Source organism: Physella acuta, unplaced genomic scaffold, assembly GCF_028476545.2.
Source record: "Physella acuta isolate Inbredline_101_S28 unplaced genomic scaffold, ASM2847654v3 ptg000489l, whole genome shotgun sequence".
NCBI classification, from domain to species: domain Eukaryota; kingdom Metazoa; phylum Mollusca; class Gastropoda; family Physidae; genus Physella; species Physella acuta.
The window spans coordinates 592,345-664,433 of NW_026732008.1; the positions used below are offsets into that span (position 1 = coordinate 592,345).

Consider the following 72,089-nt stretch of genomic DNA (forward strand, 5'->3'; position numbering starts at 1 on the left):
GTGCTAATTAATCAACTGTAAGTTGACATAATTATTTAAATAAGACTAATTGGTGTAGTAAGTTGGTACGACTGCAAATCCGAAAATCTCAAATTCATCTTACCCGAGTTAGTAGGGCCCTGAGTCTACCAAGGCTTGATTTGGTACCTGACTCTGGTTAAGGAAACAAAGGCGGCTGGGCTCACTGATGACCACGCTATACCCTGCAATAGATGAACTCTACCTCATCTGCTCTACGTGTCGTGTGCACAGAGTTTCTTCCAGCCATCTCTCCCCCCCCCCCCCTGGAAATTGTCTATCATCCCCCCGCCCCCGAACAGGATGGTATTTATATAGCAATCATATCATTTTACTAGTGTCCGCCCCCCCCCCCCCCGGAAAAAGTGCCTCCCCCCCCCCCTCGGAGAAAAAAGTCTAGAAGAAACACTTCTTGTGCACCAACTGAAAAAAATAGAAAAGAAAATGTACATTCCCTTGAGTATAAATCACTTTATATCGAAGGGTCGGATTTTACTACCACGAAATCGATACTTAATTAAGGCTATTCAAGTTTATAGCCTACTTATACTGCATACTAATTCCACTTTAGAAAACATCTACAGCACAAAGGCAATAATTTTTACAACAGTTAACGTAGAATCGATTGTGTTGTTTCAACTTATATGCAAGCAGTAATAAAATTGGTTGCATTACATTGTATTATAGGCTAAACGACGTTAACATTTTAATCCAATGGGGTTGCATTTATTTCTAATATGAAACGTATAAAACACTAAAAAAAAGCCATTCTGTAACAACATATGTTTAGTGACTCCCCCCTCCCCTATTATCCAGACAAACTTTTATGTGGCAAAGTCCGGCTGACTAACCACATGTCAACAGTGACATCACCACACACCTGGGCTAATGAAGAGCTTTAGCACTAAGTGACACTGCTGTATCACCAAACACCTGGGCTAATGAAGGGCTTTAACACTAAGTGACACTGCTGTATCACCACACGCCTGGGCTAATGAAGGGCTTTAGCACTAAGTGACACTGCTGTATCACCACTCAGCTGGGCTAATGAAGATCTTTAGCACTAAGTGACACTGCTGTATTACTACACGCCTGGGCTAATGAAGGGCTTTAGCACTAAGTGACACTGCTGTATCACCACACACCTGGGCTAATGAAGAGCTTTAGCACTAAGTGACACTACTGTATCACCACATACCTGTGCTAATGAAGAGCTTTAGCACTAAGGGACACTGCTGTATCACCACATACCTGTGCTAATGAAGAGCTTTAGCACTAAGTGACACTGCTGTATCACCACACACCTGGGCTAATGAAGGGCTTCAGCACTAAGTGACACTGCTGTATCACCACACGCCTGGGCTAATGAAGGGCTTTAGCACTAAGTGACACTGCTGTATCACCACACACCTGGGCTAATGAAGGGCTTTAACACTAAGTGACACTGCTGTATCACCACACACCTGTGCCACTGAAGGGCTTTAGCACTAAGTGACACTGCTGTATCACCACACATCTGGGTTAATGAAGGGCTTTAACACTAAGTGACACTGCTGTATCACCACACACCTGTGCCACTGAAGGGCTTTAGCACTAAGTGACACTGCTGTATCACCACACACCTGGGTTAATGAAGGGCTTTAACACTAAGTGACACTGCTGTATCACCACACACCTGTGCCACTGAAGAGCTTTAGCACTAAGTGACACTGCTGTATCACCACACACCTGGGTTAATGAAGGGCTTTAGCACTAAGTGACACTGCTGTATCACCACACACCTGTGCCACTGAAGGGCTTTAGCACTAAGTGACACTGCTGTATCACCACACACCTGGGTTAATGAAGGGCTTTAGCACTAAGGGACACTATTGTATCACCACACACCTGGGCTAATGAAGGGCTTTAGCACTAAGTGACACTACTGTCTGTCCTAATCAACATTTGCCCAAATGATACCACAACACTTTATAAAACTAAATTATGGGTGTCATTTTTTTATGCCGAAGTCGCATAAAAATGATACCACAACACTTTATAAAACTAAATTATGGGTGTCATTTTTTTATGCCGAAGTCGCATAAAAATGATACCACAACACTTTATAAAACTAAATTATGGGTGTCATTTTTTTATGCCGAAGTCGCATAAAAATGATACCACAACACTATATAAAACTAAATTATGGGTGTCATTTTTTTATGCCGAAGTCGCATAAAAATGATACCACAACACTATATAAAACTAAATTATGGGTGTCATTTTTTTATGCCGAAGTCGCATAAAAATGATACCACAACACTATATAAAACTAAATTATGGGTGTCATTTTTTTATGCCGAAGTCGCATAAAAATGATACCACAACACTATTATAAAACTAAATTATGGGTGTCATTTTTTTATGCCGAAGTCGCATAAAAATGATACCACAACACTATATAAAACTAAATTATGGGTGTCATTTTTTTATGCCGAAGTCGCATAAAAATGATACCACAACACTATATAAACTAAATTATGGGAGTCATTTTTTTATGCCGAAGTCACATAAAAATGAGAACCCTACTTTACTGTTAAATTTTCGAAAAGTGAACTTTACTTTTTACATGATATTTGGTAATTTTAGATAGTTCACTTACTACAACGTCATTAACAGTTTGAAATCTTACGTTGAAATTAGAAATAATCTCTGCTCTCTGTAATCAAGCAGTATTAACTAAAACTGAATTGGTAAACCCAGCCTCTCTAGCGTCTTGAGGGAAAATCACCGCCCTACTCCAGTTTAACACTTCCTGCTATTATTACCTCCCATGATGGTGACATGATGACCGGAAAAGGGAGGCAATAGATAACACAAGTAGTTCGGCGCTTGAGTGGAACAGAGAGGGCAATAGGAAGGAGAACGGGATCATGAACGTCATGTTAAAAAAAAATGATGATTATAGATACCGGTGTCCGATAATGGAGTCTTCTTTTTAAAAAGTGTTGGGTTGTTAGTAGTATTGTAATCTCGACTAATTTTATGGTTAGAAATTATGGTTAGGCTTATGGTAGGACCAGGGTTAGGGTTAGGGACATTAGCCAGCCATGTGTGTATTTAGTTAACTACCAGTAACCTAACACCTCTTTTTTAAAGAATATTCCATTATCGGACACTGGTGTAAACATTCTCCCAAAGAAAGCAATCTGCATTTTCATGGTGTGCTTTTTAGTAAGTGCCTTTGTGAAATTACGACAAATTTACGGAAGTTATACATAAGTCAGCAATGTCAATGTGTTCTTTTCCTGACATTATAAGTAAACATTAATGCAAACAAATTAGAATGTTTATAAAAAAGAGTGTGGTAATTAGGATTGTTTTATCACCCATCACACCATATAACAATTAAACAAGACCATCCTAGACAGCTACTTGATGATATACTTTACAGCTTAACGATCCAAAAAGTGCTGATAGCCAGGAAGTAAAAATCACAGACACGTTGACTTAAATGCACTTTGGTTTTTATCCCAATGTTTATGTTTTAATATCCTTAAAAAATGGAGTCACTAAACACACAGAGATATCGCCATAGAGTAGGCGGTGGATAGGAAATGGTTTCATAAAATGTTCAACTAAGGCTACAGTAACATTTGTGGTAGTATTGCCTTTTGTCATTTCATTTTAGCGTTACAGAATGCTAAACTACTGGTAATTTAATTTTTTTTATTTTTTTTTTGCTGTAAAATAACGTGATGAAAGTAGCTAGGTAATACAGACAGATCACAAATGATTTTTTTAAAAGTAGAAATAATCAGAAAATCTCTCTGTCAATTATAACGCAATTTGAGTCATAAGTAAGGATTATTATTTTTACAGATTAATATATAACCACCAGACTTCATCACATATTGAAGAGATCTACAACCCCACCGATATTTAACATAGGAGGGAAAAAAGGTGCGCCTTTAACCTTGGATTGAAAACTCCACACATAAGGTGACACAACTGAACCGGATTTAACCCATTACGTAACAAAAAATACATTACATCTCAATGGGTGTTGCAAGACCCTGTTGAAACACGGCACGTATCCGTTACAAGCTAAATTAAATCGCTGAACGAATGGTGATGAAAAACACAAAAGGAATGAATAGCAACCTCGGGTTGTCAGGTGTTAGGCGTTTATCATCATCATCGTCATCATCCTTTTTCATTTTGTGCCCAAGACATATGAAGCCACAGAAAGCCCCCTCCATTGTTAGCTTGCTATCATAATGCAAGGTTATGTTGAATATATGAAGTACGAAACATGTAAGTGTTCTGGATGTTTTAATTAAATACAATATTACAAAAATAGTTAAATATAATGTACAACACGTACATACTAAATTAATATATTAAAATATTTTTAGGTAGTATTTGATACGCTTTGTTTGAAATGAACATCAAAATATAGCCTATAATCCGCTATTGAATACGCACGCAATCGGAATTCGATGAATAGCCCCATGACCCCGCGGGGTGGGAAAGCGTGGAGCGCTGTCAGCAACTCAATCACTGTAATCTAAAGCTCCGCCCTCTGCGAAACCTGTTTGCAAGAGTTGCGTACAATTTGAACAATAAACAATACATCATCTTGAAAGCGATTTATACTGTTTTAAAAAAAAATTAATGTAATGCTTTAAGCCGATTTAGTTCTCATTGTGTGTTGTTTGATTTCAAACTAGAATAATAGTACTGGAAGATAAGACTTAAACTACAAAAACTTAATTGTTTGTGTTGAAGAGTTTATTCACAATACAGGTAAGATTTGTCTGTCTGTACTATATTCTGTAGTTACTTTAATTGAAAAATAAACAATTTACAATGTACTTGATTACTTTTTTAGCTAGATAAATGAAATTTCATATTTAAGTGAAAGATATAGGCACACTTGTATTACTTACAGTTTTTGAGGCACCTGCAAATTTTTAATATAAATTTTGCGTTGTTTTAAAAGCTATAATCATTGGTAATTTCAAACTGCTAAAAGTAGAATGATAAGGATCTAATCAAATATGTATATATGGATTTCTATTTTATTTGTTTTACATATAATATGGCAAACGCGGAAGTAGGGATGTAATTTAACCCATTACTATGAGGTTGCAGATGTGATAGGTGTGGAGGTTGATCTTGGCTGAACTGTTTGGGGTGGCGAGCAAAATAAGTTGATAGACAGCAAATTGAACCCCTAAATAAATGGTTGCAGCAAACATTACAGCTAGGGGTTATCCATTTATGACGTCCACAAGCATTTTGAATTTTTGAACCTCCCCCTTCTTCCACACACGTCTAATTTTGACGATCCCCCCCCCCCCCCCCCCCTCAATGAGGACGTCAACAAAAATTGTGTAGACTTCTTAAAACATTCTGCAAAATTACTAATACATTAACATGTAATGTGTACTTACTTTTCTACATTAGTAATGGCTAATGTAATATAGGATTTGCTATTTTTGGTAACATCTATTAAATGCAAAAATAAATATTAAAAGTTGAGCCCTAGAAAGAGTTGAAAAAAGCATATATTAAACGACACTATAAATTGGGCCCTATGAGATAAACTCTTTCTTTATTTTAAATGTTTCTGTCAATAAAAAAAAAGTGCAAAATATTAAACATTTTAATTTTGTATTTAATAGTATTTTCTGCGTTATATTATTAACACTATTGTTTAATTGCAAATACGTGGACCTAACATTTTGATGTAATTTGTGGCTGTTTTGCTATCAAATACTATATGGGTTAGGTTAAATTCGGCTAATCAACGTGATGTCATTTTATTACATTTACTCAACTTCAAGCTACACGTGTTTCAAAAACAAACCCCCCCTCCCCATTTTGTGTCGAGGTCGCGCTATTCGTGAGCCCTACACACCTGACCCTTCGGGCACATCATAAACAAGTTATTTAAATACCTAATTGTAACGTGGTTATTTTGAGTTTTTTTCTTACTTGAAAAGAAATATCTAGATCCATGTCGTGTTAGGCTTTGACACAAATGAATGATTTAGACCAGGGGTCTCCAAACTACGGCCCGCGGGCCGTATGTAGCCCGCGAGGTCCTCTTATCCGGCACGCGTAGATCATTTTGTCCACGGAAAAAAACGTTTGTTGGTGATGGCTGAGGAACTTTGCCTAGAAAAATCAAAGACATGCCCGGAAGAAACTGGCCCCCGAACTGAAATTTGATAGTTAATGCGGCCCTCGGACTGAAAAGTTTGGAGACCCCTGATTTAGACTATGATTTAGTCACACTATCGGAGTCCAGGACTAATTGTTTTTTAAACTTGTGCTTTAATTCTTTGAAATGTTTCCCTTGTGTTGGGAATATTCAGCACGAGAACTGCTGATTTAATGTATAATCTACATTTCAAGCGCAGTTTTCTTAAAAAATACAAGTACTTTGTTGTTAATAAATTCAATATATGGACATCCACAGAGACTCTAATCTCCCCTCTCCCAGTCTGCACGCGTCCACAAAAGTCGATTTTTTTTCGAATGGCCCCCTTTGTAATCCGACATTATGGCTCTCATCAAACTGCCACGGACAAACTGACCCTGTCGGGCCCCGACAAAAAGGCCCATGACACTATTTTTTTGCAAAAAAGCACCCTTCTAAATAAACAATAATAAACATTAAAAAAGTTTTTAAAAACCCACGTTTTCTGAAGTAAAAGTTATATTACTATTGATTAGATAATACTATTGACTTTTATTAGGGAGCTTGTAGAGAGTCAACAGTATTAGAAACTGTAAGAAAATCAAGGCGCCCCACGTTTTTGATCGCTTATAGTAGAGTGATCGCTTGCATTATTGTGATGTATAGCATTTATTTTCTACTTTTTAGTTCAATCAGAAAACGTGGGTTTTTAAAAACTTTTTTAATGTTTATTATTTTCTACTTTTTAGTCTTTGTCTGTTTGTTTGCATTAAAATCTTGCTATCGATTTTATCTTTTCACTTTTTTTTTGGGTAAACGAAGACAACTCGTAAAAAGACAACTCGTAAAAAGACAACTCGTAAAAAACACGTTGTGTGTATACGTTACTGACTAGAACACATAGATTTGAACCCGTTTCGAGTGGGATAGCAATCGTGTGCCCAACCACTCGACCATATCGTCTCCCCCATAATGGCCACCAGTTGTTACGGTTGTTTGTACACAAATTACAGTTACTGGGTTATGTCCCTTTTTCCCCACGTTTTACTACAACGAGCCGACCCGCAGCGTATCATACGCCGCTATTTAGTTGATTTATTTTCTACTTTTCAGTAATTCATAATTTGTGAATTCGACAGTACCAATGCTGCCACTGAAAATATTGGCTTTAAAACACTAACCCCCCTCCTTTCCCCTAACCCCGACCCTACACCCCCCCCCCCCCCCCCCCCCCGTGAAAGCAGCCTCCTTTTAGTTACCTCCTGTAAGTTTAAAGTCGGTTCAAACTAAATTATCTGCCCCTAATAGCCGTCACTAAACCTGGCTGTACGGTTTGTAAACATTAACGTGACCACAGCTCAGCAGACCATGTGGGGGTGGGGACTGTAAGGAGGCGCTTGCAGCTTGTTTTCTAATGGCTCGCAGAGGAGAATTATATATATAGATTATATAGCGGTCTAAAATGCTCAATAAAATGTTTCCATGGATCAATTTAGTAATAATAACAATTGAATATTCTAATGTCATCCAAAACAAAGCTTCCCTGAAAATTTCAGCGCGCTAGCTAACTGGGAAGTGCCAGAAATTTCGATCGCAAGATTTGATTGGAAAGACAAACAAACAGAGACGAAAGCAAGTTAAAGAAAACGTGGGAAAAAAACGAATCATTCGTCGCTTACTGAACTCAGGTCATAATCCTAACACATACACAACATTAAACTGTCACGATTTATTTAGCTATAGCCGTACTTAAGATCCATATCATAGCCTCTCTCACTATAAATAAAGCCGGGAACCACATCGGATTTAAATATACCAACATATTCGTTTTTTTTTTTTGTTTTTTTTTGCTGAGTAATATTCTGACATACATTAAAGTAATGGTACACATTAAACTTGAAGAAAATAGCTTCAATTCACGTATGACATTAAGATCATACGACACATTTTTAAGATGTTTTATTTATATGCTATATTTAGTTTAGAGAAATGTGATCAGGCTGTAGTTGGCAATAAGATATGGCTGTATAGAGACATTAGATGTGGCTGTATAGAGACATAAGATATGGCTGTATAGACACATAAGATGTGGCTGTATATAGACATAAGATATGGCTGTATAGAGACATTAGATGTGGCTGTATATAGACATAAGATATGGCTGTATAGAGACATTAGATGTGGCTGTATAGACACCTACGATGTGGCTGTATAGACACATAAGATGTGGCTGTATAGACATTTAGATGTGGCTGTATACAGACATAAGATGTGGCTGTATAGACACATAGATTTGGCTGTATAGACACATAAGATGTTGCTGTATAAAGACATTCGATGTGGCTGTATAGAGACATTTTATGTGGCTTTATGGGATCATATAAATGTAAAGTTTATGTGAGGGACGGGCTTTTACTATGTAATGAAATATATCTATTTACTTTTATATATCTATGTATATATCAAAATAATTTTGGCTTTGCTGTAATGGTTTAAAACAACTAATCAAAATATATATAATGCAAATTCTCAACAGATATAACTAAAAGTCATATCAAAAACTTAAAATTAAATGTCAAAATAGACTAGGTATCACTATGAAAATGATAGTCTATGACTAATAGATTCTCCACTTGCAACTCAATAATCTAAGTTTTTACGTACTTCAACCACAACGTATGCTAGGAAATAACAACTCACAATAAAAAAATGTAAGTGTATGAAAAAGGACCGCCCAGTGCATACGTAACACAGGATTAACGCATTCAACCATAGGTGACATTTCAATTTAAAATTATTCTTTGAGTGCCGACGGCTACAAAAAAAAATGCATTTCTTTTCAGCAAAGACTGCAAGGAACTCAGTTTAAAAAGGCTGTGTACTAATGAAATTTACATATCGAAAGCACATCATAAATACAATTCTGTATATATATATATATATATATATATATATATATATATATATATATATATATATATATATATAGCGATAGAGAGAGAGAAGAGGTAGAAAGAAAGAGAGCAGTGTTTCTTTCAACTATTTTCTTCTGGAGGGCACTTTTCATTTTAGGGGAGGGGGGTGTGGGGCGGATTAAATTTTCCGTGGGGGAGGGGGCGGGCACTTAGTAAAGTAAATATTTTCTACATAAAATTTTTTTCGTTCAAATATATGCTTGGAAGAAACTCTGATGGATAGGTATAGAGATATATAGTTATATAGAGATATATAGTTACAAAGCTAGAGAACTTTTTTTTAATAAGTTATATAACTATTTATCCGTGACGAAGAAATAAAATAATATTTTTCTTATATAGTATATATATATATATATATATATATATATATATATATATACATATATATATATATATATATATATATATATATAAATATGTATATATATATATATATATATATATATTCATATATATATATATATATATATATATATATATATATATATATATATATATATATATATAATTTAACCTGTTTTCACCCAATGCCCTTCCACCTACCCTTCCCTCTCCTGAAAGTTTTAAATATAACCCCCACCACGTTCCCCACCCCACCCACCCCGTTTTTTTCCCCGGAGAAAATTGACTGAAAGAAACATTGCCTTCGTGTAATACATTTCAAGACGTTGGATTTTTTAAAACAAGATCACCGTCTGTGTAGTGAAATTGGAAACATTACATTTTAATCTAGTCCAGGCTGAGAAAAATGCTGAGAACCACGTTTCCATATTCTGGGTCATATGTCATGTCAAACTTCTCTCAACACAAAACCATTCGGGCCCATAGTTTGTGTCTTTCTATGGCGCCAGATCAGCTTACAGATCTTATTTCATCGTATTCAAACTGTCTGCTTTAACGGCGTGCGAAAACTCTTTTGATTTGCTTTGAGGTTGTTTTTTTTGTTTTCTTTTTATCGTTTCTATACTAGTTTCATGACGTTATCTTTTTTGTTCGGAGTTTTCACCCAAAGGTTACGCCGCTCCTTTTTTTAAAACACGTGGTAAGGTGTGTTTGAAAAGCTCAAGATTTTCTAAAAAATAAAAGAATACTTTTTAATATCATTCGACTTTTTCTTTAACGCCGGTGGGTATGTGATGTAAGTTATAATAAATTTAGATTAAAAAGTATTTCTGAAGACCTTAGACCAAATTTCTAAAGTTTTTAAATTCACAAATTTTATTTTGCAATTAAGCAAGTAGCGTCGTAAGGTCGGGTGTCACCTGGGGCGGCATTCCATGGTGTCACACCTAAAATATATGATATATATTAAATATATATATATATATATATATATATATATATATATATATATATATATATATATATATATATATATATATATATATATATATATATATATATATGTATGTATATATATATATATATATATATATATATATATATATATAGTTGCGATTGGTGTCACCCCCTCCAATTTTGCCAAATGGCGTCTATTTGTGCGCACATTATATTAATCCACCAATTAATTAATGTGGAAAAAAACATCGTTTCATCGTAAATTATTAGATTTCGGTGTCATCCCCGCCTCGGTCGTTTATTGACCTATCAATTATTCAAAATACTCAACAAAACCTTTTTTCCTGTTTAAAGTTTGTAGTTTGTGTAATACTCTTACCTAACATCTACCCCTCCCTCGGCGGATAGTTTTAAAGTTCGCACAGTTAATAGTAAAGATGTTTATCTATAGTCAGTTATTAATATAGGTCAGGGGTCGGCAACCTGCGGCTCGCGAGCCGCATGCGGCTCTTTTGATATCAAGATGCTGCTCTCCAGCTCCTTGCACAAATACCAATAATCTCAATAAAAAAATTAAATATTTGAAATTTAAAAAATGTTAGTGGCTCTTTAAAACCGGGGAAATTTTGAAAATTGTAACTTTTGGCTCTTCCGCTTCAAAAGGTTGCCGACCCCTGATATATGTGGATTAACTCTAATCATTAATTGAACTGGAAAAAAGCATATTTCTTCTATCCATTTTGCAACTTTCGCCATAGTGTCAACTTCCTAAATGGTGTCACCCGGTGCGGTCCGCACTACACACCCCCGAATAGTGACGCCTCTGAATTAAGCTATTATTATTCTACTTACACACAGCTAGTATAGCTGTGGAAGAATATTCAAACTGGTCTTTTTCATAAATATAAACAGTAAAAAAAGATTTACTATAGGAATTTTATAAAATTACTTAATAAATGTATGTAACTATTAAGCTAGCCTATGATCGGACTTTGGGACCCCTTGATAGCTTCAGTCTTTCTCACACTTTTGGGGTCCGACTGCACTAGTTTTATGCCAATGTACGAAAGTATAATGACCCCCCCCCCCCTCCCTCTCCAATCCAACTATTCAGGGGAGAGCAATATGTCAACGAAGTCATGAAAGCTTGTCAATTTTTGACCCTACATTTTGTGTAGTAGTCAATTTTAATCTATTTAGGAAATGGCGCCGGTTAGGGATTGCCGAAGAAAGATAATTCAACCACCGTTATAGTATACTTCTTTTTTAAAACCACGATCAAGAAAAGATTAAAGAAAAAAAAATTGGAAATTATTTTTTTAATGTATTTTTTATTATTTTGTGTTGTTCCCTGAATAGACTCCCCCCCCCACCCCGCCCACACACATACTAGCGGTCTGGAGTCATGGTTGTTATGTTCCACCACTGTTCACACCATTTGTTCACCCAACTACTCCTTCTATTCACCCCACCTGACGTTACCTTTTGTATTCACACCTCGTCAACGGTGCAGCTAGGCCGAGATTGTGACATAAATCAAGGCCCACAACCCTTATGCTACAACACTCGTGCGTGGTAGTGGAATTTCGGATTTTACTTTCTCGTATACCAAGTGTGTGTGTATGTGTGTATGTGTGTCTGTATGTCTGTATGTCTGAGAACACGATAACTTGAGTACTGTTGTACTAGGTTGTCGAAATTTCATATCTATTATGTCTAGTTTGAAGTTCTGTATCAACTTTTCAGCGATTTCCGGTAACCGGAAGTGGAACCTTTTCTATTTTTGGTTTTTCAAAAGCCTATAACTTGAGTACTGTTTCAGATACATAAACAAAATTTCACATATAAATAAAATATCTAATAATCTGCCTTCTTTCAAATGTTGAGTAATTTCCGATGACCGTAAATAGTACTTGACGCTATTTCCGATTTTTCAAAAAACACAAATGAATGTATAAAGTACTAGTATTCCTCACTATTATACACATATTTTTTGCCGTTCACTTGGTGTGCATTCTTTTTTTCTTCAATTTTAAAAAGTTTACGTACGTCATAATCATGTCTATGTCCCGAGTTGCCATTCCCGTAGTGTTATATAAGAATATTCAAGAAAATTTAGGGGAGATCACTCCCACTTTATTTATTTGTGTTTTTAAATGATTTCATTTCACTCGAACTTTTTAAGCCGATATTTTATTTTAAAGTTTCCTTTTAAATATACAGTGATACAAAATGCATACAATATTCCAAAGGCTAGATACTAATAAAATGCGTGTAAAACTTGCTACAATTGTTCAAAATAACCAACTTTTCTATTTTCAGAACTGACTGTTCTCTATAACATGTGAGACGGAATGTGAATGACACGAAAGTAATTTCTCACAAGCCTTTCATCGTGAAATAAAATAAGTGAGTTAATGATCACAAAGGGATCTACTTCTGGAAGTAAAAAAAGTGCCTACTTTAAATCCTTTGATATCTATAATAATAGTTTCGCTGTCTGTCTATCTATCTATCTATCTATCTGTCTGACAAGAACGCTCTAGAGAAAAGACAAGCAATTTAAAAACATGCATAGTAATTCGAAAAACGAAGTATGACGTCGACACATTTAGCGCACAGAGTAGAAAATAATCTCAAACCCAGAGAGTGCACACAGTTATATGACGTCATTGATTATCGAGTAAACATTCAATACAAAGGCAATTTGGTCTAATCTAAGTGGTTTGCGTGAAGAGTTTCTTGCATACAATTCTTCGGGTAGGGGCGAAGCCCCACCCCCCGCGTAAGAACGTCTGAGCCCCTCCCCCTCCCCAACTCAAAAGAAATTTCCTCATCGATACTCTATAATAAAATTAATGTGTCTAATCTAAAAAGTGGTTTTCTTGCAATGGGACGGTAGGCATGTTTGGTTTTTTTTTTGGGGGGGGGGGGGGGTGGAGGGGTGGGGGGGGGGGGTGGTGTGTGTGGGGGTGGTGTGTGGGGGGTGGGGGTGGTGTGTGGGGGGTGGGTTGGTTTCAGTGTTTCTTTCAGACTTTTTCCTCCCCGGAGAGGGGTGGGGGTACTTGAAATTTTCGGGGGCGGGGGTAGAATTTTCTGGGAGGGGGCGGACACTGGAAAAAGTATATAATTATATTTCGTTGAATGGGACGGTAGACATGGTTTTTTTTTTGGGGGGGGGGGCGGTGGAGGGGGGGGGTTGGAGGGGTGGGGGGTGGGGGTGGGGGTGGGGGGGGGCGGTGTGTGGAGGGGGTGGTGTGTGTGGGGGGTGGGGGGTGGGGATGGTGTGTGGGGGTGGGGGTGGTGTGTGGTAGGGGTTGGGGGTGGTGTCTGGGGGTCGGGGGGGGTGGGGGTGGGGGTGGTGTGTGGGGGGGTGGGTTGGTTTTAGTTTAGAGAAAAGAGACAGCACTATCAGCCTAGCGCCCGTTGTACCCTTCCTCAACGGGCCATTTTTCTCGTTGTTGAATAGTATTGTAAATTAAATTCAAATTTATTATAGCGTAAAGTAACAAAAACACACTCGTTTCGCATTATTTGTATTCTTTTTAATATTTAAATTGATAACACATATCATACTATATTTAACTTGTTATAAAACATAAAGGTACCTAGGGCAAGTTAAGTAGAGTTTACCTGTTCCTGGTACCTCGGCATATGAAGGGATATTGTTGTCAGCATTATGCCCAGCCGCCTTCCCTTCACTAGCGTACACATAAGAGATTTGTCGAATCAGGGACAAGCTAAAGACTTGAACTCGGATTCGAACTTGAGGCTTTTAGGTTAATGTGTGTACTTTTTCATTCGACCACATCACCACACTTAATCTTTATACGCAAACTTTATTTTAAAACTTGTTCGAATACTAATCTTTATTTTAATCAAACGAATCTGTTTAAGTGTTGGGTGACACGAAAAAGCAATACTAGAGCACTCATTTCATTTTATTTCTTACTTTCAGATGGACGGGTCTCTTCGAATCTGGTTAAAGAAAAGCTTCCTGACGATTGTAATTGCTGCATTGACATTATCATTTGTTGTGGTCTACCTTGCGAATACAAATAATTTCTCAATTCCACACACATACTTCGTATTTTCAGATGTTAGTTGGAGAAATTGGTCTAACGATTCCAGCGTTGAGGCCACTGTGGCATGTGTATTTCCAGAACTGGATCCTTACAAGCCAAACATCATGAAATTATCTGGATTGAACAACAAACCTATCAAATGTGACAAATATCCGCCAGATATAACATACCTCCATAAAAACCAGATTATCGTCAATGTTTCACGAATCACACCAGGCGTCGTGTCGTGTAAATACCGAGAAATTTTTAAACATCCATCGGATGATAGAAGCGCCAAGCTTGGAGACTGGAGTGAGCCTTTCAACACGAGCATTAAACTGTCCGATACAGCGGAATTTTTGTTGATTGAATGTGAAAACATCAGCTCTAATACCACGTCTAAAACATACCATGCACTTATCCCTCGACGTGAAGATTTTTCAAAACTCAAACTTAAAAAACGACTCAAAATGTTTCAACCTAAAGAAACGCTGAACGTTGTAATGATTGGAATGGATGGTGTTTCTAGATATCAGTATATGAGATCTATGAATCTGACGTATAATTTTTTAATGAAAGAACTGAATTCTTTTGATATGACAATGTACACACAAATAGGTATCAACACATTTCCAAATTTGTTACCGTTACTAACAGGTTATAATGAAACAGAGGTGGGAGAATGGTGGGATAAATCAACAACGAACGATCAGTTTGATTTGATATGGGAGGATTACAGAAAAGCTGGTTACAAGACAATGTTCACAGAAGACCAGCCATCTATTGGGAGTTTCCATTTTGGGAAGAAAGGTTTTCAAGCCCCGCCCACCTTGTACTACAATCACCCAGTGTGTATTGCCATGGAGAAAGATAAAGAGCTGTGGCAATTCGGGTATTACTGTGCCGGAAGTCAACCGGAAATAAATTTCCATTTGAATTATGTGCAGCGTTTACTCGATACATATAAGGACTCGCCAATTTTTGCATTTGCATTTCATAACAAAATTACACATAACGATATGACTAAATTAAAAATAGCAGACGAGCACACGTTTGAATTTTACAATACGTTGCGAAAGAAAGGCTATTTAAATAATACTTTACTAATCACGTTCTCCGACCACGGGCCAAGGTGGGGTCCCATACGCTCAACATTACACGGCATGGTGGAGAGTCGTGCACCATACGCCATCTTAACTTTTCCAAAGTGGTTTCTTGATAAATACCCGGATGTGAAAACGAATTTAAAAACAAACACAAAACGTTTGACTACGCATTATGACGTCCATGCTACGTTACAAGACTTGTTGTATTTTAAAGCAAGTGGTTTTGTCCCTTTAATTCCAAGAAAACACGGCACCAGTCTGTTTAATGTTATACCAGAATCTCGCACGTGTGAAGACATCCCAATCCCAATGGAGTTTTGTCTGTGCAACCAAGCACAGATGGATGAAGTGATCTTGAATTCAAGCACAACACAAACATTCGGAGAAGTGATTGTTAAAAAAATTAACGGCAAAAGAAACATAAAATTATGCGTGGAACTAAAATTTGAAAAGGTTCTCCAGATCGTAAAAATAACATTACCCCACTTATCAAAACAAGATTATCATTTGTACAAAGTTAAAATAGAAACAACCCCAGGGGAAGCTATTTATGAAGGTACAGTTTACACGGCTAAAGACGATGAAGAAAGTTTAGTCCAACACTTGGGCAATTACCTGGCCAAGGGCAACACAAAGAACATAACAGTTGGGGAGAGTGTTGATAGGTTCACGTTTTACGCCGGGCAGGCGGACTGTGAGGACGACGCGACGGTTAAACCGTACTGTTATTGTAAAAATCTGGTCAAATCCTGACACTAAATTAAACACAATTTTAGAGACTCATATTCGTGAACAGAAATAATTATTTAATTTTATTTTCATGTTTAATTTCTAATGTGAAAATGTAGGGTGGAAAAGAAAGACAGTTGCAGATGGTTTTAGACTTTTGATAGTTAATTTATATTATTTAATATTCTTTCTTGTTTTAACATATTTTTCTATCTAAAAGCAGCATTACAAATTTTACACACTTTTTTCTATGTGAAAATATGAATATTAGAAAAATATCATATTTTTAATGAACATGTTAACTAGTGATCCATGAATAAAAGTTTTGATGTTTTTATTTCTTAAAATAAATGGTAATAAAAAGTTGTGATTTTAATTCTATAAGCTATTTTATACGTATAGTGTATTTGTAACGAGATGACCGTATTATATGGTGCGCATCGTTTAAATTGTGTATTACTTACAACATCTTCTTTTAGATGTACAGAAAAGTAAGCTGAATTTTCAGTTTAGGGTACTTAATGTTACTGTTTAGGATGCAGTTTCTGATAAGTTAACTATTAGCTACATGTTAAAGACGGACATATTTATAAGAAAAACCTAAATCCATTGCTTGCGCTTTGCCAAGACTAAAATAAAGTGATTAGGACCTTACCCCCCAACCCACATCAGTTACCCCCATCTGACTTAACAAACCTCAGTAGGACATTAACCCTCATACACAAACGAGGAATCGGGTTGGAAATAGAAATGGATAGGGTTAGGGATATTGTTACAGTAATGGATACGGATCTGGAAATAGAGGTGGATAGGCATAGTGATACTACGAATTATGAAAGGGATATTGACTGGGAAATAATTGACGTGTGATAGCATTTCAGTACAATGAAAATGCTCTAAAAAGTTTTTAAAAAATAATTTGGTGTAACTTTACTAAAGCTATATGCTGGCATGAATAATAATAAAAGGCTGGACTCTCATAGATGAAAAATGAACATAGTTCTTATATAATGTTATAGAACTTACACTTATCAATGAACTCTCTATGAAGTAAATATATTTTCTATGGAGTTCATGGACAAAATCGACGTTTATACAAAGGCTAGGGATATGTATATGCCAGATAACGTTATGACTAAAAATTCCTTTGATTGCCTATGTCTGGCTGTTGTGTAAGAGAGAAAAATATAAAATTCTGGGGACTTTGTGAAACTCGTCAGACGTGTCTCATCGAATATACATCATAGCTGGCATAATCATTGTTTGGTTTGTTTATCTCAATTGTATTTTGAAAAAAGGCGATTAAAACCTGATTGATTGTTGGATTTTGTCATATTAGTTGAATAAATCTCTGATTTTACTTCAGGTTCTTGCTATTGCAGGTAGCTCCACCTTCACATCCACACCACACATTACACACCTCAGCTAGAAACACCGCGTCACCCTGAATGATGGTACTCTTATACACATTAAACGTTCAAATTATATCGATCTATATTTATAAGTGAAAGAAAGAAAAAAAAATCTAGAAATTTCCAATTTCAAAGTGATACTTGAAACAAGTACACTATGGCGAGTGCCCACATGTTACATATTAAAGTATGGTTTAACAATAAATGTTAAGCCTTATGGTTTTTATGATACAGCTAAATGTGCTCGATAACACAACGAATAGCTCATAAACAGTTCTATAAATAAACTAATTCACAGTACCCTGAACACTGTTTCGACATTTTGAGCAGAAGTTAGAACCAATGATTTTCTTTTCAATGCAAATGCAAGCATTACTAGTATTAGTAGTGTTACAAATGATGGTTGCAGTAATACAATTGGGAACCATTTAGGATTAACATTTAAAACAATTATCATTGAATCAATTACTTAATTTAATTTAAAAACCACATATTTAGTCAACGCTACTTTCAAAGCTATTCCGGCTCAGGGTATGCCACCACCCTCCCTTTAGCAAGACATATATGGCAACGCCCAGATAAAGAAAACGGGGTCATTATATGTGCTACTAAAAGGCTCTAACACTAACATACGAATACAGCTCTACATAACCAACAAGCTAACTTTCTCTTTCATAGCTAACAGATGTTCTCCATTTCAGATCACATAGACTTGTAACCGTACAGAAAAAAATTACTTATTTGACTGTGTTTTTCGGACCAATTTAACAATATCAACATCTGTTGTCACAAATGCATGAACATTGCTTATCACGTAGGATACTAATTTATTGATGTATATAATATCGTTTAACAAAACATGAACTAATCAATATCCAGATATTGCAATAAAGTCGGCTGGACATAATGTAGACTGCTATTTCTTCATATGCCTTGAAATAAATGAATTTTCATTTCACATGCATTTTGGACAATCAGGTTTGAACTGGTTCTTTAGATTATGTCACATATTGAAATAGGTCAACCATCTCATAAATTTTTAATGTTGGAGGGAGAATGTGTGCATTTAACATTTAGGCTACTTAAAAAAACAAACTTTTAAAAGGTGCCTTACCAAAGGGATACAACAAAACCGGATTAAACCCTCGCGTTACGAATTCACTTACAACGTGTCAAATGGTATTGCAAAAACCTGTTGAAACACAGCATGTATGCATATATTACATGCAAATTAAAGTTCCGGGGTTGTAGGAATGAAAACACAAAACACAGGCGTAGAACACAGTGAAAACAATATAAAGTATTGCATGTTTTGTCAATGAATGACAATCTCGAATGTCAGGTGTCAGGTGTTAGTTGCCACGATGCACGATTACAATGTTTGTTATGTCATGCACGAAATCTGTTTCATGGCAGAATTAAGTATTATGTACGATACATCTATATATAAAATTCTCTTCTTGGAGACCCTAGAAAACACCAAGCTGTAAGCGCGCATCCTACCACCCCACCCCTACATGGTCTGGTGAGCTGTGGTTCACGCTAAATGTTTACAATCGTAGAGCCAGGTTTAGTGACGGCTATGAAGGGACAGATAATTTAGTTTGAAACTATTTTAAACTTAGGGGAGGTAACTAAGAGGAGGCTGCTTTCACGGGGGGTGGGGGGATATGGGTTGGGGAAAGGAGGGGGGGGGGGCTATCGTCCTTAACGAGCTACTGATAGTTTTTTAAAGCAACTATATTCAGTGGCAGCATTGGTTCTGTCGAATTCACAAATTATGAATTATTGAAAAGTAGGAAATAAAACAACTAAATAGAGGCGTATGATACGCCGCGGGTCAGCTCGTTATATTCTAAATTAAATTAAATTTACTTTTTATTTATATTTAGCCTTATTGCATACACATTGTTTGAAATAAACAATGAAATATAGCCTGTAATCTCTTCTTAAGCACCCCCGCAATTGAAATTCGATTTATAGTCTTTTGACCGTGGGGGGTTGAAATACCTAATACCTCGATAGCTTTCAGCAGCATAATTAATGGAACCTAAGCCATACCCACAGCGAAACTTGTTTTTTTGAAGTAACGTACCATTCCAAAAATGTATATTTGTAATCAATTTTCCCGAAACCAACTGGAGCTTTCATTCTGTTTTAAACAAAATAATCAACAGGCAACTCTTAGCCGATGTTTGTTTTGTTTTATAAAGGTTTATTTTAAATTGATTTCAAACTAGAACGAGTGAGTTAAAATAATATGGCCTCGTCTGCAAAACCTTATTAATAGCTAATATTGGTTGTGCTGAAGAGTTATTCACATTACAAGTAAGAGTTGTCTGTACAATTTTCTGTTAAATGTCCTTTACTCGAAATATCTATGAACTAATTAACATTGCACTGTTACATAATATGCGGTACTTTTAAGCAGTTCGATTATTTTTTTAATACAAATTCCCAAGTTTTGTAAAGTATACCATCTTATTCAAAGTTCTTTTTTTTTGTCACAAAATATTAAACAAATATGAGCGCTTGCTAAAATTTACCATTTCAAAACTTTATATATTTTGTTTTTCTATTTTCTATTATTATCTGATAAATTGCTTGTATCTTTTCTACCTTAAATTTAGAGATTGTTAATACTCTCCCCTTTTGTAATCCGTATCTATTCGTTATGGTCTGGAAAGTTGTTTTATGTTTCTACTTACAATCGAGAGACTCATATAGCCTATATATATATATATATATATATATATATATATATATATATATATATATATATATATATATATATATATATATATATATATATATATATATATCTGCATTTATTTATTTTGCTTAATTATCAAACCTAGAGTTATTCGGATAATGAATAGAGGGACTTACTCAGTATCGTACAAAAGGGGGAGGGGTCTGTAGCCTCACAAAGGACAAGTTTTAGCAAAACTTTCGCCTTTTTGTGGAACATAAATGAATTATAATACAATATATAACAAGTTTTACTTCTATTGTAAAAACAAATACACTTTACCTTAAGTAGTATTTTAAAACTGACTACTACTAGCCTATAATTTCATTGCCAATATCATGTTAAGTATACATATTTTTTTTGTATTTACTCACCGTAAAAATACGTCTCGCAAAACTGCGTAAGAAAAAAGATTAATATTTTGCAATCAAAAACTTAACACTTTGAAAGTTGCTTCAATTATAATAATATTGGCAATTTAATTTAGGCTGCAGACAAAACAATTTCTCAAAACTTTGAACTAATTCTTTCAATTCCAGTGTGGAAGTGGAAGCGAAATCACATTCTATGTTGCGAAGTCCACGTGTCTACTTTACGACATAGCCCCCCCCCCCCCCCCAACAACTCCAACCCAAAAAATTTAAAGTGCCCCCCTCCCCCCGGGAGAAAAAGTCTAAAAAATAAACCGGGATTGATCTCCCTTAAACTTTCTCGAATGTTCTTATATAACACTACGGGCGATGACAACTCGGGACATAGACAATATTTTTAATCCATTTTTATTTACTTAAACTTTTAAAATAGAATAGAATCTCGTAGTAAAAAGAATTGCACACCAAGTGAACGCCAAAAAAAATGTGTATAATAGTGCGAAATATTGTTAGTACTTTATAAATTAACAAAAGTTTTTGAGAAGACGTAAATAGCCTAAATTACTACTTCCGTTCAATGGAAGTTACTCAAAATTTGACAGAAGGCATAAAATTAGATTTTTTACTTATATGTAAAATTTCATTTATTTATCTGAAATAGTACTAAAGTTATAGGCTTTTGAAAAAATAAAGGTAGAAAAAGTTCCACTTCCGTTTATCGGAAATCGCTGAAAAGCTGATACGGATCTACAAATTTTATATAATACCCATATATGAAATTTCATCAACCTAGCTGTAACGGTACTCAAGTTATCGTGTTTACAGACACACATATACACATACACACACACACACATACGGACAAGATTGCAAAATTATGTTTTTCCGACTCAGGGAGGTGTGAAACGTCGACGGTAAAATCTTAGTTTAGCGTCGTAAATTCCAACGTAGCTAGTAATGTGTGATGAAGGTAACTAATGAATATTTCTGTCATTTGGCCATATTTATGTCATATTTTACATAATATAACAGATAATTGAATAACAAATCACAATCCAAGACCAAACCAGTCATAAATATCCTGGAATAAACTTTAAACTACCCCGTTCGAGACAACAATGAGTAAATACAAGCAGCGGCCATCTTTCAAAAGCAATAATAGAGTAGTTTCCCTTGAAAAATTGTCTATTCGCATGTCTTTTGTGTTGATTTTGTAGTTTAATATGATTGTTTTGTATTGTTTTAATATATGCCTGTATAGTAATTTTTCTTAATTTTCAATATAGTTGACATGAATGAATAATAGACCTTTTCAGACTTAAGTTAATAGTGTGCATCCAAGACCACAACAATTGTTGGGAGGTCGAACTTTTGAACACTTTATTTGCAATAATCAAATCAATATTACATCGCTCATAAATGACGTCGCTCTTAAGATAGTAATGACAGCGTGCCAGTGGCGGAACTAGAAATCAAAGGCTCCCCCGCAAAGAAAAACTAGGGCTCCCCTATATATATATATATATATATATATATATATATATATATATATATATATATATATATATATATATATATATATATATATATATATATATATATATACATATATATATATATATATATATATATATATATATATATATATATATATATATATATATATATATAAAATCTATAACCTAAATGAGTTATGTAGTCTACTTAATTGCAATATATAACCATTCTGAGAGAACAAACCAGAAAAAATTTAGTCTAAACCAAGAGTCGAAAAAATTCCTAAAAATACTGGTAAAAAATATATAAAGACGTTAGCTTGATTCGTGAATGGTTTCTCGCGTTATGTTTAATTTTTTGATTTTTGGCTTTTATAATATCAATTTTGAAAACATTGATTTTTATAGCTATACTATTATATAGTACGTCTTATTTAAGTAACAATTCAGAGAATCAATTGCTTTTTAATATACATAGTACAAAACTATTTAAATGAGCTTCGTGGGCATCCCTATTTTAAAGAAGGGCAGTAAGTCTTGCAAGTAGTGTGAATGTTTACCTACCTTTCAAACTATAGCTCTTGTAGATTTTAAAATATTTTTCTACGCAACAATCTCTGCTGTAGTAGACCTGTTTTTTTTTTTTTTACAAAACCACTTTCAAGATGCATGAAAAACATAATTTTCGAAAAAAAAATTCATTGTTTTTTGGTCGGAACTGGGCCCCTAAACGTCATGGGCCCCCCCGCATTGCGGGGTCTGGCGGTATGGTAGTTCCGCCCCTGCAGCGTGCATTATTACAGAACAAACATATGAACATATTGTTTCAGATAGAAATTGTGATTTGTGGTGGGGAGAGGTTGAGTAGAACTCAGCGATGTGGTTTTGGAGACGGGTCAGGGTTTTTTTTTCTTCTGAAAACGGGATGGTTGTGGGAAAAAGACCAGCTGTAAAGTATGACGCGTCATTCATTGGTGATCCATTTTCTCAGTGGGTACGATAGAACTATTAAGAAGGATCAAGAAATGTAAAAAAGCATGCTGAGTCGCATTTCTTAAGCCCCACCCTTTCATTCCCCCACTTAGTACATCGTCACCGAGTTAACGCTCGCGCGTGACGTCATGTACCGGTACCGCCGACCGTTAGGCTAATTTTATAGAGAAAAAAAACAAGCACTGCCGTTTTGACGTTTAAGCGACGTTTAATTTGATTACATAAGTTGGTGTTCATTAAACAGCCCCTAACACATCTATCACTTGTCCATTTAAACGTACCTCCTTAAACGTACGTGGTTATTTCTGCAAGCTTGCTGTCTTGAGACTTTCGGCCCTTGAAAAATGTATTAAGCTCTCACCGTATAGAACTAGACTACCCATATTAAGCTCTAAAAGAAGCTTGGGGAAAACAGGATGGCCGTCCGATTTTGAAGCCGCTCTGCGCTTTATAAAAGGCACAATAAACGATAAGATGACACTTATATTAAAGTAAATTATAGTTCTGAATCTTGATACATTAAAAGTGATATTCGGAAATTAAGAGCCAGACAGTCAACATGATATTTCAATTTAAGTCCAAGAAAATAAATTTCCTCAAACGATGGAACATTACTAAATTTTCGCGCAGTTTAGCGAAATTGAATGTAAGTATTTACGTCATCTTACAAAGCGCGATAGCCTACTGGTGCTCTAACGCGGCTTATGCTAATGGCCGTGTTCCTAACGCCCCGCATTCATCATCATCATCATCACTCCTTTATGGCCCCTGGGGAGCAAAGGGCTGCAACCACACATCTCCAGCGGACTCGGTTTTGGGCTGCTCCTCTGATCTGAGCCCACGAGAGCCCAGCTGTTTTTGCCTCTTCCTCAACCGTTCTCTTCCATGTTTTCTTTGGCCGGCCCACCCTCCTTAGACGAGGTTTATTCGTCGGCAGGCATTTGGTGGCAAGCCTTTTTGACAGGGATAATGTGTTGAGGCCGTTTGCCAAATGTCTTAAACTAGCAGGCTTGCAACATTTGTGATGATTCGTTTTGAGCAAGGTATACGTATATTAATGCTTATTGATCGTTATTTTGATTGAACAAAGCATTATACAGGTTCTTCATCAACCACCTAGGCATTTTTCCCCGTTCACCTCCTTTCATGAGACCGACACGTCATAAATTGCAAAGCCGCCTGAGTTGATGTCACAAATCTTCACTCACTCCCGTAGCAAATCATATGTGACATCATTTATGGACAACCTTATATCACTCACTTGGGTACTTTATATTGACAATTTGACAACAAAGGATAACCAAAATGTGTCTGGCAGATGGAGACTTGCGATCGACCATAATGACAACACGTACTTAAGGGGTGGACTGGCTCATTGTTTTAGATGATGTTTTACGAGGGAAGCTGGTGGATAATACATTTTGTCTCTCTGTATATATAAATGATGACAAACATTTAATGTTGTCAAAATTATGGTTAGAGATCTTAGATAAGGCAGAGTGAAGCGTAATTTTTTACATTATGACTTGTGACATTGACAACAAAAATATGACGGAGGTTGGGGTTTAATTAAGGTAAAGAGAAGTAAAAAATGTCATAAGTTACGATAGAATCACTAATTGATGAAAAGAAAAACCTGAAATGAAAATAGTGAACATTCAAACAATAAGAAAAAATTCAAACTATATAGATCTAGTAATAGTAAGATCAAATAAACATTAGTAAAAAAAAACGTGATTTAATACATAGATACAAGTTGCATCTCAAAATGCTTCTAGAATTAATAAAGTTGTTTGTTAGGAAATTCAGTTTTTAAAGAGCAGAAATTTAAAAAAAAAATGCTTTGTAGTAGTACGGACTATACAACAAAACTATCATATTTAAATACATTTTCATACGAATAGAAATGAAAGGGAAGCTACTCTAAATAACATTTTCTTAAGATGGCTGCTGTTTTTAATAGCAAATTTACTATTTCGAACAGGGTTCATAAAAATTAATTTCAGGATATTTAAATTGATTTAACCATAAATGGTGATCTATTATTCAATTATTTATAATATTTTATCAAAATATACGAAAATATACTCATATTTAATGACACATTCATTAATGCACTCTCTCCTACATTACTAGATCTAGTTTTGGCCGAATTTACGACGCTAAACTAAGATTTTACCACGTCGACATTTGCAAAAATCTCGATTTTTTTTTTCTGCCCGATTACAATACTTTCTCTATACTCTGTATACGAGAAAGTATAAACCACTGAAAAAACAGTTCTTGTCGTGTCGGTCTCTCTGTAGTCCTCCCAAGGTGAGTTCCAGAACGGATTTTACGTTGTTTTAAGCGTGACTGTTTTTATATATAATTGTAAAATATCTATATTGTGTGATTATGTAACTATTTTTTTGTTTTTTTTTAAATAATTTTTTTTAAATGTTATAGATTCCAGCCAACATTAGGGCTGGTACGTAGGTCACCAACCAGTTCTACGGTGCAATAAAACAACGGCTACAGATGTATTTGTTTTTCAACTTGATAATGCTAAAAAAACTACCTAACTATTTTGTTTAGAACTTCTGCTCTATATAATTTTTACAATAGCAAATAATAACTTAAAGTTTTATTTATAAGTAAGCGGTCAACCCATGGAGAGTAATTTGAAATGAATGTACAGTTAAGCAACGAATTATCTCCAATTTGGAAATCCAAATACCAAAACTTTATTCAAGGGAAATAACTGTCTCAAGAATTACTAAATTAACTAAATGTAACAAAGACATGCTTGAAAAACACAATATCCTTCTTTAAATTTCATTGCATAATTATTATACCTAATTTATTTTTTAGTTTAATTATGTAGCCTGTCAAAACAAATATATTTTACTTATTTACTACCTCTGTAGGTTGTTTGAAAGTATAAATATAGCAGCTTTATTATAAAACACTTCTAGTCAATATCGATGACATAAATTTATATAATACTGACTTGAATTCCGAATGTCTTAAATTTGGATCCCAAAAATAATGGGACACCTTTAAAATAAATAAAGTACTGGTAACTGTTTATGAAATTTCAGTAAATATTGTTTAAGTATTTAAACAAAAATTATTTGAAAAAACAAAGTTTGTGGTTAGTTATTAATGAATTTAGACGATGAGCACTTTAGACTTTGGAATCCTCAGTCCACCCGCTCGCTGTCCGCGATCTCAAATATAATTGAACTTTATATATTAGATATATTAATACTTTAAGAGTGGTAATATAGATTTTTTAAATAAACTCAAGATTTTTCAGCTAGGGGACGCCTAACTTTCTTTGCAGTGTCCTCCGGCCGGAATCGAAATCATCTAATTTACGATAATCTCGACTACTCGATATATTCAAACTCTACTACATTAACAACAGTTATCAAAATTCGATACTTAAACATATCTAGACTCAAGGCTACAGAACTATGACACTTAAGTTCAATTAGCCGTACCAACGATACTCCCAATCAACAACGATTTAACTGGACCTTCTAATACTCGATAACGGTCAACACACTTCGATACATTAACACCGCATGGCTCGATACTCCAGAACTCCAGAACTAAGATACTTCATCACCTACATTTTCATTTCTCTACTACCAATCAGATTCCACTAGACCTACAACTACACGACAACAGCCAAATAAAAAATACGACACTTTGAACACCCCGTCATGACAAAACTATTTACACCAGAACATATTTCTAATTCAAAGTCAGAGTAAACGAGACTTACAAGCCCTATTAAAAACTAAAAATACACGTGTTTTGGAACGCCCCATCATGCGTTGGAGCGATCGTTAAATCAACATAAAAATTAGATAACAGTTTGAAATGTTCCAAAATTACGGACACATTTAATCGTATTCTACATCAATTATGTGACACAAAAAACAGAGGCAAAGTCACTGGTAAAAAGTGCACCGACCGCTCCAAATTTGGGAGGTGGGAGTGCATTTTCACCAACGCAAATAACTGTCGGCCTATATAGGGCTAATTTGGGGGTGGGGCGCAAAATTGATAATTCGTCCTTTGTGCCAAAATAGATCGCTACGCCTTTGTATATTACTATCTATAGTTTATAAAAGATAATCCATGTTATTAATTATTATGTACTTTAAGATAATGGCGAATACACATTTTCGCCCCCCCCCCCCCCCTAGAGATTTTGCCCTAGGCGACTACCTAGTTCGCCTGATAGGTAGCGCCGGCCCTGTTTGGAAGCTATTATTGATATAATAGAAATTTAAAAACATCATTAAAATGCATTCAGACCGCTATCACTCAGTGTAATTATTTCTCCTAAGTATCGTTCTTAAAATCTATCGAGTATTATACTGGACCACCCTGTTTGCCTTTGGAAAACGGCTTGTTGTCTAAAATATCAACACAAACTAAATCTCCTTTACCCTTCATTTTTACACCAATTCTCAAAACAAACGAACTACCTACAGTATATATGTTTTTTCTTTACATTTTCTGTCCACAAAAGAATAATATAAATATACCCCTTCCACACTGTGCACAAGTTTTTGCTAAAGTGGTTACATTTGGACCTCCCCTTTTCACGTCAGCGTGTGCGTCCTAAACGAATAAGCCCTTTATATTGTTAAAATTATTTCTCTTTAAATTTTTTTTCATTTTTCTAATTAAACGATAACCCAGTCCCTTTTATGACTGCACTCTTGTCGACTGCACTACTTCGAACATCATGCATGAACTATTTTTTATGAACTATTTATTGTTATGCTTGTTAGAAAGAAAACAACATTATTTAATTCAAACTATGTGATATAATTTGTTTGGTACAAACGAAAAACACTTTTAAAGTTAACCGAAACATCTGGCCTTAAACAAATTTAAGTTAGCTTGGTTAGATGACACTATATAGCACTTACGGACACAATTGTAGAGCAGACTTTTATGAAACACTTTTGTAACTTATTTTTATTTTTAGATGGACGGATCTGTTCTTACTTGTTTAAGGAAAAGATTCCTGACAATTTTAATTGCTGCATTGACACTATCGTTCGTTCTGATCTACCTCTGGAATACAAATAATTTCTCCTTTCCACAATTTTCTGACTTTGTTGGGAGAAAATTTTCGAATGATTCCAGCGCCGAGACCATCATGGCGTGTGTATTTCCAGAACTGGATGTTTATAACCCAAGCATCCTTAAATTATCTGGATTAAACTACAAACCTATCAAGTGTGACAAATATCCTCCAGATATAACATACCTCAAGAAAAACCAGATTTTAGTGAATGTTTCAAGAATCACGGCAGGCTTCGTATCGTGTAAATACCGAGAAATTTACAAGCATCCAACGGATGACAATGATGCAAAGTTTGGAGACTGGAGTGAGTCTTTCAACACGAGCATCATATTGTCAGAAACAGAGGAATTTTTGTTGGTTGAGTGTCAAAACATCAGCTCTAATACCACGTCTAAAATATACCATGCACTGATCCCTCGACGTGAAGATTTTTCAAAAGTCAAACTTAAAAAACGACTCAAAATGTTTCAACCTAAAGAAACGCTGAACGTTGTAATGATTGGAATGGACGGTGTTTCTAGATATCAATATATGAGATCTATGAATCTGACGTATAATTTTTTGATGAAAGAGCTAAATTCTTTTGATATGACAATGTACACACAAATAGGTATCAACACATTTCCAAATTTGTTACCGTTACTAACAGGTTATAATGCAACAGAGGTGGGAGAATGGTGGGATAAATCAACAACGAACGATCAGTTTGATTTGATATGGGATGATTACAGAAAAGCTGGTTACAAAACCCTGTACACAGAAGACCAGCCATCGATCGGAAGTTTCCACTACCATAAGAAAGGTTTTCAAGCCCCACCAACCTTATACTACAATCACCCAGTGTGTATTGCCATGGAGAAAGATAAAGAATTCAGACGTTTTGGGTATAACTGTGCCGGAAGTCAACCGGAAATAAATTTCCATTTGAATTACGTGCAGCGTTTACTCGATACATATCCCGACTCGCCGATTTTCGCTCTTTTATTTCATAATACATTAACTCATAATGACATGACAAAGTCAAAGATGGTGGACGAGCACACGTTTGAATTTTACAACACGTTGCGAAAGAAAGGTTATTTAAATAATACTTTACTAATCACATTCTCTGACCACGGGCCAAGGTGGGGTCCAATACGCTCAACATTACACGGCATGGTGGAGAGTCGGGCACCATACGCCATCTTAACTTTTCCAAAGTGGTTTCTTGATAAATACCCGGATGTGGAAACGAATTTAAAAACAAACACAAAACGTTTGACCACGCATTATGACGTCCATGCTACGTTACAAGACTTGTTGTATTTTAAAGCGAGTGGTATCGTCCCACTCACACCAAGAAAACACGGCACCAGTCTGTTTAATGTTATACCAGAATCTCGCACGTGTGAAGACATCCCAATCTCAATGGAGTTTTGTCTGTGCAATCAGGCACAATTGAACAAAGTGACATTTAGCTTCAACACAACAACAAAATTCGGAGAAGTGATAGTTAAAAAAATCAACGGCAAGAGAAATGCAAAAATGTGCGTGGAATTAAAACTTGAAAAGGTTCTGCAGATCGTAAAAATAACATTACCCCATGTATCCAAACAAGATTATCATTTGTACAAAGTTAAAATAGAAACAGCCCCAGGAAAAGCTATTTATGAAGGTACAGTGTACACGGCTAAAGACGATAAAGAAAGTTTAGTCCAACACTTGGGCGATTACCTGGCCAAGGGCAACACAAAAAATATAAGAATGGGGGAGAGTGTTGATAGGTTCACGTTTTACGCTGGGCAGGCGGACTGTGAGGAAGACGCAACGGTTAAACCGTACTGTTATTGTAAAAATCTGGCCAAATCCTGACAAATTGTTCTCATATTCCTGAACGAAAATAACAATTTATTCTTACCTTCACTTATCTTTGTAAAAGTGGAAATGGTATGTTGGGTTTAAACAGTTGAAGTGCTTGTTTTTTAGGTTTCGAAATTTGAATTTTTAAAATGAATAGTTTTTATCGTATAATTTTTGAAGCATGCTTTGCTTGTGTTAAAATGTGTTGCTAAATAAATGCAATAGCTAACAATTTGTATTTGTATTTGACAGTTTCAATGTAATGAAAAATGTTATATTTTTTAAGACAATTTTTAGCGCAATTTCCATTCTGGAGAATTGCGTTTATTAACCCGTCATTTCTGGATGTATGAATGTATGAATGAATGGATGGATGTGTGTCCGCAGCTTTAAGTCGTATCTCCTCCTCAACGAAGCAATATCGAGGACTAGTTCCAAAAGCAATTATGTTAAGCAAGTTACGAGGATGAACATAGGCCATAAAAATTCCAGGTTTCTTTCATGGATTTCCCGGAAAAGCCAAAAAACCTCGAAAAATGCCGTTTTTGGCCCATATCTCGGCAACCAGACCACTTAGCGACCTGAAACATTTACCAATCGAGTCCTGCCATAATTTAGAACAATATTGCCGAAGAAAGTTTTCAAAAATATCCTTTCGTTCGCTCACAAAAAATTTTTTGAATTAATTAAAATTTGGACCGAATTAGTAGGCATGTTTATCCAACCACACCACACGCGTCATCACGTTCAATAGCTGCGCCATCACGTTCAATGGCTGCGCCATCACGTTCGGTAGCTAGGCGCGCATTGGTTTTTAGTCATGTAACTCTATTGTAAATAAAACATGTAAAATACTGAAAAAAAATATAATAAAAAACGTTTTAATAACTAACCAATGGTTTTACTAACCCTGCTCTTGGAGGCAGCTATGACACAAGCAGCTGTGAAACTGGTGATAAATGTGAACAAGTAGAAAGTGTCTGAGATTACCATGTTTAAAATTGTTATAGAACAAACAGTGAAACCTCTGTTATCATTGCATACAACATACAGTAGAGCAGGGGTTCCCAACCCCGTGCCCGCGGGCGCCATGGCGCCCGCCGAACGATTCGTATGTGCCCGCCTCTCACTATTCGACAGAGACAGAATTTTTTACATAAACATTATTGAAAGGTTGAAGGGGATGGAAATCAAAAGTTTGAGGGGAGAGGGGTGCAAATCGAAAATTTGAGGGGGGGGGGGGGTGCAAATCGAAAATTTGAGAGGGGGGGGTGCAAATCGAAAGTTTTGTCCCCGGGTGACGGGAAGGGTTGCTACGCCTCTGGAAGGAGTTTGTCGATTTAAAATAGGTGGTGCCCGCCACCCTATCGATATTTTAGAATGTGCTCTAGAGTCAAAAAAGGTTGGGAACCCCTGCAGTAGAGCATCCTCTATCATTAATAATGCATCCTTCGAAATCCGAAAACTGATAAAATCTTGAGGTAAGTATGTTCATATAAGTCAATTAAAATATAAATAGCTCGAATAACACATTACACAAACAAATACATAATTTGCTTGTATTTTTATGAATAAAATAAGTAGAAAATAATATAAAATGAACAGAAAAGACTATACATGAAGTAAGTAAATGCATTACATTGTTTTCAAATAAAAGCATAAGTAAAGTAAGGTTATGTTAGGAGAAGTAATTGCAGATATTGTCATGAACAGTAGTTTCCACTTATTATGACTTCAGTATTAATACATTTTTATTTTAAACAATGTATGCACTTAAACACACTGTAATGGACAATAGAACTAGATACAACATCAAGGCAGTTGACAGACTCCCTGGCAGTAGGATGTTGATAGCACCTATCTATTTATGATTCCAGCACTATCTATTTATGATTCAGTAATCATTATACGTAACTGTATTATTATTAGCAATGGGAACACAACAAAAAGATTGAGAAACATTGTACTGCTAAACAGTGAGACTGAATGAGAAAATAAAACACTGCTGGGAAATTCACAAGCCAAACATAAAATAATCAAAACTTGAAGCCTGGGTATGTGTCATGTAAATTAAATCAGAAGAGACAAAAACCAAGACTTATGTACTACATATAATCTTGAGTTTTTATGTTGATTTTTATCATATTAAACATACCCAAATCACATAAGAAAAAATAAACTAAACAGCACCTGGTTTTTAGTACAAAAAGCAGTCAAAAATAATTAGCAAAGGAGTGAAATATTGCTGCTGCTATGAAGAAATCAAAATATGAACTACAATACAAGACACCATCCTCATCTCAAACAGATCTACTTCCTCCCAGACAGCGACCTCTTCAGTAGCTGTCAATGTTTCCTCTGTTGATTGTCTTAGTTGCCATCAGTGTCTGATTCTTGGGGTGGCAGTAGCTCAACAAGACAGGAAGGTGCAGCAGGAGTGATATGCTTTTCTCTGGCAGACAAGAAGAACAGAACACTCGTCAATGGTGATTTATACATTCAGATACTAAGAAGTTATTAAAGAAAAATTTTAAATCACATTTTTTAATATTATCACAATAAAAAGAAAGTTAAAACAGGTAAAGTATTTGAGGAGACATTTTGCAATACCTGTTAACTAATTTTTTGAAAAATATGAATTTTTTTTTGTTTAAAGTTTTATTAAAGTATTATTCACTTTTTTGTTCTAAAAAGCCATACTGAAATAAAAATCTTATATAAGATAAAAATTGAAAATACTGCAAAATAAATATTTTTTTAGTGAAAAAAAAATGGCCAAATACTGGTCCCTATACACCCCACTCAAGGAAAAACTATATGGGGCACCCACAGATCTGGAGACCACAGTCCAGTTCATACAAGAAGTTGGACTTGTTGGTTTAATCCTCAACCATAAACTAAATTAAGAACCCAGAAGAAGACAAAGAAGATACTAAAAAATTAGAAAATTTTAATATCAGCTAAATAGGATATGTTTTCAAATTCATTATGCAGAAAATCAATCTGAAATGACTAAGCAAGTGTTGCAAGTGGACTCCTTACTTATGTTATTTAGAAAAACAGGACAAAATGACATAAAACAGCATCTATCGAGTGACATAGTTACCATGTATGTGTCCACTAATGTCAATCCACTTGTTTAGATATTGAGCTTTCTCTTGTTTGCTTAAACCACTGGGGTTTAACCCTCTCCAGTAACATGCCTGAGAACAAAGATACAACCAGTTTAAGGTTTTATCTCGTCAGACATATAAAATAATACAGTAACATGCCTGAGAACAAAGATATAACCAGTTTAAGGTTTGATCTGGTCAGACAAATAAAATAATACAGTAACATGCCTGAGAACAAAGATACAACCAGTTTAAGGTTTTATCTGGTCAGACATATAAAATAATACAGTAACATGCCTGAGAACAAAGATACAACCAGTTTAAGGTTTTATTTGGTCAGACATATAAAACAATACAGTAACATGCCTGAGAACAAAGATACAACCAGTTTAAGGTTTGATCTGGTCAGACATATAAAATAATACAGTAACATGCCTGAGAACAAAGATACAACCAGTTTAAGGTTTTATCTGGTCAGACATATAAAATAATACAGTAACATGCCTGAGAACAAAGATACAACCAGTTTAAGGTTTTATCTGGTCAGACATATAAAACAATACAGGAATTCCTTGGGGCAAGTGAAGTAGAGTTCAACAATTTCTGGGTAGTTTGGTCACCACTATAAATAATCTTTCTAGAATATACTAACGTGAGTCAGGTACCCATCAGAGTTGGGTGGAATCAGGGATGTTCTATGGATTTGAACCCAGATTTGAACTCAAGGCTTTTGGTTTAGCAGCCATATTATCCTCTACCATTGTACTACGCCGTCCCATTAAGTGATATTTTTTTTTTAAAAAAAGGCCATCCAGCTGATAAATAATATCAAGATGATCATCCAAAATAAGCAAAGGAAATGACATACAACAGCATATTTTTTGTGCTGTATTTGCATGAAGTCATGAGGTTGCCAAATGTTAATGTCACAAAAAATCTCATGTTTTGCTTCTGGACTTTGATCTTCAAATGTCTGCTATGACTGACTAGTGCCAAGGAAAGTAAACACATATGGGCATGACAATGGAAACAAAATCCCACCTAATTTTGGGGTACTAAGAAATTTTGACACATTTTCTCTGGATGTTAAAAAAAAATTCCCGATAGAAAAGAAATTTTTTTAAAAATAAGCCATTTGGATTTAAAGTTAAAACTTTAAAAATATTGACATCATGTTCCTTGCCTCTAAAAACAACTTAATTACATCATACATGTAAAATCAGCAGTATTAAAATAAACCATGGAGAATAAAGGCTCTATTGTAAATCAAATATTGCTGCATAAATAAATAATGATAGTACCTTGTCCAATTCTTCTTCCTCCATTATATCAATACCTTCCCTCTGCATGGCTTTATCAATGAAGTGTAAAAACAGAGCATCTTTGATCAACTTTTTCCTCCTGACTGAGAGTCCTAGAGATTTGCTTAGATGTCTCTAAAAAATAAATTATAATGTAATGGTCATAAAAACATTTTAACAGTTTTAACAATAGTGACACAAAGCATAGTTGAAATCAACAAAAAATAACAATAAAAAATATGTTTTTTTTTGTAAAAGTAATCTACTTGATTTGTCCAATTTGTAATGAACCTACTGAATGTCTTATAGATAGGCATTCCATGTTGAATGGCTTCCCTTCAAACAGTGGCAAAGTCTCTAGGATTTCTGCATTAGACAACACAACTTTGGAATCCAACTGCAAAAGTGTAATAAGTAACATAATAAATAAGATTGTTGGGTAGTTATGTACAGATTTCTTGTATATTCCATGATAACAATAAGGGGGATGGCATTCCAAAATCATCGAATTATAGACAAGTTTCTTATTATTTTTTGACAATTGAATATTTACTTTCTGGTATCAGTAGTGTAACACTGCATCAGTAGGGATGTGTTGTGATATTACCCACTGAGGTGTAGTGTTTTTAAGGGCTGACCCGAGAGGTAACACACAAATGATCAATAATGCTTTTGCTGATAGATCCTGGCTTTATTGCATATACTGCAAATCGGTATACAGCAAATCCATGTAGATTAAATCCATACACGGCATATAGTCCTTCATTACGTAACCAGGTTGAGAAATGGAACGATCCGTGTCATCCGCAGCCTGGGGTTTGAATGCCATGGACATAGGTACAGCTACCCAGAGGTCACATGACATGGGAACACAGGGAACATCGCTCACAGAAGAGCATATAAAATACATCAACAGTTGCTGACCCACAGGGGCCGCAACCAAATAAATTACAAAATATCCCCCCATGGTATGTGTTACAGAAGTATAGAAGAATTGATTGTAATCGTGCAAAAAATCGATAAAATAAAAATCAAGTGGGCAAGGACTATTAACTAATGTATAGGGTGAATTTACAAATTACTACATTTAAACTAAACCTAGAAGGCAAACTGAGATCTCTTCTTTAGTTCAACTCAACTTTAGCCAGTTTGCATTTTTCAGATAAGTAAAAAACATCATTATTGCCTCTCTAAAAAGCACTTAACTTATTCATAATTTTGAAAACTTGTGAAGGATTTAATAGACAACAATAAAAAGTGACAAAAAGATGTTTAATTAAGTTAATTACATCAGGGGAGCTTGGAAAATGTTTGCAATAACATTTGAAGAAATAGGCAGTAGGTGGGGAGGGAAGGGGAGGAGGGGGGGAAAGGGAGGCGTTCTGGCAATATTTTGGCACAAACAATTAAAGATCAAAATAGAAGGTGGATATAAATCAGCCTATTATTTTGACAGGCGTGAAGTGAATATTTTGGCCCAAACAATCAAAGAACACAATACATAATGGAAATAGATCAGTAAATTATTTTGACAGGAATTAAAATGAATATTTTGGCCCAAACACAATACATGTTGGAAATAGATCAGGTAATTATTTTCAGGGTTCATGCTCAAAAGTTCAAATAAAATTCCAGGAGTTTTCCAGGACTTTTCCAGGAGTTTAAAACAAAATTCAAGGAGATTTTAAAAACAAAAAAGAAACCCAATTTGTACATTTTTTAAAAAAAAGCGTACTTAATAATACATTTAATTAGCTAAGCCAATGCAAAAATTTAATTTCAGTAAAAGTAAAACAATATATTAGTTACATATTAGGACAGAGGCTATAAATCTGACTACAGACCAGTTTGAATTTTCAAAATCTGACCATAAACAAAAAAGTTATGATTTTTTTTTGTCATTAAAAAAAATAGCACATTTTTCAGACAACCGGGATAGACCCTGAAAGAGGAAAAATACTGGGAGGGTATGGACCAAATTTTAAAGAATAAAGAGTTTTTCACTATAAAAGAGGTATAAATGCAAGCAGACTTCACCAATTAATATCATTTCGTGATATTTTATTGATTTTTGGATGCCAAATCCAATGATGCTAGGCTAGTCGGGCAACCCGATGAACGAATATTACGTAATTTCAGAGACAAAAGTCTGGCAAGATTTCTTGATCTATGCCCAAGGATTAGTAACATCAACTCCACAAAGTGAAGGGGGAAGGGAGATGGGGTATGAAACCACCGCACGAGTGTTACACAACATCAAAGGCGACGATCGTCGGCTTTTCACGTCACGGAGTAGTGGGGCGGGTTGAGCTATGGATGTTACGTTGGGTGTTACATACCGTGTAGGATGGTCAGTGTCTTCCCCCACCCACCCCAGCCCATTTTGGTCGATTTGGCAAGCTAGTATTAAGCGTATTAACAATTTTTAGTCAACCGAAAAAAAAAGAGCCACTGGAAATTTATTTTATTTTCTATGGCCATTTTTACGAAAAATGAAACGTTACGCGAATCAGCATTGTTTGATCGGGTCGCAGCTATCCGGGTTTTCTACAGAAGATTAATTTTGACGATTAGTCCTGAGCCGTAAATACTACTACAACTTGTTTTTGCTGTTTCAATAGTTTAAGACAAAGTTATGAAACATGCCTGTCTACTTTAAAAATCCAAAAGCCGACAAGTCAAACACGGGAACACATGTAGGCCTATCTATCTTTAGAAATTGTTTATAGTATCATCCAATCGGGTCAATCGCCTAGCGTCACGTGACCACACACTCGGCTGTGCTACACGATGTGTAGATCACGGCAGTGCGATTCAGTCGGACGACGGCCGATGCGTTTATTTTTATTTTCGTCCCATTTAAAAACTACTATTCAATTATTGGCGGAACAAAATCAAATAATTTCGGTCGGGTTTTGCGCCGCGGGTTAATAAAATTTCATGAGATTTTAGGAGAATTTTTAAAATTTCAGGAGAATTCCAGGAGGTTTTGATATTTTTTCAAATTCCAGGAGAATTCCAGGAGATTTTTACGTTTTTTTAAATTCCAGGAGTTTTCCAGGACCTCCTGGAATTTCAGGAGGCCGCACGAACCCTGTATTTTGACATGAATTAAATGAATATTTTGGCCCAATTAATCCAAGAACACAATACATGGTGGAAATAGAATAGGAATAAAATAAACAACCTTGCTAATAAGTTTCCTGACATTCTCAGCAGATGGTTTGTGTTCTATGTGCTGGCTAAGCAGGTGCATGTAGTCTAAAACACCGTCGTAGTGCTTCAGCTGTTTCCTGATGGCTAGGGTTCGAAACTCCACCTTCTGCTGTGGTGTCCAGAAGTGTTGGGACAGAAGATAACGAGGAAATACATAGCTGTAATCAATGAAAAGAGCAATAAGCTATGAACATAACTAATGCAGATATTTTGAAACTCATCTTCACATTACCTTTAAAATCATAATTTAAATAAAAATTCCTAGAAAAATTATTTCGAAATACTCGACAAACGATATGAAAAACAAAAAATTAATAGTTTATATATGTTTATGACAGTTTCCAGATTTTTAACTGTCCAACATAAAACTTACGCAAGTGGGAAAATGGCTGCACCTCCAGGTGCAAAAACTATCACAAAAATTAAACCCACAACTGGCAGATCTGTAGAAAACTGAAAGAGGTGAAAATTTTAAATAACACATTTAGTTTTAACTGTCTGCTAGGGTTCACCCATTCATGACGGCCTCACAGTGGGGTGCCGCGCAAGAAAAAATTAGTTGTTTTCAAAAATATTAAATCGTACATTATATTAGCAATTAATAATTTAGCAAGGTACACATTAAATGTTAATGCATTAGTAGTTTTGCAGCATGTTTTGAGAGGTCTACTAAATTTTTGAGGACATCAACACTTAGGGGGGGGGGGGAGGGGGGAGTTGTCAAAAGAGGACGCGTATAGACAGGGAGGAGGGGTATAAAATTCCAAATTTACGTGGACATCATAAATTGATGACCCCTTACAGTATATGAATTAATAATAAGATTCAGAACAAAAAATTAATACAAACTTCAATACAATGAGGTAATACTAAGATTCAGAAACAATGTGTACAAAGTTTAATAAAATACAGCAATATTTTAAGTTATGGTTTAAAATATATGGCATAGTTTTTAAGGGAATGAAATGAATAAAAATTGTTTGCTTTAATTACTTCCCTTGGACTTTGATAGTAAAGCTTACAGTGCATTGATTTACATAAAATTTCTTTTAGGAAAACTCAGTAGCTTGATAATTTTAAAATGAGTATAAAATTTAAAAACCAAGCGATTATAATGGGGATGACAATATAAATATAGCAATTTGAATAAATTGTTTAGACCTACTTGTCTGTAAAGTTCTAAATCTTTCCTGGAAAAATTCTCCAGACTTTCTCCAGACCAAAGCCTTGTTGAGATCTTGTAATAGCTTTTTGTGTCGGACACAAACCCTGACACACCTGTAAACACCAACACCAGTTTTACACAGAGCTTATCCCTAAAACAGCTAACGTCAAACTCATTTTTGGATGATGTTAACTAATTTGAATTTTATATAAATTAGATTTAATTTTGTTCATAAAGTAATGAAGTACATTTAAAAATGCTTTATAACACTTAACAACTAGTGAAACATACATATTTAAAAAAATAATTGTAATAAAACAAGAAATGCTTAATATATCTAAAAATATTAAAAAAAACAATTTATGAACTGTACAGTATAGGCCTACTAATGTCACAAATCTTATTCTCATAAATCTTATACAGTTACTAACTGTAGAGTAAGGTTTGAGACATCAGTATTTGTTTTTAACTTAGAAACTAGGCAATCCTGAACTTAGTTCTATGGTCTATAAAAAAATATGTTCATGATCTTAAAAAGCCAAAGTATTTTTCTAAGTAACAGCTTGGAATAATGACCATTGTGGTTTACTACTAAAAGAGCTAGCTATCTTTATCAAAGAGATGTGTTAAAAGAAATACCTGTTTTAAATGTTCTATAGACTTGAAAGACACTTGGTATTCTCTTCTCCAGCTGATCAGAAGAGTTGGTTATAAAATTTACTAGTTTGTCTAGCAGAAATCTTCGCAGGCGTGCTGGAGGTTTAACTTTGTCTTCTGACTGCTGTGTACTGTAGTACTTGCTGCATCTATCCATTAAAGAAAATATTAACGCAGATTATAGTTCAGTGAATCTAAATAGAATAAATGTATGTGTTTGTGAGAGTATGATCAAAATGATTCTTAAATTATAAATGTTATTTTTTATAAAATACTAACACTATAAACCTTAATTTTTTGCTATAATCTAGTATTACTAAAGTGTGCAATACATATTATCAATGTTAGGTGATCTGTGTAAATTAATGTAATTAAAAATTAAGCTATCATTAGAAATTAGTTGATATTATAAAAGTAAACTTTATTTTGTGTATTAATGAATGAGAAACCATCGCAGTCAATTACAATGTCCTTTGCAAGTAGCACTGTGATTGTGACTAAAATAGTCAATAATAGAGATTTATAATTGTAATGCCAGTAATGCCTTATTATATATACTGTATACTCAATGTTATCGCAAATGTTATCAATAAATTAAAAATTAAACAAGAAAGTGACATTGAATAGTTGCTGTAATTCCATGTGCATCCGATCAATTGAGGAATCGAATAAATTTCATTAAATTTTTTGTGCGTTATTTACGCAAAGGTTAGGCCTACATAAAGTTGTATTTTATTTATTCTTGTTTGCAACATGATCCCATTTATAATTAATAAACAGAGAAAAAGATAAAGGTCATGTGTCCTAGAATATTTCAAGCAAATCTAAGCCAAAAATAGAGAAATTACTGCCTAAAGATTAGACTTAGTAGGCCTAGCTAGATTAGTGTAATTATGGCTTGGCCCTAGAGTAGAGGATTTTAATTTTCCAAGGCATTTGATGGATTATAATTCTTAATTTAGGCTAATAATTATAAATGATTAGGCCTAAATCAGCACTTTTTTCTTCTTAGTTTAAAATGGTTAGGCCTAGATCTATTTGAATTTATATGGTTGTATTGACCTATTTCTTGAAAAAGAAAAGAGACCCCAATTGGCTAATATAAATAAATAGCCTAATTCCCAGCCAAGGTGGTAGTTAATTGAATACAGTTCAAAATAAGTAATTACAATATTTATATATCTGCAATATCTGCTTATTTAGGCTGTCATTAGAACAGTAATCTATCGTTTTAGGTGCATAAAATCACCCGAGGCTAGTAGTATTGTTCGAAAAAGTTGCTTCATTGTAAAGGCTTTAATATAGGTATATTGTGATAGATGCGTGTCAAATATTATAGATAACTGAACAATAAACCAAAAACATATCAATACAGGCCAGAAATGAACTTTTAACAGCAGTGTTTGCAAGTAAGTAAGATTTGCTATATAAAACAACTGTAAATTACAGTGGTTTCCCCTGAATCTAGCACTATAATTTTACCAAAAAAACTTAAACTTAAACAAGATGGCTGCTTAAGAAATGAGCTTGGTTGCATCTGATGAAAACATCGCTAGTCTTTATTTATTAGGCCTACTGGAAAGTTTTAATTAACTTTTAATACAATTGTTTAAAAATGGTTCATGAATGAAACTTTGAAACATTTTTGTAACTTTCAAAACATAAATCTTACTAAAAATGAGAAATGAGTCAACAATTTTTTTTCACATTATATCTAGAGTAACTCTGCCTGGCCCGACTATGCGCCTCGAAACGAACAACTCCGTAACTCTCACTTTGAATACTAATTGCACTGTTATTTGAATATTTTATACAGAAACATTATCTAATTGGTAGTAAATATGTCCATTTATTATAAGTCCATTTACATCAAACTTTGATCCATTGAATTACCCACAGTGGGATATGAGCAATTAAAAGCAACCCGTCATGTAGGCGGCCATTTTTATGTTGCCGGAACAAGCAAAGCCTCCTCCCGACTTAGCGTCTTTTTAAAACAATGTTTATTTTTTTTCAGAAAAAATTAACTTAAATTGAATGGGATAGGCTACAGAACATATATGTTTATAGAAAATGCTATTTTCTTTACTAAATACATTTTTTTGGGGGTAGTCGTAAGGAGGATCAAAATTTACGTGTTTTGCCTGGAAACGATTACCCATAGTAAACCATAACACAAGCATTTTATTGGGAAGAGTTATCTCCCCTATTATTTTTTTTCCATTGTTATAAAATATATTATTTTTGGCATTTAAAAACAAATACACACTAAAACACAAAACTAAACACATAAAATATTAATAGTACAAGATTATTTATTCAACTGAGCTGAAAAAAACATCAATATGACTTAGTCGGATGGAGGAAAGACCAGTCGTTTGGAGGCAAAACCAGGAAAATCGTATTCGTGTCCAGGACGACTGAGTCGTCTGTTTCGGGGGCATTTATTTAAAAGTTATATTGCAAATGGAAAAAAAGGGAATACATATTTTTATTCTTCTTTGGCTGGAGAGTATTTCTATGCTTTGGTTTTCATTCTATGTCAAATAGTAACAAAATTAGGTGTCTCGAACCGGAAAGGAGTCTCAGTTTCGGGCTAAGGGTGTTCGGAGCTGGTAATGTTACTCTAGATGGCCGATTTTGCATAGATCTAGATTTCTAGATCTAGCTAGACTACCTAAACACAATAGTTGATGATAATGATAGATTACCAAAAATTTAAAAAGTCACCTTTTTTTCACATTATTTTAACTAGATCTAGATTTAGATCTCTAGTCTCGGCTGATTTTACATACCTAAAATGATACATTACCCATCATTAGAACATAAGAAGGGACACTGGACACCAACGAGAATAGTCTCACTCAAATCTCAAAAATAGTCGAAAGTCAATCGAAAGAGTCGACACTGACTCAATCAGCTCAGACTCTGACTCAAGAGTCAAGTCAAGTTGACAGAAGACCCATAAATCATAAATATTTTTTAACAGATTTATTAGGCCTAAGCAATAAAATAAAGAACAACATGTAACCTCGAGCATATCACTGGTGATAAATTTTCCGGATTAAACTTTAAGCTCGAAAAAATCGGCCACAATCTGGTTCCTCCTCTTCTGACATGATATAATGATTTGACTGTTATGTTATTGCTCATGAGCGCTGCCATATTGTCCTAGGTAAAGTGTTACCGATTTTGGTTTTCGCATTTAAACAATTATAATTATAAATGATATTTTTAATTTTTAAATTATTTTCTTTTACTTTGTAACGATATATATTTAGATCTAAATCTTAATGACCAGCAGTGGCGTCGCTAGGTCGGGTATCACCCGTGCGGAACTGCGTATATAGGCCTATATATATATATATATATATATATATATATATATATATATATATATATATATATATATAGCCTATATATATATATATATATATATATATATATATATATATATATATTATATATATATATATATATATATATATATATATATATATATATATATATATATATCTACGTGTATGTGTGTGTGTCGGCCTACATAGGCCTGTAATATAAGTATATCCCACATTCCCGTAAATGTATGTGTATAAGCTTTAATCACTTCAGACTTAATAGTAATGATGATTATTTATAGTCTGTTAATAAAACAGTTGGATGAAGCAATATTTTTTCTATAGTTTGCACGTTTACGTCAGGTGTCATCCCCACACCCCCCCCCCCCCCCCTTCTTGTAATAGTTGTCGATTTGTACATAAAAGCCTATTTAACTTTAATCAATCATTAATGGAACTGGCTAAAAAACATTTTTCTTCTGTACATTTTGCCATTTTTTGCCCTGGTGTCACCCCCTTAAATGGTGTCACCCCGTGCGGCCAGCACCTCCATGTCCCCCTCGCTACGCCTGTGATGACCAGTGTTAATATAATTATTAAATAAATGCAACAAAAGTAACCAGTTATTATTATTTTTTTGATAATAAGCCAAGACAATTTTCTTTGATTGTGACCCTCCCCCCCCCCCCCACACACACCTAAACCTCTCTAAAATCCTAATGGCGTCTTACCTATGAACTATGCATTATCATTAGGCTGTTATTATTGTTGAAAATTTTAAAATTTACTAAAGAAACTTAAATAATAAGTTTCATAAAGGGATCTATATGAAATCATTGAGCAAAGACAAGAATATAAAAAAATAATAATATAGAAATATTTAGAAACGACCAAAGTAATAATTTAATTGAAAATGAGTTTTTTTTTCTATAATGTTTTTAAGTATTATTAAAGATCTAGTAGCTATCAATTTAGATTTAGCTGAAGCTTGCAGCAAAATACCCATGAGCGTCAAATGAATAATTAAAAAAAAAAGATAGCCTCACTTCTTCACCTCACACAAACAGCCTTGCTGCTAATTTTAAAAATAACACCCTCTCTATATCCTAGATTCCCTAGATCTACATCTTTAGTGCCAATCATTTGGTTTCGTATCTACTACCTGTAGGACATTTAGTGGGCGTGGTGTGGGGGTGTTGGGGAAAGGTAACCTGGGTTTCTTTCAGCAAACATTTTTCTCTTGGAGGGGCCACCTAAAAATTCCGTGGGTGGGGGTGGTGGAGGGCGAACACTGGTTAAAAAAATACTAGCATATGAAGTGATAGTGTGGTCAGTACTATGCCCACCCGCCTTAGTTTTAACTAACGTGAGTTAGGTACCCAACAGAGCTTATAGTACTCAGGGACATTCTACTGCATTGAACACGGTTTCGAACTAGAGACTTTCAGAATATCAGTCTAGCTCTCTTCCGCTAGGCCAAACCGTCTTATATCAAAATAAATAGGGCCTACATAAATATTTTTCCCCGAAGGGGGGGGGGGTCTCCGAGAGAAACACTAGTCACATTTGTAGATCTTTCATTCTAAAGGTACACACTACTTTCATTATCTAGACCAGTTTCCTACTTTTAGTCGCTAAGTCTCAATCATGCAGATAGTGTTTTTTCAGACTATTTTTCTCCGGGTGAGGGTAGGTGGTTCTTAATTTTTTTTTTCTTTTTTGCGAGGGGGGGGGGGGGCGTACTAAATTCTCGGGGGAAGAGGGGGGGATAACACTGATAAAAGAATATTTTTTCTGTATATATTGTATTTCGTTCCGGGGGGAGGGGGGCGGTAGACGTTCTTCGGAATTCGTCTGTGCTGGTGAAAAAATATTAAGAAGGGTTTGGTGAATGCGCATATGAAACTGATGGGGTTAGGAACCTCCAAAACGGGAACCACTGGTCTAGAGAGATAAAAAAACAACTGATGTCACAACTAAGTTACTTATTAAGAATTGTAGTGAAGTGTTGTATTTGTACATGCTTGCCTGCATGTTGGGTCTACGTCGGGTGTGGCGTGAAGTTAGCTAAGTGCGCCTTATCGGGTAATATCAGTACTTGATACTGTATGTGCAGATGTACGCAAAAAAAATTCCCACATGAGATATTGTTTCACGTATTGCACGCGTGTTTGTGAGTTGAGCTCTTGCCCGCATGTGTGAGCTGTGTTGAAAAAGAAAGTTCTTTACTGTGTAGTTGAGCGTGTTAGCATGCGTGCGCATTTGTGAGTGTATGTATGTGTGTGTCTGTGTGTGTCTGTGTGTGTGTGTGTGTCTGCCTGTCTGTGTGTGAGTGTATGTGTGTGTGTGTAAAAGAGAGATTGAGACTGGCTATATGTACATATGTTCGTGTTTGCGTCTGTTGGTGTGCGTGCATCTTTCATACATTGCAAGTATGTGCGTGAGATCTTGCCTGCATGTGTGACTGCATGTGTTTGAGTGAAAGTACGCACAAGCGCATAAATGAACAGCATTGTTTATCTATAACGTATTAGCTGTTTAAATTGCTGTTTACATCAGACAAAGATCAAATATTAATTATTTGAGCTTATTAATTGATTTTCACAGCTATTTGAAAACAATATGCTATATATTTTAAAGGAATTTATCTTTCATCTTTTTTTGTGTGGTCTAAGTCAGTCTTTGGTCATGTTAAACTCGATTATAGAGATGGCTATAGTTTTCCAGTTAGAATGCCGGTGGACCGCAGAGTATGGCAAGATAAATTCCTCTACAACACTTTGCAAATATAAGATCCAGTTGTTGAGAGGAACAGCTTGACTGACATTCCCGCTTTGCTTTTATAGATATAGACATACACACTCAATCAAAGTAAATTTATTAAACGCCGTATTTATCAGAGTATTTTGTTGTAAGAAAAAAAAACACAATACTATATTACACACAAAAGACAACACTATTAAACAGTATATTTTATTACATTTATTTTACCTTTTTGAAAATATTTTTTTTTTTAATTAAAAAGGCTAAATAGATTTTTTTTTTCATAACGGCGTATCAAGTTTATTTCAGATCTTTTATAAGTCTTTGCAGGGGTTACGGTGATTTTGTCGCCGAGCAGCAGCGCAGCTTTTCTATACAAGACAGGGTATCACAGCCTCCACGATACAGGCCCACAACGAAGGTCTCCGGCCCACACCCACAACAACCCGAGTGGTCAAAACAATCCGTGATGTCTTGGACATAACAATGACCGTACGACGGTGGGTGATTTAACGGTTTGGTGCACCGGCCCTCCTCGATGTTCCCAAGGTATGAATTCGTATTTGTCCTGTAGAGGCCGGTGAGGAAATACCCAGCTGGACACAGAGACCATGTGTGGTTCTGGTTCAAAGAGCTCCACCAATTTGCATGAAAGTAGTCGTGGCCTTCCGTCCAGGGCTCCGGTTTCGAGCAGCATTGAACCGAGTCCAGACTTTCGATAGCGTCCGACAGCGTGCGTGCGTCGATCCGGCACAGCTTTCTGATGAGGTCACCTTGTCTATCGCACTCGGACAGTCCGGCCTGGTTGAAGATGTGATCCCAGAACACGACGGTACAGTCACAGTAGACACCGGCAACAAGGACCAGTACAGCTGGTGATTGGAATATGATGGAGTTCCTCATGTCTACAGCAATTTAGTACGTACAGGCCAGAAACTACTAAAGAGGTATAATTTATAATGAGAAAATAACAAATATAATATTATATAAAAAACAGAAAAGAAACCACTGAAGATATATAATTAAAATAAGAAAATAACAAATATATTATTATATTTAAAAAAATATCTCCTTCATTTAGAAAACAAAATAGACTTCATTTATTGCTATAGTTTTGAACAATCTATGCAATGTAACAGGAATTCTGAAGTATGCTATTAGCGGAGGTATCACTATTTCAAACTTATTTCACGTATGCCCAAAGAATCAAAATGCTGATTATCACATAATAATACGAATACGAGAGCATACTGCAAATCATTTATTAAAAGTTTAAAATGGACACCAGCGAGAAAAGTCTCAAAGGTATTTAAGAGGTCCATAAATTAATTTAAAAATCATGCACAGCGTAGTTACAATTAATATGGTTATAAAATCCTGTCTGTCTGGTTTTTTTCGGACTTTACTAAAGATTGGATGTATTTGATGTTTTTAATATTTTAGGTAACTAAACAAAAATAAAAAAAAGCAAAAACAATTTGGTTTTCACGTGTGATGGCGACATAAACAATGGCATCCTGCTATTGGATAGGCCGCCATAAATTTTATTGTACACATTGTAAGCTAAAAATAGAAAACTAGGTCATGGGGTTTTAAATTTGCATTGTTATTTAAAAACTTGATCTGCAAAGTATTGTAAACAAATAGTTATCGATCACTAAGTTACTGTACAGCCAATCAATATTTGTCTAACGAAAGTGAAACATCCGGTTATAACTTAGGCTTGATGAAAATAAATAGAAATGTAGCCTTAAACTCAACAAATTATTTTCAAGTTCTCTGGATTTGCAACTTTTATAGCATTTATTCTAAAAAAATAAAATTTCTAAATTAATTTTAGGCTTACGTTTTTATTTTTTATTTTTTTTACGGTCTAAATCTAAAAAAGCACGTTTTTATTCCATGTCAACAACATTATGGAAGGAATCTCGACAATTCGCTGGTGTCCATTATGCTATGCACGAAATACCATCTAAAGACAAAGTTTTATAAAATTGTGCAACTTTATATCATACATTTTGCTCTGTCACATGACTATGTTACGGCTTTTCTTTAAGGATACTTCGCAGTTTTGAACCTGCTGGTGGCCTAGGTAAAAGTAAAGTTTCCCTTTTTAAACCTGACGATCTATGGGGCAAGTGAAGTAGAGTTCTTTTGTTTCTGTGACCTCGGTATATGAAGAGATAGTGTGGTCAGCACTATGCTCAGCCGCCATTACTTTCCCTAACGTGAGTTAGGTACCCATCAGAATTGGGTGGACTCAGGGACGTCTACTGACTTGAACTCGAGACTTACGGCTAGACTACTCCGTCCCGATGGCCTAGGTACACATGATAAATTCAAAGGTAAGATAAGCTAGTATCTTAGTTAAAGAATATACCGTTATGGTAACGTGTGATTTTTCATTTTCAACCAATCGCCTTCTTTATGTAACTTAATATACCATAGATCACAAGTCCCCAATATATATATATATATATATATATATATATATATATATATATATACACATATAATGGATATCTTAAAGTAGACATTTTCGACCGTTTCCACATCTAATATAACGTTGCATCATCAACTTCAACAAAAACCGGGTCCCAGAATTTATACCACTTCTTAAAACAAAATTACCACACTCCACATAATATACAAGCATGCAATTTAACATTACACATTCTGTATTTCGTAAATCTATTTTACGATATTGTATTGTTAGACGTCACAATGAAAAAAAAATAGTAAAAAATATAGAACGTGATGTCTCATATAGCTCAATACAAAACACGATAACATTCCCCCGCCAAGGGTATATTGCCTCGCAAGTTGTGTCAATCTCTTTCCTTAAACAACTACTAACTGTACCAGCTAAAAAAAAGTATACTTACCTCTTGTTGAAGGTCCAGAATAAATGGAACTTGTCTGGTGAAAGTGAAATATATTCATCACACCGACTTCATTATTACCCATATCATATTACAATAGGCAGTTTATCGCTATATCGTACTGCGATATAAACACGAAGTTTTTATTGCAAATTTTAGGTTATGATATGATAATTAAAGTTCAGCTGGATTCAGTGCACTGATGATGCAGGCTGTCTACGGTGTCACATTTCAAGGGGTGTTGTGATGTTGAGAGCAACAGACTGATAATAGTGCAGTTGTACAATGTGGATTTTCCTATTTTACACGTGACAAAAGTTTCCCTTTCAAACCTGATGGTATACCATGCAAGTGAAGTAGAGTTCATTTGTTTCTGTGACATCGACAAATGAAGGGACTATGCCCGGCCGAATTTACTTACCCTAACGTGAGTTAGGTACCCATTAGAGTTATGTTGACTCAGACTCGGTGTACTGACTCAAACTCCAGACTTACGCGTTAGCAGTCCAGCTCTTTACCGCTAGGCCACTCCATCTTATTTTACACGTGTAAAACCTTAAAATTTTCTAACCTGGATGAAACATAGCCAAAGCTACTGAGATGGTATTATAATGTATGCTGCATAAGGTATATTGCAAGTGATCAAAGTATATCACATTATAACCTAAAACATATTCTTCAAGTGCTTACAATATGTTTATGAGTGTTTGTATAATCTGTTCGTGAATGCGTTTGTGTCAGTGTTTCTTCCAGACTTTTTTTCTCCGGGGGGGGCACTTGAAATTTTCGGGGGAGGGGGGGCGGTAGACTTTCTTCGAGGGGGGGGGGGGGCGGACACTGTTAAAAGTATATATTTTCTATATAAATTATATAAATTTCAATTCGTTCGGGGGAGGCGGTAAAAGAGATGCCTAAAAGAAACTCTCTGGTTTGTGTATGCATACAACGACACTAGATTGCGTAAATGTTAGAAATAGTGCTAATCAGTATAGCAGAAGAGCTTAAGTATGGTATTATGTGTATGGTGTGTATTTTTTTGCATTATTATGTGATTAAGTATATGCTGTGTGTTTTTCATGCTGGTGAATTTGTCTTTGTGGACGTAAGCTCCTTTGAGAATGACGAACCGCATTTAACATTGGTTCAACGTCACAGGAGAAGGTGAGACAGACCAAGGAAGACCTGGAGACGTAACCTGTAAGAAGACACCAAGAAGCAGAGGCGTAGCGACCCTTCCCGGCGCCCGGAGACAAACTTTCGATTTGCACCCCCCCCCTCAAGATTTCGATTTATTTTTCCAACCCATTTTGGCTCCCCCTAAAGTGGGTGCCCGGGGACATATGTCCCCCCGTCCCCCCCCCCCTCGCTACGCGTCTGCTAAGAAGATTTGATACACCTGGGGACAGTTGTAGAGAATAGCCCAGGACAGAGACATCTGGAAAGCTCTGGTCAGCGGCCTATGTCCCAGGAGGGGCGACAAGCAAACCTAACCTAACCTAAATGTCACATTGTGTGGTACATAATTGCCTATATCATATATATCACAATAATTTCGTTTATTACAACCTCACAGAAGGACACGTCGTCAAAGCCGTTTAAAATATCAAATATCGTAATATCATCAATCGTTATTTATTGCAAATCAATTTAAGTAGCTATAATAAAAAAAAAAACCGAGAGTGATCTCCCGTAAACTTTCTCGAATATTCTTATATAAAACAACATGGGATGAGAACTCGGGATATAGACATGATTTTTAATCCATTTTAAATACGTAAACTTTTTGAAATATAATACAATCTCGTAGAAAAAAGAAATGCAAACCAAGTGACCGCCAAATAAAATGTGCATAATAGTGGAGAATATTATTAGTACTTTATAAATTCACATGCCTTTTTGAGAAATCGGAAATAGCGAAAAATATTTCATGCGGTCAAACAGATTATTACTCAAAATTTGAAAGATGGCAGAGAATTACATCTTTTACTTACCTGTTAAATTTCATGTATCTATCTGAAGTAGTACTCAAGTTATAGGCTTTTGAAACATTTAAAGCAGAAAAAGTTCCACTTCCGGTTATCGGAAATCGCTCATAGTTTGATACAGATCTACGATTTTGATATTATACGTATTTATGACATCTCATCAACCTAGCTGTAACGGTACTCAAGTTATCGTGTTTACAGACACACACACACACACACATACACAAACAGACATACGGACAAGATTGCAAAACTATGTTTTTCCGACTTAGGGAGGGGTAAAACGTCGAGATTTGCAAAATCTCGATTTTTACTTTCTCGTATATACGTAGTATAGAGAAAGTATTGTAATCGTGCAAAAAAAAAAAATCGAGATTTTTACAAATCTCGACGTTTTACACCTCACTGATACGGAAAAACATAATTTTGCAATCTTGTCCGTATGTCTGTGTGTGTGTGTGTCTGTCTGTGTGTCTGTGTGTCTGTGTGTCTGTCCGTGTGTAAACACGATAACTTGAGTACCGTTACAGCTAGGTTGATGAAATTTCATATATAAGTATTATATCAAAATCGTAGATCCGTATCAACTTTTGAGCGATTTCCGATAACCGGAAGTGGTACTTTTTCTACTTTGAATTTTTCAAAAGCCTATAACTTGAGTACTATTTCAGATAGATAAATGAAATTTCACATGTAAGTAAAAGATCTAATTTTCTACCTTCTGTTAAATTTTGAGTAATTTCCGTTGACCGGAAGTAGTACTTTACGCTACTTCCGATTTCTAAAAAAACTAATGTAAATTTTTAAAGTACTAATAATATTGCGCACTATTATGCACTTTTTTATTTAGCGTTCACTTGGAGTGCAACTCTTTTGTCTACGAGACTTTATTCTATTTTTAAAACTTTAAGTATTTAAAATGGATTAAAAATCATGTCTATAGCCCGAGTTCCCATCCCCTGTTGTTTTATATAAGAATATTCGAGAAAGTTTAGGGGAGATCACTCCCGGTTTATTTTTTTCACGATTACAAGACTTTCTCTATACTTCGTATATATGAGAAAGTAAAAAAAGTCAAATGATTTTCTTGTTTACGAGTACCACTAAGCTGATAGAAACAAGCAGCTAACGAAAAATGTTATAATCGATTATCCCTCCCCCTCCACAGCCCCCTGCAAAATAACCAACTAATGATCAGTATAACACGCATATATTTTCTTATGACAATTGCCCCTCTTAATTACTACGCCTTTCAGGACCATACCCCGACCCAAAAACTGCTATGGGACTTAAATACCTGATAATTACCCATCGATTAGGGTAACGATAACACGTTGTTAAAAGTATCAGTAACGGTATCGGTTAACCGCAATGACAAAGTTACTATTTAGGATAGTATATAATAAAAGTAGGTACAGGCAGTGGCGGAACTAGAAAAAAAGGGCCACCCCGCAAAAATAAATTCTTTATATATGTATATATATATATATATATATATATATATATATATATATATATATATATATATATATATATATATATATAGGGCCCCCAATATATATATATATATATATTTCGATATATATATATATATATATATATATATATATATATATATATATATATATATATATATATATATATATATATATATATATATATATATATATATATATATATATATATATATATATATATATATATATATATATATATATATATATATATATATATATATATATATATATATAAACACAGAATGCAAACATTTCTGGCCTGATCGGGTTTTGAAAAAAAAATTCTTTTTATTTCAATTTAAACATATTACAACAATCCATGTGTGCGCGTGCGTTAGTCTGTTTAGAATTTCTTTATTTTTACTTTCTCGTATATACGAAGTATAGAGAAAGTCTTGTAATCGTGCAAAAAAAAAAATCGAGATTTTTACAAATCTCGACGTTTCGCACCTCACTGATACGGAAAAACATAATTTTGCAATCTTGTCCGTATGTCTGTGTGTCTGTCTGTGTGTCTGTCTGTGTGTGTCTGTCCGTGTGTAAACACGATAACTTGAGTACCGTTACAGCTAGGTTGATGAAATTTCATATATAAGTATTTAATCAAAATCGTAGATACGTATCAACTTTTGAGCGATTTCCGATAACCGGAAGTGGTACTTTTCCTACTTTGAATTTTTCAAAAGCCTATAAATTGAGTACTATTTCAGACAGATAAATGAAATTTCATATGTAAGTAAAAGATCTAATTCTCTACCTTCTATTAAATTCTGAGTCATTTCCGTTGACTGGAAGTAGTACTTTACGCTACTTCCGATTTCTCAAAAAACTAATGTAAATTTTAAAAGTAATAATAATATTGCGCACCATTATGCGCTTTTTTATTTGGCGTTCACTTGGTGTGCAATTAATTTGTCTACGAGATTTTATTTTATTTTTAAACTTTAAGTATTTAAAATGGATTAAAAATCATGTCTATAGCCCGAGTTCCCATCCCCTGTTATTTTATATAAGAATATTCGAGAAAGTTTAGTGGAGATCACTCCCGGTTTATTTTAGATTTAGAACTAGTTTTGAACTAGTTCAAATGTTTAAATCAGGGGTCTTCAAACTTTTCAGCCCGAGGGCCGGATTAACTTTGAAATATCAGTTCGGGGGCCAGAGTTTAAAATATATACTTTTAACAGTGTCCGCCCCCCCCCCCCGAAAAACGTCTACCGCCACACCCCCCCCCCCCCCGAAAATTTCAAGTGCCACCCCCCCCCCCCCCCCCCCCGGGAGAAAAATGTCTGGAAGAACTACTGGAGCTGTTGCTTCGGCCTTGAAGACCTTGCACTGCTGAAAGTGCGTCAAGCTATTGCCCTGTACTTCCAAAAACATGGAACAACTGTCCAGCGACTCTTCCATTGCAATTGAAAAATTGCGAAACTTGTTAGCAGTTGTCACTATTTGAGTCACAATGTTTTTATCAATGTCTGCAACACGGAGGGCAATGGTATTTGCACCCAAAGCTACATATTCAAATTGTTTTAAATTTTCTGGGCAAAGTTCCTCAGCCAGCTCTAACAGATATTTTTTTTTTCCGTGGACAAAAAGATCTCCGCGGGCCGGATGAAAGGACCTCGTGGGCCGCATCCGGCCCGCGGGCCGTAGTTTGGAGACCCCTGGTTTAAATGACCACAGCATACAAAGGAATAGTGTGGTCACCGTCCCCCGCCTACACCTCATGTGCTTATTTTTTCACCAAAGTTGGGCCGCCAGCGTAGTTAGATTAAAATGTAACACATTGGCCTAATCGCGTTTAGAAAAACCATGTGGTTTGGTGATATGGGGGTGATGGGGGGGGGGGGGGGTGGGTGGGTGGGGTGGTAAGTTGTGATCCAGTGGAATAAAACAAAATTAAAATCGCTGTAAGTTGATATAAAATCCTTCGCAACAAACCACCCCCCAGATGTATTTTGGTTTTAATACACTGGCATGGTAAGTAATCTGTAGGCGCGGACTTTTTACCAATGATTGATTTTAGCGCTTATTACAAGGAAGTAGTATATATGGTAACTTTAACACAATACAGCATATTTTTATAAAAAATAATGCAATTTTGCGTGTAATTAAGCGTGATTGAATTTAATTAAGTTGGGTCCTATGTTTTTGTTAAGTTTTTAAAATAAATATTTTCTTAATAAATCGTATAATATTTTTTAAAGCATATCGACCTGCAGTCGGAAATAATTGATTTCGTGCACTAAGTAGGCCAGTGTGTATCTGGAAGGATAGTCGTTCTTCGGATTTGTCGGTACTGGTGAAAAAATAATAAGAAGGATTTGGTAAATGCTAACTCACGTTAGGGTAAGTAAAGGCGGCTGATCATAGTGCTGACCACAATATCTCTTCATATGCCGAGGTTACAGAAACAAGTGATTTCTACTTTACTTGCCCAATAGACCGTCAGGTTTGAAAGAGAACTTTACTTTTTGGTGAATGCTTATTTGAATCTGGTAGGTTCAGGTACCTCCAAAATGTTTAAGAACCACTGGTCTAGAGAGATAAAAAGCAATTGATATCACATTTACGTTACTTATGACGAATCGATAGTGTAGTATTGTGTTTGTGAATGCTTGCCTGCGTGTTGGGTCCAAGTTGGGTGTGGTTTGAAGTTAGCTAATTGCGCCTGATTGGGTAATATCAGTACTTGAACCTGCATGTGCAGATGCCCAAAAAAAGTATCACATGAGATTTTGCACATATTGCACGCGTGTGTGTGAGTGAGCTCTTGCCCGCATGTGTGAGCTGTGTTGAAAAAAAGTTCTTTACTGTATAGTTAAGCACATAAGCATGAATGCGTATTTGTGAGTGTATGTGTGTGTGTGTAAAAGAGAGATCGAGACTGGCTATATGTTCGTGTTCGTGTCTGTATGTGTTCGTGCATATTTCACATATTGCAAGCGTGTGTGTGAGCACTTGCCTGCATATATGACTGCATGTGTTTGACTGAAAATACGTACAAGCGCACAAAAAAAACAGCGTTTTTTATCTGTAACGTATTAGCTTTACGTCAGCCATGGATCAAATAATTAATTATATATTAATTAATTATTTGAGAGTATTTATTTATTTTCACAACCACTTGTAAACAATTTACTTAACATTTTCGAGGAATTTATTTGGTTTAGGTCAGTCTTTGATCATTTTAAACTCGATTATAGAGATGGCTATAGTTTTTTCGTTAGAATGCTGGTTGGCGGCAGAACATTCCTGCTTTGCTTTTATAGATATAGACATACACACTCAATCACGTTAAATTTATTAAACGCCGTATTTGTAATTGTATTCGTTGTAAGAAAATAAACACACAATACATTATAAAAAACAATAGACAACACTGTTAATCGGTATATTTTTTTACATTTATTTTACCTTTTTGCAAATATTGCTTTTTAATTAAAAGGCTTAATGGATTTTTTTCATAACGGCGTATCAAGTTTATTTTAAATCTTCGAATCTTTGCAGGAGTTACGGTGATTCTTCCAGCCCACAGCAATGCAGCATATCTAGACAAGACAAGGTATTACAACCTCCACGATACAGGCCAGTAACGAAGGTACCCTGCCTACACCCACAACAACCCGAGTGGTTAAAACAATCCATGATGTCTTGGACATAGCAATGGCGATACGAAAATGGGTGATTTGACGGTTTGACGCACCGTCCCTCCGTGATGTCCCCAAGGTGAGAATTCGTAACTGTCCTAACGAGACCGGTAAGGAAAAAGCCACGTGGACAATAAGACCAGGTGTATCTTTGGTTCATAGTGCTCGACCAATTTACGTGAATGTAAGCGTTGCCTTCCGTCCAGGACTCTGGTTTCGAGCAGCATTGAACCGAGTCCAGACTTTCGATAGCGTCCGACAGCGTGCGTGCGTCGATTCGGCACAGCTTATTGATGATGTCGCCTTGTCTATCGCACTCGGACAGTCCGGCCTGGTTGAAGATGTGATCCCAGAACACGACGGTACAGTCACAGTGGACACCGACAACGATGACAAGCACAGCTAGTGATTGGTGTACAATGGAGTGCCTCATGTCTACAACAACTGAAGATATATTGTTAATAATTAGAAAATTAAAAATACATTAAATTAATTTAAAAAAAAAGCATTTCCGTCATTTAATAACAAAATAGACTACATTTAGTGTTTTAATTTTGCAGCAATGCATGCAATGCACAACAAATACTGTGTAGTGAGCTATCAGCAGCTACCTTACTATCGCAGACTGAATTCAGGTATACTCAAAGAATGCCAAGGTTGATTATCGAAAATGTATTTCTTCTACCTTCACAGCTATAACCCTGTCTAAAGAAACATATTTAACTTTGCAAAACTTAACATTTACACTTACCTAATGGTAGTGAGTCATCCCCCCAGCCCGACATTACCCCCTCCCCTATTACCCCACTTCACTCCCAGTAGGACTTTACAACCCAGTCATATAAAGATAGACGCGGTATGGATAGTTTAAGGATAAGGCAGGGTTAGGGTTATAATTAGAATAATGGGTTTGAGTTGAGGTTAAGGTTAGTTTCGAGATTAGACTAATGCTTAGAATTGGCTTAAGGTTAGAGTTAGGGTTAAATGTATATGTAGTAAAATGGTTTAAGATAGTTTTATTGTTGGGGCTGGGTTAGCTATAGGTTTGTCTTGTCGGCCCTTTGTTTTGTCGTTCTTTGGATATCAGCCTTATTTCCTGCCGGCCTTTTGTCTTATCGGCCTTTTGTCTTGTCGGTTTTTTGTCCATGTCGGCTTTTTTTTCGTGTGAGCTTTTTGTCCGTGTAGGCCTTTTATCCATGTCGGCCTTTTTTCCGTGTTGGCCTTTGTCCATGTCGCATTTTTTCCGTGGAGGTATTTTTTCCATGTCAGCTTTTTGTCCATGTCGGCTTTTTGTTCATGTCGGCTTTTTGTTCATGAAGGTCTTTTGTTCATGAAGGTCTTTTGTCCGGGTCCCCGTTGGAATTTGGGGTAAGGGTTTTTGATCGTGGCAAGGTGATTTGCGAGACAGGTAAAGGAAGGTCTAGGGGGGTAGAGGGGGAGAGCTGTCGAATGGACACATTTTACTCTACCCTAAGTGGTCTTTCATTGATTAAGTCAACACGGGAGAAGGGGGGGGGGGTCCGAAAAAAATTCGACTTTTATAGACGAGTGTGGATTGAGCGAGAGGGGGGGGGGGTGGGGGTGGGGGGCAGGTTGAACGGGGTGAACGGGAGAAAAAAAAAGATTTCTGTATTGGAAAACAACCGGTAGTGTGTTAAGGTAGTGGGGTGGGGGACTGGAAGGAAAGGGGGGGGGGGGTGTAAGCTTTTTAGTTGCGTCAATTTCGATCTGATTACAAAAGGTGAAAGGAGGGCCTCTACCCATTCTTTCCCACCCCTAGCCATCTAACATGGTTCGACTCATTGTGTATAAATCTCCTTGTAGGCAGTGTTGAGAGAGGGGAGAGGGAGTAGGTAGCCATTATAGATGAGCAGGTATATTTGATTAAATAGGATGCCATAGTAAAAGGCGGATTTCCTTTATTACAGTAGTACAGTTAGCGATTTACTTCTTAGTTATAAAAGTAAATAATTGGTTTAAATCCAAGCGGCGAAATACAATATAGATGATAGAGGTAAAAACGCAATATAGATGTCAGAATTTGTAAGTGGTACTAACTAAATGATAAATGCGTTTCGTTGGTATACTAGTAAACATTCAAATATGTGAATTTAGGATTGGTTATACTATCAACTAAAAGTAGTTTAAATATTTTAGATTCGCCTTTATTATTTTATTATTTAACTAAATCCTCCCTCGCCTTTAACCACGTCAAGCTTAGAGGCTATGTCAAGCAGTGTCGCTGTAACAGGCGCCATACTCACCGACCAAATACATCAAGCTTCGACGTCATTACCATTTATTGTGCGTTAAACACCTGACCAGCACAACCCATACCACCCTCACCCCCTACCACTACGTTAATGTACCAATGTACATCAAAGTATTTTATAGAGGTTCAGGGCATTGGTCAAGGTAGAACAGAGGCGTAGCGACCCCTCCCGGCGCCCGGGAACAAACTTTCAATTTGGCCCCCCCCCCCATATATTTTTTTATATTTATTATTCCAAATAGCAGCTAAATAAGCTTATTTTGGCGCCCCTAAAGGCGGCGCCCGGGGACATATGTCCTCCCCCCCCCCCCCGCCGCTACTCCTCTGAGGTAGAATGTAAATTCTAGCCCGCAACTCGTACTCTGCCAAAGTTCTTATCTCTCGGCCATTCTCTCCACCCATACTCTCCCTTTCCCCAACCCATGCTTCGACTCATATTTTGTAAACATTTTCCCTGCACTGAGTGGTGGCGGGGGGGGGGGGGGGGGGAAGCAAGCAGCGATGAGTTATATTTAATTAAATAGGATATCATCATAATCGTCTGTTGGAAGTTGTTTATATTATGCGAGATCGATTTTAATCATGTTAGGCCATATACGTTTGCTAATTAAATATTTTCTTCACGAATCGTAGATATTGTATAAAGTCTATTGGCCTGCAGACGTAAATAATTAATTTCGCTTACTAAGAAGGCCAGTGTGTATTTAGTCATACCATATAGCTTTGCGTAGAATTTTTAAAATCCGATATGTGCTTAGCCAGGTCTTCTGCCCAAAACATTTTATTACATAATATGTCCTTGAACTCAAGATTTAATAAGCAAGCGGGTAACCTGGTGAAGTGTGTCAGACGAATGTAAATATTTAGTTATAAACAAAGGGGGGTGGGGCGCTAATAGTTCGCCCGGGCGCCGGAACGGGTCGCTACGCTTCTGGCCTTGTGACTAAACAGATGACGTCACCAGCAACCGTTGAGTTTTCGAGGGTTCAGGTTAGAACTTAACAAAATTTCGGAAACGATATGAATAAATTACAAGTATACTTACATATCAGTTGATGTTTGATCAGCTTTTTGTTTCAAATGTTGAGTGTCTGTATTTTTTTTTTTGAACAATGAGAGGCAGCCTTATTCTTGGATTGTGGTGTGTATGCTATCAATCTAGAGATTGCGCGCCGACTGTGAAAGTGCTCTACTGAAAATGAATTTTTTCAATTCAGTGTTGCCCCGCCTTGGTAAACCAGTAGCCAATCCGACCCTTATATGTTAACCAAACTAGCATCATTGTCGACGTGGCCTTTTCCTGCTGAATAACGCCATTTGACGTCATCCACAAAGGCGTTGTGTTAAGGAGGGAACAATCCCCCTACACAAGAGTTACTAACAAAGCCTGTTTATAAAATGAAATGTTGTGTACAAATTATGTCAGACTAGAATACCTGTCATAAGAAAGTCTAATGAAATAAATAAGAAGGGTTTCATCAATGCGTTACCAATCCTATGTTCTAAGACGCGTGACCTTGTTTTCTAAAACTGAGTTATTTAAATGTAAACAATGCCTGCGCTTGGATCTAAGTATAGGGTTTACTAACAATACCAACACTACCGCATGAAAACCTTACGTTAATCACTCACCAAAATAATGAAGTAAAACACACTTCGGTGACCGCCCATGTATCAGGGACGTAGAGGGGCGCTCTCGGGAGCCCCTGATTACACTAACGCCGAAGCGCCGCATACGGTCCCTGGCTACAACTAACATAGCTGCCATAGTGCTCACAGAATAAAAAAGGACAAAGGGAACAACCAGTGTTAATAAACTTACCTTGACTTGGTTAATTTTCCTGATTGAATTTTTTTTGTTGGCAGCCAGATCACACTCTACCAGGGCGCCAGATGACACCCCTGATTTAATTGAGTGAGCGACTGTTACGGCCCATCTTATCCATTGTCTACCGCACTGTTTAACTCTTTAACACTAGGTCACTCTGTCCCATTTTACACGTGTAAAGCCTTAAAATTTTCTAACCTGGATGAAACATAGCCAAAGCTACTGAGATGATATTATAATGTATGTTGTGTAAGGTATAATACAAGTAATCAATGTCTATCCCATTATCACCTAACAAAATATATTTTACATGTGTTTAAAGTACGTTTTTGTGTGTGTATAATCTGTTCGATAATGCGTTTGTGTATGCATGCGAGGACACGAGCTTGCGTAAATGTTAGAAATAGTGCTAGTCAATATAACAGAAGAGCTAAGTTATGGTATTATGTGCATATTTTTGCATTATTATGTGTTTAAGTATACGCTGTGTGGTTTTATGCTTGTGCATTTGTCTGTGTTAATGTATGTTGCCTTGAGAATGACGAACCGAATTTAACATTGGTTAAATGTCCCATTTTCGTATATAATTGCCTATATCATATATATTACGATGATTTCTGTTATTACAGCCTCACATATTGGCACGTCGTCAAAGCCGCAGAGGCGTAGCAACCCCTGCGGGCGCCCGGTGCGAACTTTCATTTAACTAGTATAAACAGAATATATTTTACTCATTTATACTAAATTAAATTAATACAAATTTAATTTATTATAGTCTGTAATTAAAATTGTGGGGCCCAAAAATAATCGGGGCCTCTAGACTGCTGCTATATTAGCAACCTTTAATCCCTCACTAGCTGACGATGTGTGTTCTTTTGTATTTGTGTTTGATTGCACGTGTTTCTGTGTGCGTAGTTGCAAGATTGCGGTACGTGTATGTGCTTGTATTTGCTCGTGATTCAGTTGAATCAGGTATGAAAATTTTATTCGCCAGGAATATGTTTACGTCTGTATTTAATCAAACAGGGATTAAACAGGAAACTCATTTTGTTGTAAGTAAAGCTCAGTCTCTGTAAGACTATAAATCCTATTGCTTTAATTACACTTGTATGCAGGTTATTTCATTTATATAACAAACGGGATTCAAAGGGAACACCTTAACATAACGATCATTCTAACAATAAAGTACTTTATATCAGAGGCGTAGCGAGGGCGGGGAGGAGGGTGTGGACCGCACCGGAGGGGGGGGGGGGGGTTGTCACCAAGCCAAAAAATGTACAGAAGAAAAATGCCATATCCATTAGTAATTAATTTAAGCTAAATAGTCTTTTAAGTAAAAATCGACAATTATTAAAGAGGTTGGGGGGGGGGGGGGGGGGAGACACCATGACGTATACGTGCTAATCATAAAGACAATATTGTAAACAAACTAAAGATTAACATCCTTACTACTAAGTCTGCAGTGATTAAAGCTTACACAAATGCTTGTGCCGTATGTGGCATTTATTTGAATTATATGTCTATGTAAGCCTACACACACACACACACACACACACACACACACACACATATATATATATATATATATATATATATATATATATATATATATATATATATATATATATATATATATATAAACTTGTTTTTGGGGCGGGGTGGTCGACACCACGAAGTGTTGCTCCAGGTTACACCCGACCTAGCGACGCCACTGGTTTATATTTAATGCTCACTTGCTCATTAGCAATGTAGCTATAAGCTAAACAGAGTTAAGTTAGGAAAAATATTGAAATTTAATAATAATAACTCTGCACTGGAATTTATTAAATAATGGTTTGTTACAATAAATGTACGTTTTACTGTTATTACGCATATGTCAAAACAAATTCTATTTTCAAAGATTTACAAGCAACACTATTACAAAACTCATAAATAACTTGTTTAATGTTTCACTGATTTCTTAGATGGTTTGGTCTTTATTTACTTGATAACCTATAGGTAGAGCAGTTATATGTTACGGCACTTGTTAGAATACCTATAACTAGTTCACTTGATAGAATAGCTATAACAGCAGTCCACTAATCCTACAGTGAACCTAGTTGTAAAGACCGTCCATTACGGCACTGTTTAAACAATAAAATATCGGCCGTCTACTAAGTCACTTTTAAAACTAGCTACAAAGGCCGTTGATTGTGTCATTTGTTATGGATATTATATTTGCGTAACGAACTTTGTTATTGAGGCGTGGCAGGTGTATGTAAGTTAATTTTTAGAATCACCTAAATGTATTTATGTTGCTTTTTACAAGCTTTTATTTAACTCAATTCCTCTATCTGTTGTCAGTCTGTCGTCTGTCTAGATCGAAACGCCCGAGAAAAATTACGCGCACTTCTAACTGACAGATACGGTTCGTAGTTAGTACGTGGGTCAAGAAATAAAGACAATGCAACATGACATTAAATTTGGTTGCCTAATTATTTTTATATGAATTAATTAAAATTTTGTCCAAATTAGTAGGCTGTCTCATCAAACTATTCCACACTATTATACACGCGTCATCTAGTTCATTGGGTGCACAATAGTTTTTAGTCATACAACTCTATTGTAAAGTAATGGAAAAAAATTAATAAAAGACGGTTTAATATCAGAAAAGCGTGGGTCTCTTCCTAAATATTAGAAAAAGTATCCAATAGATTCTAAAGTGACCTACGCATTTCTTTATGGTAATTTAAATAGTAATGAATAATTTATTTTGCACTTTTTACTTTCTCATATTTACGGACTATAGAGAAAGTCTTGTAATCGTTTTACACCTCACTGATAGGAAAAAAACATAATTTTGTAATCTTGTACGTATGATTATGTGTCTCTGTGTGTGTGTGTCTGTGTGTGTGTGTAAACACGATAACTTGAGTACCGTTACAGCTAGGTTGATGAAATTTCATGTATAAGTATTTTATCAAAATCGTAGATCCGTATCAACTTTTGAGCGATTTTTGATAAACGGAAGTGGTACTTTTTCTACTTTGAATTTTTCAAAAGCCTATAACTTGAGTACTATTTCAGATAGGTAAATGAAATTTCACATTTAAGTAAAGATCTAATTCTCTACCTCTGTAAAATTTTGAGTAATTTCCGTTTACTGGAAGTACTAATTTACGCTAGTTCCGATTTCTTAAAAAAACGCATGTAAATTTATAAAGTACTAATAATATTGCGCACTATTATGCACATTTCATTTGGCGTTCACTTGGTGTGCAATTCTTTTTTCTACGAGATTTTATTCTATTTTAAAAACTTTAAGTATTTAAAATGGAGTTCCCATCCCCTGTTGTTTTATATAAGAATATTCCAAAAAGTTTAGGGGAGATTACTCCCGGTTTATTAGTGCATTATTACATTAAAAACATTTTTAATGATTCTTTTACAAGTTTTTATTTAACTCACTTTCACTGTCGACAGTGTGTCGTCAGTCTGTCGTCTGTCTAGATCGAAACGCCCGAGCGAAATTGCAGGCACTTTCAACTTGCATATACGATTCGTGGTTGGTACGTGGGTCAAGAAATAAAGACAATGCAACATGACATTAAACTTGACTTAATTGGTTGCCTGACAAATTTTGTTTGAATTAATCAAAATTTTGTCCAAATTAGTAAGCTGTCTCATCAAACTATTCCACACTATTATGCACGCGTCATCTAGTTCATTAGGTGCACAATAGTTTTTAGTCATACAACTCTAGTGTAAATAAAACATGTTAAGTACGAAAAGAAAATTCATAAAAAAACGTTTTAATAACAAGCTTTTATGTAATACTGCACTAAAAAGTAGAAAATAAATTGTACACTACTATTTAAATAACTATAAAGAAAAGAGTGGATTGCTTCCTAAATATTAGTAAAGGTATCCAATAGATAGTAAAGTTTCCCACGCTTTTCTTGATTTTTATTTAAATAGTAGTGTACACTTTATTTTCTACGTTTTAGTGCACTATTACATAAAAGCTTGATATTAAACCTTTTTTATGAATTATTTTTTGAGCATACCTTTATTCAATGCCCTTAATTTTTAGCCTGCTTTAACATTTTAATTAAGCAAAGGTTTAATATGGCCGGAGCAATGTCAAGCCGATAATGCTCTGTGATGACAAGTCATACGTTTAGCATAATTGACTATTTTAAACTTCTGTTTTAATTGAACTTTTACAACATACGTTACAGTAAACTATTAACAAAATTCTCTTCTAATTGTGCGTTTAAAGCTTAAAGGAGTGAGTAAATATGTAAATAGCTTCAGACTTATTTACATATGCTCCAGTCAATTTAAATATAATCTAATGAAATGAAAATGTACTATACTATTTGATACGAATTGAAACGGCAGATTTTACTCGGATGTAAGAACTTTACAGATAACAAATGCATAGATCTCATTGATTGGCTCAGTGTAAATTGTTGTTAACGAAGTTTGAAATTCCCATTTAATGGAGTATCTTGAGATTCTAAGGAAAGTATAAAATTTCTCGGAATTATGGCTTGTATTACACGCCAGGTAATCCATGAAATGTGATGCACCCTCCTGAGCAATGTGTGGAGATCGATATAAAACGGCCAGTAACAAAGCGGCCAGTGAAACCGACCACATCATAAGGGCCAACAACAGAAGGACACCGTCATTTAGCCTCCCGATATATAGCATCTTTTAAATAGGCTGCCAACAAAAGGGCTCCCGTCAATAAAGCTCCAGACGTTGTATTAGCAAGCAATGTGTGAATGTCGATCCGTAAAAGATGAATGGTTATAGAATGTCTAAAAGTAAACGAAGAAATCCAAAATGAAAATATTTGTTTGGTGAATAATGATAAACAAAAAAAAATGTATTTAAACTAAAGAAACGTTTAAAATATCTCTAAATTGGCAATTTACCTTGACGCTAACTTCAACAGTAAAGTTATTTATTGGTTTGAGTTAGAGTTACTATTTTTATAGCGTTATGATAAGGGCTACGTTTAGTGTTAGGAATTATTTTATTTTTTTAGATTTATGAATGGTGTTTAGCAGTGCCGCAAAAGTTGAAGGTAATAGGTCCACTATATGTTAATAGTTAAGGAATGCATAGTTGTTTGATTGAGTGAGCATAACATCTTTCCTCATAGTCAAAGTTTTAAAGCAACAGTTAAAATAACAAAGAAAGACGTCTGGTATGATTTTATTACTTGATTTAGTGATAACATATATCATCACCATATTCAGTGATACAATATTTTATTTCTTTATTCAATAGAAAATCGTTTTAAACATTCGAGGAGCTGTCACTCCTCTCGACTTGAAGGTTGTCGACTTCGATATCGTATTCCGGTGGAGCAGGGTTAACCTGGGGGTCATCTGACCCGGATTTAGCCACAGCCGTACCACTTTTGGGCCCTACTTGCTGAGTCGTACCCACAGGTCTAATGCCAGTGTAAATGCCGAGCTTAGAGACTAGACTAGCGCTTTTCGAGCCGGTGTACAGTGAAATCCCATTCGGTACGGTATCCCATCTTACTTCAACATGTTTACCTACAACATCTTCAAATTTACCAGTCAGCTTAAACACGTAGTTGTTTTCGTCACATAATTCGTCGATGACGTATTCAGAGTTTGGGTACACAGACTTGATGTCATTCCATAACCACGGGTAGGCGTTGGGTGTGCTCTGTCGTTTTAGTGCATCGTAAAATGGGGTGGTGGCGTCTCCGAATTTGTAGTTGACAGTTGGTCTGTCACCACTACCCCGGTACTGCTGGTGATAGTTTGTGTACTTCCCGCTTGGTCCTTCACCCCATCTGAGAAAACCTCTTAACTCGCAGCTGAATCTTGCGATGATCACTGCGGTGTAAGGGACAGTTGTTCGTGTTTTGGAGAGAATGAGACTCCACTTCACCGCGCTGTATGGTGCCATTTCCTTAGAAGTGCTGACAGAGAAACTCTGAGACTGTTCGTTGTTGTTTTCGTCGGTTGTTGAAGTCGTGGTTTCATAGGCGAACTTAAAAGAAGCTGTAGCACCCATTCCACCAATAGGTGGGGGTGTATAACTAATCTCAAGCCCGAGTTCTTTAGAATTTTTAAATTCGCTTGTCGTTGTATGCGTCACACTTCGGACAATCGTCTCCGTTCGAGTTATAGCCTTTGTAGCTTTTGTCGCGTCGTTGTTATAGATGGTTCCACTGTCAATGCTCTCTGGCTTTAGGTCTTCAATAACAGGATTCCCGTATTTAATTTCTTTGATGCCGAAACTCCAGTCGCCGTAGACCATACTAAGACGCTGGTCATTCTTGAACCCCTCGCACGTACCAGATCTATCCGCGACCCAGGTGTACCCGTTGCGTCTGAAATCTTCCCCATCATACGGGGCGATACAGCTTTGGCACCAGCCATATCCCAAATACGACGCCAGTTGCCCCATACTATTCATTGTCTTGTCCATGACCAACTCTTTGATTTTGTAGGTTTCGTCAATTTTCGCAGGCTCGGCAGCCATCTTACAGCATTTCATTTTGTTGATGCAGTACAGTTGGTTACAATCAGATCGGTACAGCCCCGTTATGAAGTACCCGTCCTTGCAAGTACACAACCCTTCATCATCAAAACAGTTTTGGATGTTTGTGTCTTCATAACATTGACCGTAATAGGTAGGATGGCCCGCGGGTTTGTAACATCTACCGAATTCAATGTTACTCAAACCTTGACCGTCGGACCTGTAGAATCCTTGCAGGAAAAAACCAGGAGGACAGTTAGCCCACATGTTGTTGTTGTCCAGAATGAACTGCCAGTTGGCGTAGACAATTTGCCTCGGGAAATCTACCCAGGGGTTGGGTGGGTAGCAACACATGGCCTTCTCGAGGCTAGAGGTGGGGTCATTGCCCCACGCTAGTCTGGGTCTGCGGTAGAAGCCAGAGATGACGCCCACAGTCGAGGAACATTGGACGTGGCCTCGTTTGTCGAAACTACTGCTCCAGTCTGAGTACTCACAGAGGCATCACGCACCAGATACCAAGACAGACACCACCAGCAGAATATATTTTACTTCATTCATTCTGGAACGTTTTCTTAAAGGAAATTTTAAAAATAAAATTATGTTTGATTTCACTATTCTAAAAAAGTAAAGTTTTCATTTTAAATATGACGGTTCTTGGGGCAAATGAAGTAGAGTTCACCTGTGCCTGTGATAGTGTAGTCAGCACTATGCAAAGCCCTGACTTAAACACGGATTCGAACTCGAGACTTTCGAGCTAGCGCTCTATCGATAGGCTATGCCTAAACGATCTAAACAGTATGTAAATGCATAATTTAGAAAACATTATTATTAATATTCTATATTTCATAAGCTGACAGTTGTTAGCTGAAAAATAAACGTTAAGCACCATCAACCTGTTTTCTTTTATTTTTATATTTTGTAAAAAAGAAGAAAACGATTTTCTTCAATTATATAATAATGTAATGCTGTTCAAATAACTAAAAATAAAAGCGAAGTTGAGTAGCTTTTCTACTCATGGAATAATTTAAAAAATAAGACTACTACATTAAAAAATATTTAGCAGTGTTAATTCATTTTGAGATAATGATCGATTGTGAAAAAAAAAATTCTTTTAATAATGTGTAGGATATTTTCTTTTTCAACGAAAAAAGAACAATTGGAGTAATATTTAATTTGATTATGGTTTTATTTAGTTTAAGATTTTGACAACGACAGTTAAAAATATTTTTAGCTACATATTTAAAATAAACTTCAAGGTATAGGCCTACTTAAGTGTAAAGAATAGCTATGTAAGTGTTAACTCACCTTCAGTCAAAGAATTTGCCTAAAAAACCCGCTAAAAGCAATTGATGATTATTGGTTCTCTAAGTGTTAAATAGCAAACGTTGGTTTTAAAAGTGCACAAGCGCACAGAGGCGTATCTGCTTCCACAGGCGCCCTAAGCAAGTGTTCATTTGTATAGTGTTTTTATTATTCTAATAATATTTCACTATTATACACAGGCTTTTAAGACGGCATTCTAATTGAATAATCTCTAATGCAAAGTATGGGATGGGAGGTGGGAATCGGAGGGGTGTTGTAAATGTGTACGCCTTGAATCGAGAATACAGAAGGATACATTTAAAACTATTTTACATTGAAAACAAATGTAAGAGGGATGTTTCGTCTTATAAAGTCAACCGTCTTATAATCAGGGAAATACTATATGTATGTTTGTATAGAGATACATATAGCATACTAAAACACAGTTCAATTATGTATATTTAAAAAGTATATATTGAAAGTGTATTTTAAACATTGGAGCTGTTAATACATAAATTAAAAAAAAAGTGAGAAAATACTCTGCAGGTGTTTCAGGAATATATATATATATATATATATATATATATATATATATATATATATATATAGGCCTAATTATATATATATATATATATATATATATATATATATATATATATATATATTAGTTTTAAGAGGTAGGCCCCTACTTTTATACAAATTACCACCCATGCTTTGTCACTGTGTAAAAAAAATAAAGTCCCCTTTTAAATCTGACCTGAGTTAGAGATCACTTGTTTCTTTGACCTTGGCATATGAAGGAATAACGTGGTCAGCACTATGCCCAGCTGCCTTTACTTACCCTTACGTGGATGGATTCGAACTCGAGACTTACGGATCAGCAGTCCAGCTCTCTGCCGCTAGGCAACTCTATCACTGTGTAATTAGAAATAAAACGAGGAACGATGTTAGATTAATAACTATTATCTTTAAGTGATTATGGTTCACATTGTGTCTACTGTTTTCAAGCTTGTCACACCCTAGGCTACGCCCCTGAACTTGAGTTTTCACTAAAGTATGTTAGTCATCTTTTGGAGGTTAAATTAGTGTACACTTTTATCACCTTTTGTTCACCATACTCAGCACTTTTGCAGCTGTAACAAATTAGTGAAACGACGAAGAAAAATTACCTCCAATCAATAAAACGTTATCGGGATCTGAAGCTGTCACACAGTGTTTCAATTATCTAAACTTAGAAACACAGCGGTGAAATTACTTTGTTGTGATGCTAATTAGGCTCAACAGCTGAACTAATGAGGTTGGCGATCTTTGTCACAATTATATAAACACTCTTTAATAAAAAAAATAGTAATATAACCGTGAGATCATTTGTCCTGAGATCAATAGGGCTTGTAAGTAGGTCACAACTTCTCGTTCTCGTACTATGAAGCTAGTAGATGTCGAGACCGTAGACGTACAAGCCCTATTGTCCTGAGATCATTTGTCATGGAACCGTATCACACCACCCAAAACGAACGCAAGCGCCACAGTGCTCACGGGGCGTCCGGGACGTCAAATCGATCAAAATTTTAAAGTATAAGTTTCAGATAGTATGCAAATGTATCTGTGAACTTTTAAACGACAACTCTTAAACGAAAATAGCACTTTACTCCATTACCATTTGAACACAATAGTTGACTACTGTTTCGGTTAGAAATACGAAATGTTACTTATATTATCTTATACGTTGGCTACTCTTCAATTTTTAGTGACATTTATTTGTTTTTCCGATTACAAAACTACAGATAACATGATTACAGTTACAGTTATACATAGGTCTAAGGTCATTAACATGATCAAGTTAAATATTGAGTAATTTCTGATGCCCGGAAACAACACTTAACGGTATCTACTTTTTTTTTAATCAGCTTTACAGGACCGATTATCTTAAAACTATTCAAGTAAGTCAAAACTCGATAACAGTGCACTATAAGATCAATTGATGTAATTAGAGGTTTAATTAACTTTTTAAAATAATTGTAAGCTTCGCACAGATATACACACACTGTTTACGTTCATTTGGTGCACTATTCTCTTTCCAACTGGATTCTGTTATGTAAGGTAAATAATAAAAAAAAATAACTTCAATATATTAAGTTCCATTGTCTAGAATTTCGATTTGTAATATATGGGAGGCTAATAACAGAAGTGAAATAATTATATAAAATTATTATTATATTATGTTTCGATAATATTACATTTCAACGTGTACATTTTTAAATATATTACTCTTAAAGTACAGATCTGTATAATTAAATAAATAAGTAAATTGATGGATCCTTATTTTTAGAGAAGATTGGATATTTGCACATTGTATTGGTGCGTGTGGGTGTTCGCTGATTGTTACTTGCATGCAGCCTAAGTGTCGATAAGTGTATGATGAGCCTATTGCTAATCGATCATATTGCTACACATGTATCTCCAACCTATGCAAATCTTTTTTAAATGTACCAACTTGTGAATAGAACAGAACAAAACTAAACACAACACAAACACAACACAAACACTACACAAAAACAAACACAACACAAAAACAAAACAAACACAACACAACACGAAAAAACACAACACAACCACAACACAAATACAACACAACACAAACACAACACAACACAAAAGAAAAGAAAAGAAAACACAAACACAACACCAACACCAACACAAACACAAACACAAAAAAACACAAACAACATGCAAACACAAACGAAAACACAAACGCAACACACAAATACACACGAAAACAATGATAACAATCACAAATGAATGCAAAAAAACGCATAGTGCTCTCAGTATCATCCGTGGCGCAAAATCGCACACTGTCCGAGCACCGACGGACGCGCCTGATTCAGTGAACGACTATAAAATCCCTAGCTTGTCTGCAATTCAATAGATAGAATAATAATCAGTAAACAGTACGTTCAGTGTATAAAATAAATAAAATGCATTATTTAAAATGTCTGTGTTTTACCAACCATATAGCACTTTAGAAATTCATGCATTTTTTTTCAGTACTTTAAATTAAAAAAAAATATACAATAGAGTTTCATGACTAATTTTGCACCTAATTAACGTTACGAGGCGAGTTTAATGTTGCGGAATAATAGATTAAAAATTATAATTAGTAAACAGTAGGTTCAGTGAATAAAATAAATAAAAGATAGCCTTTTATCAATCCATGCTAATTATAATTCGAGCAATAAGGTCCCCTTTCACGTCTGCAGAATTTGCATTCACAATTTGCTATTTATAATATTCCAACCTTAATTCGCTCTTAGAGATTTCGCATTCACATTTTTTGATTAGCTTGAGTTGAATTTATTTTTAAATTACTTCCCTTGGCAAAATTACAAAACCGTTTAATTTTTTTTCGAATCTACTGTTATAAAAATGTATCAACTTTTTTAGGAATCTAAACGAAGATGTTATTTGACATTAATCCGTTTAATACGTTTTAGCAATTTGCGTGTATTAAATATTTTCTTCACGTTATGCGAAAGAGTAAAAAACGGTAGCAACAATAAAATAAATGTAAGTCGTTATATAAACAAACCCTACCCTGTTATTATAATTAGACACTACGATGCAAGTAAAAAGCACGACGTGTTATGTGCTTACCTTTATGGTTTCAAAATCTATAGCGATGACAGACTGACACTACCTAGCCCCATACATTTTAGATTTTAGCCACACATATGGGCACGTCGTCTGAGACATTTAATTGTTAATATATCGAATTCCGTTTCGCCAAAGCTGAAGTTAAACTATTTCCGAACTTGTTTTTTTTGTTCACGTGTTATGCTGCATTTGTCTTAGTGAATTTAAAACGAGTAAACCTAGCCTGTCACCTACTTTTTCTACCGTCGTCATGGTAATGATGGCTGCCGAAAACCACGAAACCGCGATTCCGTTTTTAACAATGTTTCATGGTCATTCCAGAAATATATATTTAAAATCGTTATTTTTGCGATACCTATCTAGGTTTGACAGTAGACATATAATGCTTGGTTCAATCTTACCATTTGTACATTTTTTGTGGTCTAATCGCTGAGAATATAGAGCAGAGCATAATTAAAGTAAGCCACACGTGAATTGCTGTATTTAATATTGTTATGATTGTACTCAAACGTGCTCTAAAGTAAAGAAAACTATTTATTACGTCTTACTAAAACAAAATTCATTAATTTAAAAAACAATCATGCAGGC

The 72,089-nt window shown here is 35.4% G+C and overlaps 4 protein-coding genes across 4 annotated transcripts; 2 read left to right on the top strand and 2 right to left on the bottom strand.

Annotated features, from left to right (window-relative positions):
- The first annotated feature begins 14,443 nt into the window (after window positions 1–14,443).
- On the top strand, window positions 14,444–16,408 carry LOC131944337 (uncharacterized). The gene has a single exon (XM_059304893.1). The coding sequence runs from the start codon at window positions 14,444–14,446 to the stop codon at window positions 16,406–16,408; it is 1,965 nt and encodes a 654-aa protein (XP_059160876.1).
- Window positions 16,409–28,578: 12,170 nt separating this feature from the next.
- LOC131944338 (uncharacterized) lies at window positions 28,579–30,357 on the top strand. The gene has a single exon (XM_059304894.1). It carries the CDS (start codon window positions 28,579–28,581, stop codon window positions 30,355–30,357), a length of 1,779 nt encoding a protein of 592 aa, XP_059160877.1.
- An 892-nt stretch (window positions 30,358–31,249) lies between these two features.
- On the bottom strand, window positions 31,250–42,967 carry LOC131944382 (LETM1 domain-containing protein 1). Its single transcript, XM_059304950.1, has 9 exons — window positions 42,829–42,967; window positions 39,780–39,946; window positions 39,141–39,253; window positions 38,349–38,428; window positions 37,947–38,133; window positions 35,055–35,156; window positions 34,760–34,894; window positions 33,452–33,548; window positions 31,250–32,797 (listed from the first exon to the last, which is right to left on the bottom strand). Exons 1-9 carry the CDS (start codon window positions 42,960–42,962, stop codon window positions 32,682–32,684), a joined length of 1,131 nt encoding a protein of 376 aa, XP_059160933.1. The 5' UTR covers window positions 42,963–42,967; the 3' UTR covers window positions 31,250–32,681.
- A 22,349-nt stretch (window positions 42,968–65,316) lies between these two features.
- Window positions 65,317–71,753, bottom strand: LOC131944339 (uncharacterized). The gene is made up of 2 exons (XM_059304895.1): window positions 71,736–71,753; window positions 65,317–67,037 (listed from the first exon to the last, which is right to left on the bottom strand). Exons 1-2 carry the CDS (start codon window positions 71,751–71,753, stop codon window positions 65,325–65,327), a joined length of 1,731 nt encoding a protein of 576 aa, XP_059160878.1. The 3' UTR covers window positions 65,317–65,324.
- Between the last annotated feature and the right edge of the window lie 336 nt (window positions 71,754–72,089).

Bases quoted from the DNA above. Each gene is read 5' to 3' on its own strand.
- LOC131944337 (XM_059304893.1), top strand. From the start codon at position 14,444: ATGGACGGGTCTCTTCGAATCTGGTTAAAGAAAAGCTTCCTGACGATT.
- LOC131944382 (XM_059304950.1), bottom strand. From the start codon at position 42,962: ATGGCAGCGCTCATGAGCAATAACATAACAGTCAAATCATTATATCAT. The intron at 38,134-38,348 runs GTAAGTTTTATG...CATTGATTACAG, and splicing joins GCAGCCATTTTCCCACTTGC to CTATGTATTTCCTCGTTATC. The intron at 35,157-37,946 runs GTTGTTTATTTT...ACACTTTTGCAG, and splicing joins TCAGGAAACTTATTAGCAAG to TTGGATTCCAAAGTTGTGTT.
- LOC131944338 (XM_059304894.1), top strand. From the start codon at position 28,579: ATGGCGTGTGTATTTCCAGAACTGGATGTTTATAACCCAAGCATCCTT.